Consider the following 72089-nt stretch of genomic DNA (forward strand, 5'->3'; position numbering starts at 1 on the left):
GCAACTACTAGGGTAGATTGTGACAGACTTTGTTATGTGGGGAAACAACTCTCTGGAATTTTAATACTGATTTGGCAGCAAGGGTGTTTGTGGACCACACCACCTCTGACATCTGCAATTGTTTTAAGGGTCAGGGTAGCAAAGAGAAATTTTGAAAGGTATTTTATTACATGGAGGTTCTATACTTGTACAATATGTAGGTGATTTGTTACTTGCCAGTAAGACATATGGAGATATCTTGAAATTTACTATTTGTCTATGTATTGCTTTAGTGGAAAAAGGTCACCATGCATCTCTTTCTGAGCTTCAGCTGTGTCAGCAGGAAGTAAAATATTTAGGATTCATATTAAAAGATCAGTAGAGTCAGAACAGGTTCAGGCTATTGTAGAAATACCTTGACCAGCAATGAAGTAAACAATTGTGAGGATTTTTAGGTGCATTAGGATACTGCAGACCCTGGATACCAGGACTATGGTAGTTAAGTAAGTTGTTAACAGAAGCTACTGGGGCAGAAGAAGGGGAATCTATACTTTGGGGTCCAGAGAAAGAAACGTCTTTCCAAGCTATAAATGGAGCTTTAGCTTCTGTTCTGTCATTAGGATTGTTGAATTACTGTAAAGTCTTTGAATTATTTGTGCATGAGAACAAAGGAGTAGCCAGTGGAGTTCCCACTCAAAAGCTAGGTCCACACTGCCACCCTGTAACTAGGTACTCAGCTCAACTAGATTCTGTAGCAGCAGGGAATACTTCCTGTATTAAAGCAATAGCAGCAGCAGTGACTATCATAAAAAGAAGCAGACCATTAGTCCCGGGTCAACCTACAACCATGTGCATCCTGCACATGGTAGATCTGATTTATTGTAAGGGCTATGGAGCACTGGACAGGCTGCCCAGAGGGGCTGTGGAGTGTCCTTCTCTGGAGACTTTCAAGACCCCTCTGGATGTATTTCTGTGTGACCTGCAATGGAAAGAACAAGGATTCAGGGCTGAAGTTGAGCCTAGAAAGAAGAGAGGGTGGGGGGAAGTTGTTTTTAGATTCCTTCTTATTTCTCATTTTGCTACTTTGTTTGATTGGTGATAAATTAAATTATATACTCCAAATCGAGTCTGATTTGTCCACCATGTTAATTGCTGAATAAATGCCCTGTCCTTATCTCAACCCATGAATTTTTCACCTTTTGTTTTTTCCCCTCCCTTTGTCCTGTTGTGGAGGTGGAGGGATAGAGAAGCTTTGGTGGGCACCTGGCATCCAGCCAGGATCAACCCACCTCACTGACAAATTCATAGAACCATAGAGTCATAGAATGGTTTGAGTTGGAAGAGACCCTAAAGATCCAATCCCCCTGCCTGGTCAGGGACACCTCCCACTAGATCAGGTTGCTCAGAGCCCCATCCAACCTGCCCTTGAACACTTCCAGGGATGGAGCTTCCACAGCTTCTCTGAGCAGCCTGTTCTAGTGTGTCACTACCCTCACAGGAAAGAATTTCCTCCTGATCTCTAACCTAAATCTCTCTTATTTCAGTTTAAAAACATTACCCCTTGTCCTCTCACTACAGGCCCTTGTAACAAGCCCCTCCCCAGCTTTCCTGCAGGCCCCCTTCAGGTACTGGAAAGCCACTATGAGGTCCCCCAGGAGCCTTCTCTTCTTCAGGCTGAACAACCCCCAAATCCCTCAGCCTGCCCTCATAAGAGAGGTGTTCCAGCTCTTGGACCATTTTCATGGCTCTTCTCTGAATATGTTCCAACAGGTCCACATCGTTCTTGTGCTGGGGGCACTAGAGCTGGATGCAGTATTCCAGGTGAGGTCTCACCAGGGCAGACTAGAGGGACAGAATCACCTCTCTTGATCTTCTGGCCACACTGGTTTAACTTGTGAGACTGATGTGATGGTTTTTGGTTGTGTGATGTCTTAGCTAGTGATATTTTCAATTAGTATCTGTTTTCAAAGAGGTAAGGCAGTTTTGCCCTACAAAAGTAAGTCTGTGTTGATAGATGATAGTGGAATTCTGAAAAAAAAAAAAAAAAAACCACAACAAAACAAACTAAAACAACTTGCATAAAACGTAATAAATGTGAAGAACTTTTCTTATTGTGATGAAGTCCTGACTCTTTGAGGATAAGTACAAAATGAGAATACAAATCAGAGTGCCACCTGACTGCAGCGTGGTCTTCTGGGAGATCACAGGTTATCTTTACATGCTGCTTCTTCATCAATAACAGATGAGCTACTGTTTCTTCTTGCATGTCATTGCCTTTTCCTCAGAAATGAAAGGATGAAGGGGAGCACTGGGGGGATAAAAAGGTGAGGGAGAGATCCACGAGTAGGAATAATTTGAACTACACTTACTTATATAAACAAGGTTGGTAAATCACCTAAGCCTAATATTCCCTCATGAGTAAGAAGTATAAACTCATCGGCTAGAAGATCCATTGGCTAATTTCATTGGCTAGAAAATTTTAAATTCAAAAGACATAATTAATAGAATCATTACATATAAGGAAATCCTGCTAATATTTATGGGTTAAGATTATTTTGTGCAACTATCTGAGGAATAAATTATGTTCTCTTTCCACAATGTATTACCATTAAATAAGATGTTCTCTGCTCATAAAGATATAACTGTATCTAATCGATTATAACTGAACTTTGAGTGTACCAAGAAATGCAATGCCATATTTTTTGTACCTACGACCCATGTAACATCTATGAGGACAGAAAAAGGAATTCCTAGTCAGGTGTTTGGATGAATCACTTTTCACTGCTGATTGCTCTGTCAGTTCCCAAGATGTGTTTTCTACAGAAACAGTGCACTTCTGATGGGACAGTAGGTTGAATATTCATAAGGTGCTTGACTTGATGACTTAAGAAAATGGAATTATATGAAGACTGGTATTTTTGATAGCCAAGTCCATAGCTTTCTTATGTACACAGGGGTCTAAATAACTAAAATGTCTGAAAAGCAATTATGACATTCAAAACACAGAAAGACTTATATTTAGAAGGTGATGGCCTATTGAATTAAGCATCAAAATAGTCACTGTCCCCTAAATTATGTACATGTGTGGAAAAGGAAGAAGATCTTGCACTGCTTTCTGTGGACTGTGCCCATAGCTACAGAGTCTGCTGTGTAATAAAAAGGCCACTGTGAGGCCCACGTAATTTCACGTGTTAGCTAAAATGTGAATTACTATAATGAGTGTCACTGTACACAAGACTCATCAAATTTTTTCAGCACAGACTTCCTACTGAACCATGAAGGAAATCAGATTAAGTGAATGCCTTGTAATCCATATGGTTTTTATACCCAAATCTCTCCAGGGATCTTGGTTCTTGTACCATGTTTTACATGAAAACTAAGAATAATACAGTGATTTTATATTTTATGCTTATTCTTTATTTTCTGCTACTTTTATCTTGATTTGATAGAAGTTGGAGGGACTAAAACCGTAGACTACATTTTCTTCCAAAAGGTAATTTGGGTGTACACACAATTATGATCATCTTCCCAAAGTGATGTGGCTTCTTTGCCTTCCAGAATATCTGTGTAGGTCTATCAAAACTGAGCAGATTCTTGAAAAAGATCAGTAGTGACTCAAAATGAGCCCCTTGTTTTTTTCAGGTTCCTCTTCTCCCCAAGACGATTCTGGGGTTTGAGTATTCTTCAAGTAAATATATTAATCTGAACAAATAAAGCACAAATACATAATAATAGGTAAAGATCTTCTGGAGTAACTCAGATTAAAAATTATATGATACTTTTGTCACAGAAGATTTTCTTTGGTATTTTAATAGCTGTTCTGCCTTGGGAAGTTTCTCATGTCTTAGTGATTAATAAAGTCAAGGCCTTAGTGCCATTTCTATGAATTAATTGTCAAATCACTCCAGCTTTGACTTCACAGGTCTTTTAGTTCAGAGGGAACCTGAGCCAGAGCACAGATAAACATCACAAGCATTTTGGGTAGGAGTCCTCTCATTTAACACTGAAGATGTTTATATTTGAGATACCCAGCCTGTACTGTCTTTGTAATCGACAGAGAGAAGCAGATCTCTTAGGGATTGTTAGAAATGGTTTATTTTAGCCATGAGATTAAAACCATACTGTCCACCCAAATGCTTCTGTCTTTCTCTTGCCCATAGGAGAGCTCTGGGTGTCCAGATCAGATGTAGAAATTAAGGTTTAAATTACCTACACATGTGTCTCTCAGGCTATTTGAGATGTTCTAGGGGAGATGTATGGGGTTTAATGATATGATATAGGACACATGGGAGACCTATGTCCTTCTGGAACAGCAGGTGAACGCTAACTAAGATGTCTAAAGTGTTGTGATAAAATGGTGTCTGAAGTGACATTAGATGCTTATGCATTATCTGAATTCTGCCCCTACTGCTTCTTCTCAGCATTACACTTTATGCAGTTGTCTATGTGTAGTCCAAGAGTTTCAGGAGGGCCTGGAAGACCTGATCCATGGTAAGAAACACATGTCCTCTGGAGTTGCAGACTTAGTTCTCAAAAGATAATGTCAAGCACCTGACATATATTTCAGATCTTTATTGATTATGTGGAAGCCTCAACAGCTGGCTCATATCTTGACACAATCGTAGATAACTAATTTTAGATGTGTAGCATCTATAACTGGAAGAAACCCCAGATTTGTATAGCTCTGTAGCTTTTTTCAGTAGGCCCATCTACGGATCCCAAGTCTTGGAAACTTTAGGGTGTTTGGAATGCAGTAGCATGTCTATGCTTATGCAACTGAGCCTTGAGCTCAGATTTGATCCTAAGGCTAGTAGTGGAGATTAAATGTATAACCCTGCTGCCTGGACTTGCACCTGAAGGACAGGCACATACTGAACTAGCCCTCTCCAAGTCCATTAGTATCAGTAGGAAGAAGATGATGCCTTTGAAAAAATATCAAATATTACTTGCACCCGTGTTTTCCAGATTAAAAAGTGCCATTTTCACCCATGTTGAAACATTTTCTATGGTATATCAGTGGATAGAATATATCATACTATTTAGATTCATCCTGTGTGGGAGATAAGACCATATGGAGAAGAGCTAAAGCACATTTTAAAAGCCAAGGAAAGGGAATTATAAATCTTGAGGTATGCTGTGCTGGATATTACATCAAATAGTTAGACAATTTTTTTTTTTTTTTTTTTTTAGCATCTGCAGAGAAGTATAGGAACAGTTTAAGCTACTTTACAGTGCTTTAATGTAAGAAAAAATTTGGTGCTTATACTTTCTTAAAGGTCTCCATATCACCACAGTGTAGAGGAAAAAATATTTGGAACAGAATTACACATCTGTTTGTGTGATCTATAAGAATCACTGTATCAGCAGAAATACTGAAGCAGTAACCTTGGGTGATAGTTCTGTGGGTCGAAGTACTTGGCCTTCTGTTATCAAACTGATGCTCATGTTGTTATTGTCTCCAGGCTGTACCAGTTCAACTGGCAGGCTAACAAATAATCAAAATAAAGCATACTGTCCCCTATCAGTGATAGCTACAAACTTGAATTTGGTTTTGGATATCTAAATCTCTCTTTTAGTCATTTAAGTGATGATACAGTGTTATCACTGTCAGAGGAATTGCTGAAGCATGTCATGATTTGAAGTAGAGGAGACAAGAGAATGGCATCACAGGCCTTTGGATCAGGTATCAGACTGATAACCTGCTGATGTTTAGTGTGTTCTGCAGAATTAGGCCATTACTGTGGATTGTCAGTGGGTGGTCAGACAGGATACTCTTTTGCAGATGAGGAGAGTATGGTTTGGCATGTCTAGACACCGGGAAGGTGAATTGGTTTTGGATTATGTGAAATCCTTTGAAAACAGAAAATCTGACTATTAAATGCATTTATAAAAGTGATGTATGAGCAAACAAAAATGTTTTCATCTGGTATCTGATTTTAGGTAGTCAGGTTCTATCTTCTCCCAGCAAATTAAACAGCATCAAGGAGCACTCCTGGGCCTGAAAGTTGATCATCCAAACTTTTTGCCTCACTAGAGAGGTCTCAGAATAGCTTTCACATAGGCCAAGTAGCATTTCCCCCAGACAATTCCCACCTTGACAGTAAGTGTGGATCAGGGACCATTCCTTGCAGGGAAGTTGAGCACAACCACACTCGTGCATGGCAGAAGGGATTTATGAATATGTGTGAGGCAGCTCCATATCAGCTGGCCCAGCTGCAGGCACCTTCTATAGGACAGACATTGCCTCAGGTTACAAACTCACACCATCATCTTGTTTTGCTCTGTATATTCACCAAACATGTATCATTTGCCCATACGTGGCGAACTTAACATCTCCCCATCAAATGTCAGATATTTAACAAAGCAAAGTCTCCTGGCTTCTAGGAAAGACAATCTGAATTTGGTTTCCTCATTGGATGTTTTCAGTCTGGGATCATAGTCAGTCTTTCATGTTTAAGGTGCTGTGACACTGAAGCAAAAAGAGTGGCAGGAACTCTCATGCTTCCAGGCTGCATTCAGCAGCAATAGAAATACATTACTTCATGTCAGCCACGCAAACTGAATTGCTTAGCAGATGATAGGCTCAAATTGAAAAACATTGCTTAAGTGTGTGCCTGTTTTGTGCACCTTCTTGGGTGCCTTAAATAATGATCTCTGGTTTTTCTGAAGGGGGATGGGGCAGGCTGACCAACATTCCTGAACATGAGATACCTCAGGTTAGGAGAAGAATGAGGCAAGTAAAATTGCCTTATAGGGAGAGGTGGAAAAGCTTAGGCTTCTTCATCTAATGAAATCTATGAAAATAAGATGTTAATTTAAAAAAAAGCCATGAAAACCTATTAGGTGATTAGAAAGAATCAATATGTAGATGTAACAGGGCCTTCATAATAATTGGTGTTTCTGGTTCCTTGTGATTACAAGGATTAAAAAAATCTGTGTGTTCTGAGGACAATACAGAAAAAAAGTATGCAACAAAACCCACAGAACAGCATGAAATTAGGATATAAAAGTAGTGTCAATATAATAGACTTCTGTCTTAAAACATTCTTTAATACAGTTTCTATCTAGAAGAAGTTTCAAAGACTTTTTCTTTATTAACAGCATTTCCAAATTTCTTTCTAAATCATCCCACTGCATTTTTGGATGCTGTTCAGAGGTAGGAGCAAGTAGAGCTCACATCAGCTTTTTCTTAATCCTTAACCTTACACATGACAGTGAAGAGCAAACCTCTCTGATGTTCTGCATCATATATTTAATTTCTAAGAACTTTAAATCTCCTGGAAATGACAAAAGTAACCGACACATCTATAAAACAGGACATCAATCAGATTCTCCCAGCTTTTGAATCACAGTAATAAAAGGAATATTTTCAAATAGGGAACTGTCTCTTTTATTTATAGATATTCAGCTGGAAAGAAGGGAATGGTAAAATGCTTCCTCCATATCTTTTTCACTGTATGAAAACAGGGTTACAGATCAATTGATTTACCATCACAATCGATTAGGTGACTCTCCTGCTATCTCTATTGTGACAGTAGACAGGCGCTTATATAGATCTTTCATTAGAGGAGTCACTGAAAAGCAAAGGTTCATTGCATGCCTAAGTGGTTTGTAGCTGAATCATTAGGCCATTAACCAACCATTAATATTGTTTAACCTCAAACCTTACAGACAAAATAAATTATAGTCACGTTATCTAAACAAAAGAGCCTTAACCTCCTTAACAAGTATATAATTATGTGAATTTACTACCATCTGATCCCATTGAACTGCGGGGTTCATTTTCGGAGCTATGAAGGGGGACATGAGAATGTATCACCTTCAAGAGAAATGTTACTGGGGGGCAGGTGCCTCAGTCACTGATACGCTCTGTAAAGCATGAACCCACAGGATCTGGACTTGTCTGGTTAATGCCCAAAGAAAATTATCTTACACACTAAATGCTTCCCACTTACACAGTACCAAGTCTCTTCTTACTTGTTTTTAAATGTTTCTGCATTTCAGAAATTAAATGCATGTAAAAAATAGCCTTCTCTGTCACACTATGGTACCAAGGCTTCACGTAGACAAATAGAATATAATAACAATAAACAGTAATTGAATGAGAAAGCATTGGAAATTTTCTCTTATCATAATCTTTTCAATCTTGCAAATTCTGTATGTGTGACGCAATGATCTCCTGAAATTGTATTGAAGAAAAAGCATGAAAAAAACCATAGCATATGTTCTGAGGAATAAAATAAACTTATGTCAGTGTGCTTCCCTTGGAATCATGCCAGGTGGATCCTGGTTATTATCAATAATATAAACAAAATATGTTGCAAGCTTTATGCAGAGCCTAAAATAAGCAAAAAAACTGCATTACCACATTGCTGATATCCCAGCAGGTCAGCCATAATGAATGCACCAGTTCTCACACATAATTTTTTATAAGATAACTTGCCTGAAAGTGAAGCAGTCAATAGACTCATTTGCAGGCACATTTCTCTCCAGGAAAAACAACCATAATACAATATCAGTTGTTTCTTTTGAGTGAACAAAAAAGTGGATGCTGAGAGAGAAAAAAGACAATAAGAGCACATAAATTAAGTGACAGATGTGGAAGAAGGAATGAGAATGGAGTAGTACTGGTAATTAGAGATGAAAATAAAGTCTACTGTTCTTGCGGAAAAGCAAGCAGAAAATTGCAGACTGTAATTCAGCAAATATTTTAGTGAATGAAAATTATTGTTACTGATCAAAATGGCAAATTAAAAAAAACCCACTTACTGTGTATGTTTACAGGACCAAAGTATTGCCATAGAATCTCCCCCCAGACACTCCAAATATAAGCACAATGTTGTATTTGTGTATAAATAAGGTTTTATCATTTCATGGACTACACTAGTTCAGTTCAAGGGTGAAATTTTTGTCTCAAACATAGATTAAGGAATGATTATGATTGAATATTTATCATGGAAGTAATCAATTTGGAAAAAAAAATATGGTAGCTTATTTTAAAAAATCTAGTTACAGCATCCCAAAAAATCCAGTTAATAGCATTACTTGGTGGAGGTTTGAAACACTTCTGCTTGCTATCCTTCCAATAGGTTGGTCTGGGAAACCAGAGATTTTGCATTTTGCAGCAAGATGCAGGTTATAAAAAGGGAGCTAATGCCCAGGGCCAGACCTTTCAAATGCATTTTAATTATTTTCAGTGCACTGTCAGAACTTTGATACACGCTTGTGGAATCATGCAAATACCTCTTTGTAGAATATATGTCCTATACCCTAAGGCACTGAGGGGATTGAAATACACTTTGGTGAAGTTAGGTGTCATAATACAGTGAGGTAATAAGAACATGCCACCATATTACACAATTAGAAATCTATTACTAAATCTGCTGGTTTGCATGGTTGTGTTTTATATTTATGAAGGAGAAAATGCTCTGATTTTTCACAAACAGTGTTACTTGCAGGACAGTGAAAAATATGATGCACCTTAGAATTGCTAAACCAAATTAATTTAGTTTCATATTTACTCATTGACCTCTAGAGCATTTCCATCTGGTGTTATAGGATGTCTGCAAAAGATTTATTCAGTTCCATGACCATATATTGAGGTGAGAACACATTAATCCAGTGAACTAGATATAGAAAGAAATATTAATTACTTGGACTCAATCTATGAGTTCTGCTTCTAAAGCCAGTAGTTTCTTAGTTGTGTTGCTCTGACAGAACCAAAGCAGAAAAAAATATATAAGGTTGTGCATAAATTTATTAAAGTGAATTGGTCCAGTTGACACAGCAATGGCAGATTTAGTTGACTACTTGGCATGTATAGGATCTGGTAATAAGAGACTATCTGGAAGGATTTGAATGGAGTTTACCTGAACTTCTATAGGTAGATACAAAGTGGAGTGTTAGATGCAACCTTTGCAGTTGAAGACAGTGTCTACGTATCTATGCTGAGCTATTGCAGTTGATGTGCATAAACATAGGCACCTAGTGCCAGCTGAAACATTATAGGATGTGGGAGAAAGTCACACAGGCTGTCTGATGTTATACAGGTACTACAGGAGGCTTGTACTAGTAACAGCTTGAGGCCAGGTGAATGCTCCATAGAACTGAAAGCGATGGCACTAAAATTCTGCCCTAGTACTCAAATACCACCAGGCATAAGGCCTTGGAAGGATTGTGACTGATTTAAAGTTAGGTAATTTTTTAGAGCCTGGTTTTATCTTCTGGTTAAGCATCGATCCCACCACAACACTCCACTGACTATCATGGGGACTTACACACTGAACTCATACATAAGTGAGGAGACAAAGACATTTAAATGTGGGTGTCTGAATCTGGAGATGAATCCTCCCCTGGCTGGCTTAAAATGAGAAGCCTGATACAAATATTTAGGTGAGTTAAAGGGCCCTTGTCAGGTACCTGCCTCTGTACAGGCAGGGTGATGACCCTAGTTACCCAACATACACTGGACTCCAAACTATTAAGTACCTGACGTGAGGCCAGGTGAATGCAGTTTGAAAAATTTACATCTGAAGAAAATACTCTTTAGAGTAATGTATGTTCTTATAATAGTGTTTAAGATATTACTTGAAATCAATTGCATACAGTAAGATGGAATCTTAAGTTGGTTAGCAATTTATTTCCCTTTCATTCCTTGCTCTGTCTGGAAAACGGCAGTGATTGATATGCTTGAGGTGCATGTGAGATCTCCTGCTGTCTGCCATCTTACTGAACAGAGGATGGGAATGGCCTCCCTCCTTCTAAAAGTGTCTCTTGCACCTCTTCACACATCATTGCTAAGTCATCCCCAAACCAGATGTGTTTTATTGCTACATTATTTCTGTTTAGCAAATATTTCATTTTTTGAGCTTTTCCCAAACAATATCTTGAAACTTTTTCCTCTCTTCCATCACTTTTCCAAAGCATTCCAGATGAATGCAGTGCTGTACCACAAAGGATCTCTGTGCACACAGCATCACCAATGGAGGTCCTTCCCCATTCCCTATTGACATTTCTTCCTAGCTGTTTGTACCTTTTTCCTCTTTTGAAAACATGGCAAAGTACATGTAACTACACACAGATAAAATGCTAGCTCACTGCTTCATTCTGTGTGCAAACAAGAGCACCCCCATAGTATAAAAGAATGGTGGGGATGATGGCACCACTTCAAAACTTTGAATAAATGTATGTATATAAGAAACTGTAGAAATGCATATAAGAAAGCTCATATGACTAGTTAGATTGCCTTTAAGTTGAGATTGCCCTTAAATTTCCCTTAGAATATGAAAATGTACTAGCATTTTTTTGAAAAACATATTTTCACATTTTTCAAGTCTAATTTTTGCAGGATTCTTTTCCTTTTCCAAACAGCAATGCCTTCGAGCACTTTATCTTACCCCTGGCTGTGTATTTAATATGTCAAATAAGTCAAAGATTAGTCCAGAGACATTCAGCTAATGGATCTGCAAATCAAATACATATGCCAAAAAAAGAATCCAAAGGAAACTAGAAATTAATATCCACTTCATCTGATCTCTCATGAAAGGTGATATGGTCTGAGAAATTATAATTAAATAAGACTCATCTTGACTTTGACACACAACTTTTTGAATTTTAAAATAAATCCTTGAAGTAAACCATTGATAGGTTTGCCCAACTGGTAATAGTTTTCAAAGAGACAGTCACACAAGACTTTCATTTTATGTAATCAATTCCAAGTAGTTTTGACTCAAAGTTATTTAGACCATTTAAATACAGAACGTTTACCAACATGTGCACATCCATGATCTCCTCTGACTCCAGATCTCACAATATTATTTGAAAAACTTCTTCTGACTCTTTTTCTTTGAGGGAAAAATGTAATGCTAGTATTTAGATGCCAGATTTTGTACCTAGTTTCTGGCTTAAATAGCTTTGTGGAATTGAACTGGCAGCCAAATATTTAAAGATTAGTACAATGTCATTTTCATCTTTTGTTTTCATGAACAAGGTGACTGTAGTTGGAAATAAAATAGCTTGACTGGTTTCCAAATCCACTTCTAAAACTATGCTTTGGCTGAAGGCTTAGCATAGATGGAAACTTAAAATACGTGAGAATCTGCTTAGCCTCAAAGATCAATAATGGCTACATATCTGTGGAGGTTCAGGAAAACAATTTATGTGTTCTAACATTTTGTGTTTTGAAAATAAACATCCAAACCAGAAGTGGGTTATCTGTCACAATTCGCATTGAAGTGTTTGTTTGTATGTTGTTACTTGTTCTACTGTGCTCTCAAGAAATGCCTCTGCTTGTACTGCAGGCTATCAAAAGTGTTAATGGTTTTGATTAGGAGGCAGGACTGTAGCAATGCTGGTTTTATATGTAAGAGGAGTGGAAATTATAAAACTGGAAAAGGAAAGGCAAAGACACAGAAGTTTTTGCTGCTTCAAAAATTTAATAATGTGTGGTAGTTCAATTGAACTATAAATCATATCATAAAACAGAAAGTTGTATGTAAAATACAGCCTACATATATTAATCTCTTCACAGAATGGGAGAAAGTATTTTTCAGAGAATTCTTCCTCAGCTCCAACAGAAGAATAAAATGTTTATTACATTGATTTCACACTGTCTCTTCATGTTTTCAATATGTTGCAAAATCTACTTCTCTGTTAGCTTCCCCCGTCACATTACTTCATCCTACTTGCTTTAGTAATCCATACACACTAATCTGAAGGTATATAATAATTCCCTTCATTCACCTCAACATCCCTCCTTCCTATGCACTGAAATATGCCACCAGGTCAAGTGTCTGCCTGAATCTCTTGTTCTTCTCTCAAGGCAGTGAGTAACAAAGTATGTCCTGTATATTATGAAGCAACGTAAGATGCAATGTGAGTAGAAGAGTTTTCTGATGTAGGTCTTTCTACAAAAATTGTCTACAAAGACATTTACTCTATTATCAATGAAAATTAAATAATACTTAGTGGTGATATCTACCGAGTTGTGATTACTGAGCTATTGTGTTTCCTGCAGTGCGTTATCCTAAACTCACTCCAGATTTCATTGAGTTGATTCCCTAAACAGGTTATTTTGTGATACAAATTGTCACATTGAGATATTTATACCTTCTTAAAATGTACTTGCAGTGTCTGTGTCATCATACTTTTTATGTTGGCATTCAGACATTTCAAAAATTACACTGAAAAGTTCATTTATATATATATATTTAATTATTAAAGAGATGGAATACAATACTACAACAAAGTTTGTTTCAAAATGTAGGAAGGTGTTGTAGTGCCTTAAACACTGGAGACTTTCTTCCACTTGCCACAAGTCAATTACCTTCTTGATGTAATAATATCTGAGAGGCAAAGACAGTAAGTAAAAGCAGAGATCCTTCTGAAGGCCCAGGAATTTGGGATATACAGAAGAAAGTGCATTTAGACATGTACATATAAGAAATCACTACATTAGGCATCTATCTGAGCAGGCTTTAGTGAGTACTTAACTTTCTGGGCAAAACTCTAGCCAAAAAAAGGGAATTCCTCCCATTTCTGTGCTGAGGAAAGGGCTTCCCAGGGCCAGACAAAGGCAGCCTGGGAAAATGGGCACACATGCTCAGTGATGAAGGTTGTTACACAACCTCTGGCAAGAGTTTAGCAACAGATGGACTTTTCTGAATAGAATTAGAGTCCTTTTAATTAATATCTTCAATACAGCCCAGGTGGAAAGCCTGACACAATCTATTAGGTAAGTTTGAAATTAATAATGTACAATATAGGTTAAAAAAGAACATTGGCGAGTGATAATGCTGTCCTTTGCAGCTAAAACACAAACATTTATTTATTGGCAATGCATGAAACCTGTGTCAAATGGGATGTTTCCATTCTCCTCCCTCCCACACTCTCTTTTTGGCTATTTATTCCACATTTGGTAGCTCAAGCATGACACCGTTGTCCCTGTGCCACTCAACTCATGAAGGGTGACAGCACAGCCCATGCTAGTTATGGGGTTCTTCAGTTTGTCTCTTCTGCTTTCATCACCACTTTGTTCAAGAACTTTCCTTCCAGACACACCATTTCAATTTCAGCTACCCAGGTGTCTCGTTGCCTTGTCAGAAACACCTTGAAATTTTGGACATCTTCTAGGTAGTCCTGTCTTTTTTACTTAAATGATACAAAACACATAAAAGAAAGTAAACATTTCATGTGTCTGTGTAGGAGAGTTTTGTAAACATACACCTGACTGTTTTTAAAAAAAGAATAAATACCTTCTCAAAGCCAAAACCAAACCCCCCTGAAAAAGATTCACTTATATTTGGGCATTTTTAATGAATATCTAAATGTTCCAGTTATTTTGCTGTAAAAATAAATCAGCTAACACTATATTTAATCAATCAAAATTATGAGCTTCTAAACAAATGGTTCCCAAATTAAGAGATATGGATTAAATGAGTATATAAGCCTCTTGACTGATGTTATTCTAATAATTGAGACACAATCACTGAGTTACATAGACATGAATCTTTACTGTTATTTTTTTAATTCTTTAATAATGACTAACAATTTGTGCTCATGAACTTCATTAACTATTTCAAAAAGGAAATTATAACTATTCTGGGTTTTCAGCTCTGTAATTTATGATTTGTGAGTTATGAACCAAAATTTCCCTCCGTGCATTATTACCAAATATTGTGCAATATATTGTAAAATTTTAATGTATGCTGACTTTTCCTTTTTTCATTATGTGTGGACAATGTTTACAGAGGATTTCAGTCAGTTTACAGGAAGACAGCTGGTTAGATGTACCTCTTTCCAGTTCCTGAGACCTGATACAGAGATTATAGGTGAGGACAGTTTAGGTAATTGAATACAATTTCAATAGCAAGTAAAAAGTCTGTTTATATTTTCTTATGGTTAAAATTCAGACCCCTAGGACTGGGTTCAGTTGCACACACTATGCAAATAGATGCCTACTGACAGTTCATATATTGTAGGATACACTATCAAGTATGAAGGTAAAAGAATAAAATAAAAAGGCTCAAATCTTTAGCACTGCATGGATTAATTTAATCTCAGAGGCCAATGCCTTTAAGTCTCCAGTCTGGTTGGTAAACTACATGGTCCCACTAATTAAGGAAAAAGTATAGTATACAAACATTTCTTAGACACTGAATATGTAAAAAATAATCTGTTCATATGAATCAAAACAGTGAAGTTAGGTAGCACACTGTCCTTGCAAAAATACAAAATCAGGGACTTAATTCAGCTGCCTAACTGTGCACACAGTGCAATTTCTTTTCCTTTCTCTGTTTCACTCTGTTAGAATTTTGTTTAGGCTGTTCAGGGAAGAGAAGATCCATAAAGCAGATTCTCCTCATTTTGTTCTAGGGTGGCTGTGACTCATGGTCATTCTGAACTGTACACAGAAGCATGCAACAAATTGATTTTTCTGTTTCTGAGGAAACTCTGTGTCCTACTGCTGCTTGTTAATTTTTCCTGTTTAAAAAGTTGTGCTTTATATGAACATTTCAGTATTTTTTATTGTAAATCCTGAAATCATGGAAGAAGAAATGTCTTCTTTCTAGTACTACAAAATGAACTTGACCTCTGCTATCACAATACTTCTTTATACATGCAGCTTTATTCATCACTGCAAATATATGCTCAATATATATATGAGAAAGCACAAGACCAAAGAGTTTCATGTTTTCAGTACTCATAGTGGATGTCGGAGCAAGACAATACTTTAAACAGGTCTTCTCAGTTGTACAAAGGGCAAAATTGATTTGAAACAAATCTTCCATGTAATTTCTCATTGTGCAGTTTGGAAGACTCCCTTGATGGAAGCAGTGTTAAACCTAGCACACTGAAATTTTGATTTAAAAAAACTAGTAAGTTTTGACAGGAAAAAAAATAGTTTAACAATTACCTGTGGAAAGGTTTCATTGTCTTTCCTCCACAGTGCATATAGGGATAAGCTGCTCACACATCTTTTAAGCTTACTTGAAACAATACACTTCTAATCAGAAAGGCTAAAGGTTCATAAAGAGAAGAAAGATGTTTTATTAGTATGTAAGATCCTCCTAGGCCAGTCCACATTTTATTTGTATTCATTCCCTGTTTTAAATAAAAAAATATAAATCCAAACCTTTTGAATTTAATTTGTTGTGCTCATACTCAGTAACTTTTTCATCCTTACTAAGCACTGCTTGGTGTCATAACAGTCATTACCATGTATTGACATGATACATCTTGTCAAAGATCCACTTATGAACTCCACATTATGCACTGACATTATACATTTGAATAACTACAAAAGAAGGTTTGATATGATGTAGCACTTCAAACGAAAGGCTTGGTATTATGCTTTGACATAGTACATGGTAGCAGCTGTGAAGGAAGGAAGCCATTAAGATGGATCATGTCAACGTGTAGCATGGAGCCATTAACACTAAGATTTCTGACATGATCTATCTTAATAGCTCAATATCTACATGGAAATAATACTTTTTATCATGTTAGAGATCCATACGTTAACAGCTCAAGAACCTCTACTGCAATGCATGCTGTATTGCTTTGAATTTGTAAAGAAGAGTGCATTGCACACATGTGAACTCCTTCTGCTTTGCCTTGTCAAGAAACAAGGACAGGGACCTTGCACTCCTCCCTGCTGCATTTTCCTTCTTCCCAAAAATCACGTACTCCTTCCTGAGGGAGGGATCTGGGCAGAGCGCTTCAAGAGTAATTCACTCTCTCAAGAAGAATTGTAATTAGAGCTCCCACAATAGTTAAGCAGCTGGTGTTCTCTGACTGCTGCTTCGTCAACTGTTCGTAATTGCTTCATTGTTCCCTTGTGTTCCCTTCCAGCTGATGACTTCTTCCACCTGTTGTCTCTCATTTTACACTTCGAATGTGAGTAAAAGAACTCACAAGTTATATTTATATAAGGCATTCTGTGATACCTCACAGGCAAACTCCCTTTACAAATGATGATGATAATAATAATATTGCAAGATGAGACTTGTTGAAATATACTGTTTTATTTCAGGTGGCTTGCTATAAGAGGCAGCTGAACTCATGTTGCAGCTCAAATGCAAATAAGAAGCTTGAAGAAAACCCCCTCTGCTCTTGGCTATGAATCTGGGAGACAATCATGAAGTGGGAGGCAACATTAAAGCTTTGGCTGAAAGAGATTTAGGGTGGCAAGCAGTGAAACAGTCCATGCTTGATTCCTTCTGTACTTTGCAAATCAGGACTTTTTATATGCTTAGAGATATATATTGAAGTAAGCTGTTTCCATTATCAGTTTATCTTCGCTTTGGGAATAAGGAAATCATACTGAATTTTGGTTGGTCAAAAGGGGAACAACACAAAAGATGGTCTTCAAAATAAAATGTGCAGATATTATGCCCATACATCCACATGTGCTAGCTCTGTAAAAGGTGTTGTAAATAGCTGATCTCAAAGTGCCCGAACATGAGCTAAAATTGACATTTTTAAGATCAACAGAAATAATAAAAGTTTATCCATTTTTGTAACAATAAAGAAAAAATCGTTGCTTAGTCCATTATGAAGCAATGCTATAAAATTAAACAAAATAGAAGCTTTTTAAAAAATGCTTTGTCTCTTTTTTCCACTAGTAAATGTTTGGTAGATGCAGTCTAATAACTCAGCTATGGAATTCAACACAATGCTTTGGAAAAGATTTTTGCAGATTTTCAAACTATTTTTAGTAGAATTCTGCTAAATTTAATCTCATTCATGGTAATTATTGCCGAACCTGTCTCTAAAAAATGGTGCTTAATTTTTTTTTTCTAATTAATATTTAAAATGCTGATAAAAGAGACCATCTATACAGTAAGATTAATGTTATTACTTAAAAAAAAAAAAAAGCAAAGCAATAGAACCTGAAAATAAGGCCTCCACAATTTCCTCCTTGTGCCTAGAAATTACAGTAGCATATTACTGCAGAGACCCAACAGTTCCAAGTAGGGGTGCATATTAGTAGGAGCTGCTACTAATGTTCAAAAGCCATTTTAAAAATACCTTGAAAAAAATATTTAAAAGTATCAGGTGCTCCTTTCATGGTCTATGACAATCAACACATACCTAAAATCAGAATAGCTGAGAGTTCAATATCTAATTATTACATATCAATAACTGAAATGAATTTCACCTGTAATGTTTTGTTGCCTCAAAGGAAGTAGAGTGATGAAACAAACTGCTCAGATGTGTTTTCCAGTGTCGTCATCAGTTCCTAAATAGCCATCAGTGATCTATGAGCTCAGGATGGAACCGATTAGCACCTTTGATGATGCAAAACTGATTTTAATTTAATAGCAGAACCATTTTGTTTGAGTTAATTTCCTAATATACTTGTCAATCAGAAAGTGTCATTGAAATCAGCCAGTTTCAGAAGAAATATCTCAAGGTTTTCTGTTGGACTTGTTCATTGTCCTATACCTAATAGGCTAGCCTGATGTTGTATGTCAGTGGCCAAAAGGTTTGCTTAAAATATGGAAACATCTGCCCTAGAAAAGACAAAATTAAGTTTTGATACTATTTCTATACCTTTTCTGTAATTCTAACAACTCCAATGCTGGCTGCTTTGCAGAGAGCATCCTTCTCAACCAGTTTTCCCCTAGAACACTCTGAAAGTCTGTTTTTCATTTCATGAGAAGAGAAAACAAATGGTGAAGTCTGTTTTTCATTTCATGAGAAGAGAAAACAAATGGTGATGAACAGGCTACTGACCCCATTTTCTGTTCATCTGCAGGGCTGTCCATAAAGGAATTTGAGAATTAACATAGTGGTTTTCATTAGGTAAAACTCTTAATTATCCTTTCTAAGCTCAAGATATGCTTTCCCACCTGTGGGGAAAAAAAAACACCTTACTGAAAAAGATGTTTCTTTGGCTTGATGTTAATAAAGTCTTTGTAGCTTTTCTTCTGTTTAACTTGCAGGAGTCAATAGAACGCCATGTGTTAAAAGATCATGCTGGGGTTTCCATAGTCTGGGGCAGGCACGTCTTTATCTAAGTCACACTTAGTTTGATCATTTTAACTGCAGGAGCTGTGTGCCAAAGGGTAGATTTCAGCTGCATTCCACTGCTACCTTGTTGTGTTTGAACTTTATGAGGTACTTTATTGGTGAATAAACAGGAGTATTTAAAACTCAGGCAATACGTTATTTGGCACCTACTAAGGTGTTAAATTCTTATTTTTAAAAAAACCCAACAAAACAAACACAACACAGATAAGCGTTTATGACTACCTCAGCAAAGGAAATCAGACTGATTGCACTGTGTCTATACAGGAATACTTCTGAATACCTTATAAATATAGAATCATAGAATGGTTTGGGTTGGAAAGGACTTTAAAGATAATCTGATTCCACCCCAATCCATCTAACCTGCCCTTGAACACTTCCAGGGATGGGGCTTCCACAGCTTCCCTGGGTAACCTGTTCCAGTGTCTCACTACCCTCACACTGAAGAATTTCCTCCTAATGTCTAACCTAAATGTCCTTTCTTCCAGTTTTAAACCATTACCTCTTGTCCTCTTGCTACATGCCCTTTTACAAAGTCCCTCCCCAGCTTTCTTGTAGGCCCAGAATTCATGCCAGAAGTCTCCCAGTTTCTGGGTCAAACCCCAGGCACCTGGTAGCCTTTTCCTGCACTTTCAATCCCATGGCCAGAAAAGCCAGTAGATCTATAGATAGGGACCAGAGTGTCTTCAACCTATGTCCTTAGGGAGTGGTGATACAAAAACTTAGGTCACTTAGGACGTAGTACCAGGGTAGGTCCGATGAGCAAATCCAAGGGCATTCCTGAGAGTTCACGAATCCTCCTTGTTACCTTCCCCCCTTTAGGCCTATCTGAAAGCCGCATCTTCTTGAAAGGAGATTGTCCCTCAGCAGAAGAGATGCAAATTAACTCATGTCATTTGGCCTTGGCATATAGCTACACATTCCTTTTCCTTAACATCGTGTATATAGCTAAAGATTTTTGACAGTAGAACCTAAACTGTTGGATTTTTTTCTTCTGTAATTCCCTCACTGTTTTTCACTGCAGTAACATTTTTCAGTGATTTTGTTTTATTTTGTGCAAATGTGCCACAAAATTTTGTTTTCCAGGAGGAAAAAATAGCACCAAGCATACAGCTTTCCTCATCTGCCCAAATCTAAGTCCACATGTGCATTTTTAGGTTTGTATGATTGCTCAGCTAGTACATTGTGGCTATAGAACTTCAACATTAATTGTTCAAACCACAGAGACGCAAGTAAATAGTTGAGCTTCTGAAATGGGTCACAATAACAAAATACTGACTTCTCATTCACAGGACAATGTGTATCAATTCCATGTGTGGTGGCTAGAAGAAAAACTTTGAAAAAAAAGAGGTTGAAACTGAAAATTCTGATTTATGAGCCAATAAAGACTTGCAGAAATATCTTCCAAGGAATAGCTGTCAGAAGCCAGTGCCTTACATAAATGTTAACTCAGGGAGTTCAGTGGAGTTACTGTGTTCACAGTGAAATAAAAATAACCAAATTCATTGTGCAGTAACAAAAAGATTGGATTGTCTCTCCATCCGTGTTTCAATTAATTCCTTCCTTGTTCATGTTGCCTTGCAGGCACTGGTCATGATGAGGCCAGAACCCTGGAAGAAATAGAAAGGTCAGAATGTTCAGAACTTTGTTTTGTTTTGTTTTGTGGTTGTTTGGGTTTTTTTAATTAAAAAAAATTCATATTCAATTTGAGAGAGTTTTACAGTTCTTGGAGGTAGTGAGTATTGGCAGATTCTTAGAGGTTCATTTGGGTCAATGAGTGTTGGAGGCTGATGAAAATTTGAGCATGGAATTGTTAAACCAAGAACTAAAGAACATGCTATTTGTGGCAGTTTGAAATAGTAAGATGTCATTTTTCAAAACCTGTAGCTAAAAGACATCTGCTCTTTCCTTGTATAGCTCTTTGCTCAGTCTGGTAAGTCGAAAACAACTTTTTTATAGCCAAAGCTATCACTGCACAGGCAGACAATGGTGCATCTTTGTCCCTTAATGGTATGAGGAGGTATTTTGGCCACTAACACATAGGATCTCCGGGAAAAATCACACCTCCTGAATAGTGTAAGATTAGTGAGGAGCTGGAGTTGCCATCTGCAGATTAGGTCAGACTTTGGATGAGAACTGCCATTTGGAGGTGTCTGTCCCTGGTGGCTGTCAAGTAACCTGGACTGATAAAATCCAGTGTGTCTCTAAGCTCATTTGAAGAAATGTGTGCCCATGGGTCCATCTTGGCACCTAACATCAGAGCACAGACTGACTGTGAGGCACAGAACATGGCTTCTCCCTGAAATAAATGAGGCTTCAAAGTCAAGGCTGGGCAAAGAGCTCTGCATAGTGGGAAGGTGGTTGAGCTGCCCTCTGCCATAGCGAAGGGAACAGAAGGGAGACAAGAAGTAAAAGGGATCTGCATTCCCTCCTAGGACTGCAGTAAAAAGGCATGTACTTTTGATTAGAGCTATGAAGAGACGTAAAATGATCACAGTATGACTTCTTCACAAGAGCTGCGTGAACTATTCCCAGAAAATAATCTATTTGATGAGTTAAATTCCGTTTAATAATCAATGATCCCACACATGGAGCTTGGTTGCTATTTGATGTTTGACTACACAAATATATTTCATCATATGAATTGGACAAATAATCCTGTTTTAACTGTGCTTGTAACTCATCTCTATTTGCTTTTTGTGGTGTGTATTTTGAGCATCAAATTTTCATGGTATTGTTTTTACTTTTTTATAAGATGCCAAAAACTTTTTTTCAGGAGGTGAAAGAGAATTGCTGATAGTCTGGTGAGTGCTTCCAATAAAGCCCTCATGTGAACATGTTCACAAGAGAACTTCATTTGTCTTTCACTTTCTTTCAACTTCTTGGGAAAGCACAATGTTGCTTACATTTTCTCATCACAGGGAACACAAAAAGCTGTGAACATCATCAGAGAATATTTGTAGGTTTAATCTATTTTGGGTTTTTTTCTCACATTTGTCTGGGTTGTCTTCATGCTATCATGCAGTGTTTTCATTCTGATGCTCTCTTGTCTTATTTATAGTATTTCCTCCTAACATAGAATCCTGCTTCATCTACTGTGACTGATGCCAAAATTTTGCACTAAGTTATTCTATACTCTCTGCAAACTATTTTGCTTAGTCTTGAAATGAAAATGTTACATCTGTAAGAAAAGCTCCCTCATGTGCTCCCAGGTTCATCTAAGTACAATAATTCTATACAAAATCACTTATATTTGGTTTTACAGCTTTTTTCATACATAAAGATAGAAGAATTATTGCTCTTCTTAGTAGCAGTTTCTTTCTGAGCTCTGAATCTTTCATTGTCTTAATTAATAGCCTTGAAATACACTCCACTGCGGCACAACAGCCAGTCAGCATGCATATTTTACATTTGTATATCCAAGGCATGAACCTTCTGTTTTCTTTTAAAGAGCACTGTTATTTGAGCCAAGGTGAGTCACCAGCTTTTATCTGCATCTCTTGACTGCTGCTTAAGAGGATTAGTGGCACTGGCTAGCTCTGTGAGGACAGCTAAAAGTAGCAGGATCAATTGCAACTCATAGCCAGAAATCAATGAAATGTGTCTCAGTAAATCTGACTGATCCACAGGTCACCACCGAGTGCATTATCCTGGCCTTTCCCTGTTACAAGATTAGACCCAGAAATAATCATAAGTGGGAATCTTTCTGCTCTCTGCTCCTTACACTCCTGTTGCCATTGTGTGGTAAAGAAACTTCAGCACAGCAAGAGAAATAGCACCATGCAAAGAAATGAGGCTTTAACCTTTAAGTCCTCTGCTGAAGGAGGAAGACAATATATAATTTTAGCCCTGTCTGCAAAGAAGAGGTCAAACAAAACTGGCAAATTTAGAGGTGGTTTCAACTTAACTAGAATCAGAAAAACGTATGTAGGGTAGACAAATCTCTGGATAATGGAAATCTGTAAAATCTTCACTAAATTTAGCACAGTTACTTCAAGTCACTGCTGCTTGGGATCTCCCCATAATGTTGCTGAGAGGCTGTTGGTGGGAGCTCATGTACCCTATGAGACTTTTGCTTTGTTATCAAGAACCATAGGCCCTGAATACCCTTCAGAAAGCAAAGTGGAGGAAGGAAATTATCCTAATTGGTCTAATCTGGTTGTGGAGTCTCCTTCACTGGAGACATTCAAAACCCACCTGGATGCGTTCCTATGTGATGTACTCTAGGTGACCCTGCTCTGGCAGGGGGGGTTGGACTAGCTGATCTTTCGAGGTCCCTTCCAACCCCTAGGATTCTATGATTCTATGATTCTATGATAATCCGCTATGTAATTTTTACAGCAGGGCTACATGCGGTAAAACACTCACCTGAATTGGAGGTGGTGCAGAGCAAAGCTCATGTCTGCTGTGCAATGCAGGGTCACTTTCTGCAAGAAGACAGTGCCCCCAGTGAGAGGTGCACCTCCTGTAAGTCCTGATTTTACACACTGAGAAGGTCCAAGCAGCTGCTTTACTCTGGCCATATAATGGTGCAGCTGCAGCAACACTGCCCAAGCAAGTGAGTGGGCTGGCAAGTCATGCACAAACATGCAGTGGGCAAAGGTGAAGAAAACCCAGGAAGAAGGTAAAAAGGAAATACTGGGTGGTAAAATGGTGTGGGATATCACCTTGATGAAAGTTGTGCTGGAAGGCATGCAGAATTACTGGGCCGTGCAGTTAGTGTCAAACAACAACAAGGGTTTGTGAGGGCCTAGTTCAAAACTCTCAGACCTCTATGCTCTTTCAGTAAGAAGAGCTAACTCTGCAGAATAGCTCAAACCTTCCTAAAGGGAAAAAGGTAACTTTTTTTTTTTTAGGATTGAGCATCCACAAACATCACTGTAATCAAAGACAGCAGACAAGGTAATGGGAATGTAGCTGTGTTGCACACTGTTCTGCTTAGTAATTTAATATATATACACAGGACTGTGTTCACAAGAGGTCTCTGTTCACAAGTAAGGGTAAAGAATAACTTTTTTTCCTTGGCATTTGTTAAAGCTCCCCTTCTCCACTATCGCCAACACTGTTTAACAAATACATTAATGAATGTAAATTACTCCTGGAATTACATATTCTTTACTTAAAAAATATGCTGAAATATTTCATTATCTGATATACATAGATCCATAAAAGTAGCTATGAGCTTTGGAATGAGAGAACAATGTGGAGTTTATTAAATGCAGAAATACAACAACATTACATTTATGTACCACGTATTCCTTTCAATGGTTAAGGATTAGCACACACATTGTAATAAGAAGCTCTCAATATGGAATCAGAGACTGCCAGCATGGGTGCAATAAACTTTTCAGAATGGTTCATAAGATTATACTAATTAGGCATAATCTAATTTGAACAATTTTTATCTTCTCAAAAAGTAATATGATGTCACTCTATGGGAAGAGTCACTACCCAGGCTCCAGGGATATACTAAAAAAACCACACACGTTATCTGTAATATTTAAAATTATGGTTGATCCACAAGACAGTCTTAGATCTACCCTTCTCCTCTCTAAAGATCCACCATATAGACTGTTAAGCCCCCGTAATTATCTCCCCTACTTGTGACAAGCATGGGCTAATCAGTCTCTGAGGGAGTTTTCCTGCAGATCATTGAGAAGCTTGTGTATGCTTCACATTGCTTATCAAGCTATTTTGTACGCAGTATCACACAAGAGCTGACGAAAGTTCATTATCCTCATCTGGACTAGAATAACTCCAAATTAAGGAAAAAGATAAAAGCTTTTTGTTTTTGTTTTTGTTTTTTTTTTTTTCCCCTTTCCTTTTTAATATTTTTTTTATTAATAAGGAAACAAAAAAAACATATCTAGCTTACATTGCAACAAAGCAGACCTCAGCTAAGAAAAAAAGCAAGCTAGGTTCTAGCTGACTTTAATCCCATATTAAAAGATTAGAAAAAACATCTGAAGAAATCAGAGATAGTCTAATTGAGGTTCTCGCCTTTAATCCTGTGAGTAGACTCCCCCTTGGATACCAAGATCTGTCAGTGCAGAGTCTTGGGAATTCTCTAAGGAAAAATAAACCTCGAGAAATGGACATACAACATGTTCTCTCACGTTTAAAAAGAGAAAGAAAGAAAAGAAAGAAAAGAAAGAGAAAGAAAGAAAGAAAGAAAGAAAGAAAGAAAGAAAGAAAGAAAGAAAGAAAGAAAGAAAGAAAGAAAGAAAGAAAGAAAGAAAGAAAGAAAGAAAGAAAGAAAGAAAGAAAGAAAGAAAGAAAGAAAGAAAGAAAGAAAGAAAAGAGAAAGAAAAAAGGAAATCTTAGAGATGGCAATATCAAAACATTCTTTCCTAAGAAAGAGAAAAAAATGAGATACAATAGAAAATGAAAACAAAGAAGAAGATTAGAAAAAACAGTAATTTTGGAAATTCTTTGATAACACCTAGAAATGTGACCTGAAAGCAAATCATCTGGCTTGGTTCTGCTTTCCTCATTCAGATCAAAATACCATTTGTATGACCATCTTTGCCTTTCTGCTGGTTATTGCATCCAGCTACCTGCAAAGTAAATGTATAAAAAAAGAATATTGGAATGAGTCATTTGGAATTATATTTAAAATAAACTATAGAATAACCATTGTACAGAGGAAAACCCAACAGCAGTTATATATTTTTCATTTATATTTGTCTGAAAACTAAGGACAAAAAAAAGTATAAAAAGAGTGATTAATGCAAATTCACTGTAACTCAAAGCCCAATTTTCTCATATCAAAAAGTAGTAAACAAAGAGACATTTCATATTGGTGAAAAAAACCCCTCCAACAATAGAATTAAGCTGGGATTCTGTTAGTCACTAAAGCAAAACCAGTTTGAAAGTGAGTGACTAATATTACTATCTATCAATTTGATTGTAAAGATGCTACTTACAGAGTAAGTTAGAATTCATACGCTTGTGCATTATGCTCCTGTTTAACCCTCAGTTGTTTTAAATGCTATTCTCCCTTGTAATTTTTTTTCCATATTTGATGAGCCATTTCCCTAGCATCAGGGTTAAACACATTTTTCTAATGGCTATTACATAGTGGACACATGGAGAGGTATTTTGTTGATAAATAGTATTTTAATATTTTAGTAAAGAGGAAATTAAGAAATTCTTTGTAACAGGTCAGATTTAATGACAGTGTGTTAACCTGAGCAAAGCTGAAAGAGTGAGATTTTAAGATTATGCTTTCAGGCTGTACTTTTACATAAAAGCAAAGAGAAGAGGAGTAAAACATGAAAAAAACCCCACAACCAACAACCTCATCGGAAGGTATTTCAGTATGAAAAATCAAGGTAACTTGGCAAGCAGATGCAATAAACATAAAAGAGGTTCAGAACTGTTATTTTTATTGCCTGGGAAATTACTGTGATTCATATTTCTAAATTATGTAAAGATATATAGATAATGGAAATATGAACTGTATAAATATAAATATGTTTGTCTTCCATTTGACATATTCTGTATTAATATAAAGCAGGGTTAAATCACTGTGTGTTCAGAAAGTTTTCTTTTATTTCCCCTATAAATAAATTCAAGACATGAGAATGTCATTCTGAAAATTTTAATACACAATTTAATATTTTATTAACAATGTTTAAGAAAAAGATTCATATGTTTCAGTAATCTTGTTATAAGGCACTAGAAAATGTGGTAGGAATCACTGCAAGGCAGCAAGCTCCTAGGGCTTGGCATAAAGACTATGAAAAAATTAAAACATTCTAATGCTCTTACTATTTCAAAACTAGTGACAAGATGGTGGGGGGGAGGGGGAAGGGGGGGAACCCTCTAAAAGTGCCTGATCCAACATGGCTGGCATTGGCAGACTTTGCTTTTTTAAAGGAGAGCTTTGTCTGTGTGAGATGTGTAAGAAGTGACTTTGCAGAGTAAGAGAACAACAGAGCCCAAATCCCAGGTCTCTGAGAACCTCGTGGATAGGCTGAGGACCTTAAATTATCATTGAATTAAACAAGAATGGAAGGTACTGAACATGCATTGAATTCAACAATAGTTGAGTTTCTTAGCACTTTGACAGATCAAGACCCCAATCTTTGTCTTCCATAACAAACAAAGCACCAAAGCTAATACATATAGTAAGAATTTTGCATAAAGTTAATTGTTCATGATACATAAAAATGACTCTTTAGTTTTAATAAGGCTCAGATGCATACTGGCCTAGGCATGTTATTTTGAGGTGGGGACTTCTTGGTAGTTATCAACAGTACAAGCTGATTTGGAGTAAGGGTTTTTTTCATCTCAAAGTAGTGATAAGTTTGAAGGGAACTAAGCCCACGCGGGGCTGCATTAATTCTTCAAGGGGAGTGGAAGGGAACATTGTTCCTCGATGACTGATGTAGATAATATGCATTTTGCTGTAACTTCTTGCAACTTGTGTAAGAGGCAGCCAGGCCTTCCCTGTTTTCTTGCACAAATCACATAAAGAATAAACACAGTGCAGATTTTATTTGAAGTAGTGAGGGATTTCGTTTGTTAGCATTTGATCAAAGAGTTGTGTAATAGTTTTGCATGATATACAGTGCTAAAGTAATAGGCATATTTAATCTTATTACAGCATACATATTCAGAAATATTCTTGCATCAGCATTAGTAAATTTTTGGAGAAGTTTTTTACAGTTACGTAGAGAAAGCCAACACATTAATAATGAAACCATGTTTCCCTTGGAAAATCTGGTAGCCTATCAGGACTGCTTGCTTCAATATAGCCTATTATCTGAAATCATCCCTGCAATGATACTTCAGACCAGTGACTTCAAATTAATATATGGTAGTTGGGATGAATACCCTCTGTGCACAGTATAATTCTAGTAAATGGCAAAATAATTAAATAACACATGCAACAGACTCCAAAGGCAGATGTTTATGGTAATGTAAGACATGATAATATTAGATATTATGTGAAGAGGAGAAAAGAGCAGCTTCTGCTCTTAAGATGTCTGCACTTATGGCTTCTATTGAAATGTCATTTATTAAGGCACATAATTTAATCTATATGTGGTAGACCCATGACTCCTAGAAAAGTGGCTAGCACTGTGACAATTCATTTCTGATGTCAGGGAAACAAAGATCTTCCATTCTTTTATAGTGACTACTCCAGTTTAGCCTTTGCTAGGCACTGGTCCATTGATCAGGAGGCATTATAGTTTTTAACTGAAGAACCACTATTTCAGGGTTGCCTTTGGCCTTTCAAATAATGAAAATGCTTGTTTAATTAGAGTTCAGCTTTTGATAGTGGGACATGCTAGTTTTAAGTACCACATCAGTGACATATCAAGTCAAAAGATTTAAAAAACTTAGCTGTTTCATGTGGAATTTTGCCTGACAACCTTTAAGGCTAATGCAGGTAAAAAGTAAAGATATGAAGACCTGAATGCATATCTAAGCTACAATTTTTGCAGGATTTTTGGCATAGATTGTACTTTGTTATATGACTCTGAATCACAAACATTTAATGTCAGTAGTAAGAATTGATGAAAAAAATGGATAGCTGATCTTCCATCAAAGTAGACGTGCATTAATAAGATTTGTATTTGCACATACTTCTATACGCACAGGTATGTGTACTTGTAAATATATGTTTTATATATATTTTAAAAATGTTGACTTGGTGCATCAGGGTAGTTCTTGAATATAGTAAATTCTCTGACATGAAAATTCTTATAAGTTCAAATTACCGAAGCCTAAAGCTTTTATCTTGAAATTACGTGTTCTTTCCTTTCAAATGAATGTTACTAGAGAAGATTAATTGATTAACCTGATCCACCCTATTTGTAATCTTCATTTGCCCCATAGTTGTTCAAACTCTCTGGCCTTTACTCGTTCTAGTTACGTGTCTAGCCATTTTTTAAAACATTCATGCATGTTCAAAGAGGAAATTCAACTCAGCCGACTCAACTGTTCTCTACCAAGACGACCTAAAATTATCCCAACTTGTTCTAGATTGTTTTCTGTGAGTGGCACCTAACCCATTCTTAAAATTAATGAATTTTCAGCTGAGCTCAGTTTGATTTCACAGCTAAGGTTTAAAGCTAGTGGAATAAAAAGGACACCAGAATGCTTAAAATCTGTCCTGTTTATTTGCTGAGAAGTTAACATTTCCCATTTCTTATCTCACTGATCTGAAAGTCAGAAAACTATTTTACTCTCTAGTGATGTGATGTCTGGAGATCCAATATGCCTTTTCCATTTGGCTAAGATCCTGCTTTTCTATGTCAAATGGTAGATGGTGTGAAAATAAAAATAAAGAAAACCTCGACAGATACCTTTGTTAAATATTTTATAAAGATGTCAGTGTTATGCATCTCCCTGTTTTCTTTCGTCTCCAAATTAATAAAATTAAGTGTAGATCTCTTAAAGAGATATGTTCAGATAGAGGGAAAAAATTAAATGTGGCCTTTGGGTCCTATGGGTTTGATGATCAGGCAGTGAGGTGGATCAAGAACTGGTTGAAAGGAAGAAGTCAGAGAGTTGTAGTCAATGGGGCAGAATCTAGTTGGAGGCCTGTGACTAGTGGAGTCCCTCAGGGGTCGGTACTGGGACCGGTGTTGTTCAACATCTTCATCAACGACCTGGATGAGGGCACAGAATGTACCCTCAGCAAGTTTGCTGATGACACCAAGCTGGGAGGAGTGGCTGACACACCAGAAGGCTGTGCTGCCATTCAGAGAGACTTAGACAGGCTGGAGACTTGGGCGGGGAAAAACCTGATGAAGTTTAACAAGAGCAAGTGTAGAGTTTTGCATTTGGGGAAGAAAAACGCCATGCACCAGTACAGGTTGGGGGCTGACCTGCTGGAGAGCAGTGTAGGTGAAAGGGACCTGGGGGTCATGGTAGACAGGAGGATGACCATGAGTCAGCAGTGTGCCCTTGTGGCTAAGAAGGCCAATGGCATCCTGGGGTGTATTAGAAAGGGTGTGGTTAGTAGGTCAAGAGAGGTTCTCCTCCCCCTCTATTCTGCATTGGTGAGGCCACATCTGGAATATTGTGTCCAGTTCTGGGCCCCTCAGTTCAGGAAGGACAGGGAACTGCTTGAAAGAGTCCAGCGCAGAACCACAAAGATGATTAAGGGAGTGGAACATCTCCCTTATGAGGAAAGGCTGAGGGAGCTGGGTCTCTTTAGTTTGGAGAAAAGGAGACTGAGGGGGGACCTCATCAATGTTTACAAATATGTAAAGGGTGAGTGTCAAGACGATGGAGTTAAGCTTTTTTCAGTGAAGACCAGTGATAGGACAAGGGGTAATGGATACAAGTTGGAGCATAGGAGGTTTAAGATGAATATCAGGAAAAATTTTTTTACTGTAAGAGTGACAGAGCACTGGAACAGGCTGCCCAGAGAGGTTGTGGAGTCTCCTTCGCTGGAGACATTCAAAACCCGCCTGGATGCCTTCCTGTGTGATGTACTCTAGGTGACCCTGCTCTGGCAGGGGGGTTGGACTAGATGATCTTTCGAGGTCCCTTCCAACCCCTAGGATTCTATGATTCTTTATTTGAATTATTTTCACATACTTAAGAGACTTTTTGTGATGCTATTTCTGATGCTGTTAGCATTCAGGACAAGGGTACTTCCTTTTGAACAATTTAGGCGTTCTTCTGTGGTCATGAAGTGAATCCTTTATCTTGAATTGAGGTTATCAAAACATTCCTATAGTGATCAATATCACAAATACGTTATGGCTCACTGTCTGTTTGTTTTTAATTGATAGGGAACAGATACATTAAACTTAGATTTAATACTTATAAACGCTACAATTTTTTTCAATTTCTGCTCCAGGAGGAGGTCCCTCCTCCAGGCTATGGCATTCTACTGAAGCCACACATCTGATCTTACTCCTCGCACTGTAGCTACCACCAATTCATAAGGAGAGCCTGAATAATCAGCTTATGCTCCTAAGAGTGCTGTCCAGTGAAATTACTCCATTGAAACTGCAGCTAATTCTCAAGGGACTGATAGATTACAGCAAAGTACTGGTGTGAGGGGACTAAGTCAAGTCACAAAGGCAGGACACTCATATCAGTGCAACCCCGTAGCCGGACGTCCTTTCTCAATGAGTCTGCAATGTGCTAAGGAAGTTTTCCTGTGTTTAGCTCTGGTGTCACCTCACTTGCAGCTGGGTAGGAATCTTTTTATTGCAGTTCATAACCACAGCTAAACAAAAACTAATGTGTATGGGCTGAGACCCAGATCATCTTCACCGAGATGTTTTTGCAAGGCTAGTTCCTGAGATTAATTAATAGCAAGGAAAGTCCTCTATGAGAGGATGGACTGTGAGCAAGGATATACAAAATAGGTCCCTGAACATAGGGCGATCTAACTGTTCTTAATAGGTTGACCTGATGTAGCTGATAGTCTAGATTTTGCAGGCACAAGCGTAGCCCCAGAAAGGGAGAGCTCAACAGATAGGGATCAGTACAAACGCAGCTGCTCTTTTTTCCTCTGAAGAAAAAAAAAAATCAATATTTTTTTTTCCTTTTTCTTTGACTTTAGCACCTTGGTTCAGAGATAGGAGCACTAATTCACACACTTCAAAATGTTCTGAAGTTTTCTTCACATACTTCCCCAAAGATGAACTTCTACCTAGTGCTGTGTGAAATCATTCCGTATTCCACTGAAATGTAAAAGTGCACTGAGAAAAGGTTTAGAGAAAAAGGAAGCGAAAAAGTAAGGCTTGTTTAAAGAGAAGGAGCAGCTTGAGTTTTGTCAACACTTTACTTTTTTACAACTAATGTAGCCTTCTTATATTTGTATGACATTGCAACATGAAAACTGTAATACATGCCTGTGCATTGTCCCAAACTATGTGTGTCCAGCGCATTATTCTGTACATTGTCCAAGAGATGTCTTTGCTGCAGCTTACAATTTTGGTATTACTTCTATGGAAAGAAAAATTAATCAAATAAATATTTGTATTTTTAATGTTAGTTCTGTTGCTGGAGTAGCTTTCTGGCCTTAAAGAACATGATTTCCCTGAATGATTATTACTTACTTACCCAAACAAAACAACCTTGCCATCCTGGCCAGACTGCCGACTTTGAATTTTATGTAATTGCAAGCAGTCATATTCATTCCATATTACCATTTTGTCCATTAGATATTTACTGAAAGGTTTTATGTTTTTGCCATCCCAGTTCTTAATAGTTTAAGTTTTATTGCTCTCATTTGAACAGAATTTTGTTCTGTCAGAATAAGACAAATATGCACTTTCACAAGTTTATCAATTTAATTGTTTAGATGATAGGTGTTTTTCTTAGGAAATTATAAACATTTATAAAATTTTATTAAATATAACATGCCATGAAGCTAACAAGTTTGTTTCTTTTCATTCTTTATACTACCAGTAGTTAGCTTCATATGAATATTTTTTTTGCTTGTATGTTTATAAATGACTTTTCATGTGTGTAAATGACTTGTTAATGATAAATATATAGCTTGCAAAATATTCTGTGACCTGAATACTAATACGATTAAAAGAAAAATGGCATTCCTTGCAAAATTACACACCTACTGAGTTTGGGTTCTACTGGCTATAAGCAGATGTCCTCAAAGATGCAACAGAAGTGTTGAATTTAAAATGGTTCAGTTTGCAATGTTGAAGCAGTGTTACCCCAACAGGTTTAGGAAGCCACACCAGAATTTGTAAAGCTGGAGCTTATGCTCATTATTCATGCACATTGGACAGCATGAGAAGTAAATGGATGAGTAAAAGACCCACAGAAATATGGTGATGGCCTGGGCAATTGTCAGCACTCATAAGTCTTTTTGCAAGGGTTTAGTGATTTATGTGCTAAGTACTCTAAAAATTATGCAACTGTTTTCAGAAAATCTGGGAAGCAAGAAAAGTGTATAACAAGTTACTTCTTTTAAAGTATGTCTCACATTTCTCAGCCCTCTTTACACACAAGGAGTTTGTTGTTTTGTGTCAGCCAAGGGTTATACTTCCCTGTATTGTTCTAAATTTCTTTTCATTAGTCCTTTTCCCAGTTTTCATCCTGAAAGAAGAAGTTACTGCCACAAAGCCTAGTTTATTTATTCAGAATCCCCACTGTGCTTGCTTAGACAAGTATATTTCAATGATCAGCAGTTTGGTTAAGCTGTTCATTTACTTAGAAGTAGGAGACTACCATGCATGCCAAATGGCCTGCAAATTTTTAAAGAAAAAAGGGAACAGTGAGGTCAAAAAAAAGAAAGGCAGCAAAAATTATTTTAAGATCTCTCCTTTTCATCTCCTAAAGCTGATTGTAGTTAAGGGAAGATTTACTCAAGCCAGAATACCTGCTGAAGGGATGCACACATATGATATACCAAAAGACTCCCTGGTTTGCACTGCTTCCTCCTACTCTTTCAAGTTCCTGCACCACAGAGTTTCTACATTTGTGACATTCAAATACAGCAATCTATTATCCTTGTTTGTCTGTGCTCTAGTGAGCTTTTGCTCTTCTAGCTCTCTCACTAAATAATCTTTAGCTTTCCCATCAAATTGAAGCTTTTTGGATTCTTCTACATGGCTCTGAACTCTGCAGATCTGATTGCTTAGCTTATGTCACTTCTTAATATGGTTCCTACTCCTCACTTTGATAGAATAACTTTCCAACTTTCCTCCAACTTCCTGTGTTTAGAATCCTTTTCTTTTGTATGCATTTTCTTTCCTACTGGCTTCTTTTACTTGTAACCCTTCCTGTCTTTCTTTGCACCTCTCTTCTTTTAGAGACGTTCTCAAAACATTTTACATCTCAGTATTACAACTGAAAATTTATGTACAATATCCAGCAGAGGGCAACAATGATGACTGGGGGATTGGAGCATCTCCCTTATGAGGAAAGGCTGAGAGAGCTGGGACTCTAGCCTGGAGAAGAGAAGGCTGAGGGGAGAGCTTATTAATGTCTGCAAGTATCTAGAGTGTGGGTGCAAGGAGGATGGAGCCAGACTCTTTTCAGTAGTTCCCAAGGACAGGACAAGGGGCAATGGGCACAAGCTGGAACATAGGAAGTTCCATTTAAATATGAGAAAAAAACTTTCTGGTGAGGGTGACAGGGCACTGGAACAGGCTGCCCTGGAGGTTGTGGGGAGTTGGACTAGATGATCTCTAGAGGTCCCTTCCCAATGTGACAATTCCATGATGACAGATTTGGAACTCTACAGAGGTGTCGTACTTGAGCTAAATCATAAGCTTCCTGACATTGTGACTTCAGATAGGAACATCTTGCCAGAAGAAGACATCTAAGGTATTTCAGATGAAATTTTCAGATATTTCAGATATTTCACTAGCAATGCACATTTCTTTGCAATGGTATTAAGAGGGAGCCTAGAGTCACTAGCTCACTACAGCTGTCACTACTGTAGACAGTAAATTCTCAGAAGAATCTCAGCATGCATATTAACATTTTAAATAAGTACTGCACTGCTTATTTAAATAACTATGAATATACACTTAATGATACTTGCTAAGTTTCAGATCTTGGACATAAGGGAATATTGTCACTTTTTTTGTTAAAAACTGAAATGTAGACCAATAAAAATTAAAATACAAAAAGGCCAAAAGTTTATATTCGGCTTTGCTCTCTCATCTGTCTATGCTCTGTTAGAAGGACCTGATATTTCTTTTACTCTCTCAGTAGAAAGTCAGCGGTGAAGAAACCTAGATCTGAGGAATTCTGATTTAAATTAGAGGTGGATTATATTTGATCCTGAAACTAATTTTCTGAGTGGTATAATCTGACAAATAATGGAATATTTTCAATAATCATTATTATCTTCTGTTTTACTCTTCTACTATTTGTGCTGTTTTAATATCTAATGACATATGATAAACCAGCATTCTTTTGTATATTCTATATCTTACTGAAGAACCAAGAAAAAAAGTTGCACGCTATAAAAAAATATTACAGTTTAATATAAGGAAAAAAAACAATGGTAAAGGACATCCAGCTAGTCACAAAGTACAACAAAAATATAGCTTTGTTTAGGCATAGATTTACATTTCAGTAAAGCTGGTTTCTTCTCATTCAAAATTCTAGTGTGTATTAACTTCTGAAATGTTTGATTAATGAAGTAATTATATTGCTCAGAAAACAGTTTAATTATGATTTTAAGTAAAATCTTTTCTGAGGTGTATATTAAACTGATCAGTAAAGCTATATCTAATTCAGTTCTTCAAGCTTCAGGTTCAGCAGTTTGTGCCATTAAAGTGACAGAACCAGCATAAAGTAAAATTATAGAATAAAATTCATTACTAATTTAGGACCTAGAGATGATAGAAAACTAAATTGAAGATATTATTAAAATTAATATTTAGCTAACTAGATACACTGACATTAACTGTGTATTAAATTGAAAAACTTAGAAACAGTTTTTACAACAAAATGCTTAACTAATGAGTTGCAATTTACATTAGAATGTCTATTTCAGTGGCTAACATTTGATCAATCTTAATGTGTTTACATCTCAGCTCAGTCTTAATCCCTAGCTACTGCTTGGATGTCAGTCTTGCTGTGTTCATCAGAAATACAAGCCTTTAAGTCTATAAATTATATAAAAAAATGGGAAGTGACACTTCAAGAGCTGAGTGCTATGTTTCCTAGTCTTCAGTTATCTGGCTCTTAGATACAATTCAAATACCCAAATTAAGCACAATTTCTCTAAACAATGCATAGGTACCATATTTTACAATGGGCTTTAAGACCATTAGCAGACTGTGAGAACATGTCTTTAATCTAACTCTGTATGTGTATAACAGAAGAGCCATGTTTTGAACATGAAAGTGACTTTTATATAACAATGTTGGGATTGAAAAATGGATCAAATCACAAGCTCTTCCTGACAACCCTTAATATAAAGAAGTTTGAAGAGTATTTTTCCATCTATATTATGGGACTAGAGTGCCATAATCACCAACTAAAGATTAACCCAGCAGAGGCCAGAAATCTGTCTTTCTGTGTTGGATCATATGCATTGTTCAGTCAGGAAGGCATCCACTGGGAGTAAACAGAAAGCAAAAAGCAAAAACATATCTCCCAGCGCTTGGAACATCCAGGCAGTGAATCTTAGATGCTTACACTACATTTCTGCTGGCATTTTTAACTTTGGATATAAACAGCCTATTACATGTATAATCTTTCCTTTTATATCTGTGTGCGTATGTTTATAAGGCCCTGCTGAACTATAGTCTGCCTTGACTATTTCTTGTTTTGGTTTAGAAAATTCCTCTGTTTAGTAACTGCTCTTTAGCCACTCTTACCATTTTACTCATTGTTGTTAAAACTCCACAGGATCAGTATAGAAAATTTATCCCTCAGGTGTGATTCTCAACTCAGTTCAATTGTTTTTGAATAGGTGAACTTAACAAACTAGTTGGAGCTACTTACGTGTGAGCAAGGAACATGTGGACAAAATTACTGAAAAAAACTCATCGTCCTGCAGAATTTGTGAATTATCTGGCCTGTGTGTGGAATACACACACCCCATAATTAAAAGCCTGACTTCTCTGTATTGCAGATAAGAAGAGTTAAGCATCTCGTAAAAGTATTGCTGAAGTCCCACATGTTGAATCAGAGGCCATTAACCAATAAAATGCTAAGGAATAGGGTCTCTCTGGCAGCCTGCCCATTTCCTGAGTTCATAAACTGTATCAGGACAGTAAAGCAAGTGCTTCTTGACTGTCTGCAAAATCTTCTCTCAGACGTGGCTCCTGCTCTTCTTGGTGATCATTAAGGAGATTCCCTCATTCCAAAGTACAGAGGTGGTGTGCTTCATTTCGGTGGCTAATTTTTTATGAGGTAAAAGGCACAAGTTAAGTTTGCTTTCCATCCATGTATTCTGTCTTTTAAAAGCTCTTACCTCCTATCAAAGCTGGACAGCAGTAAGAAAAGATACAAGTGTCACAAGGCCAGATGGATAACAAGCAAGGAGCCAGTCTCTGTAACCTAGTGAGATTGGTTCTCATGGGGAAGATCGTGTTTCCCTGAAACTTGCTGTCCCTGGGGAGCTAAAAATGGCTTATCTTCCTCATTCTCCTATATTTTAGGAGAAAAGTTACTGTGACTACCTTTTCTACAGGAAGACCAATCCTACCAATTTGTGTTGTGCATGGTGGATCCTGTTTTAAGTACCTCACTAAATCAGGTCTTAACTGTAGTAAAGTAGGTACTTTTCATATGAAGAGATGGCAAAGTGACTATACTGAATATGCAGAAAGTCCCAGTCCCCTTTTTGATATTACATCTTTGTACACGAGACTGGAAGTGTGGAAACTGGAAGTTTTTTTGGTATGTACAGCAGTATTGTCCTCTGATCTTATTGTAGGGATGTTTTATTAACATTGACATTTGTACAAATATATTAATAAAATGTTTCCACAGTGACAATCTAAGAATTCCAAGTAATCTCCCTTCTTAGCTGCACTCCTTATGGTTGCTATTTTTTTTTACATCAATGTATCTACAAGGTCAATTATTTATATACAGAGTAAGATGACATGCATGTCAGAAGTCTGACATTTGAGTAGATATAACCACTCAAAAGCTTGTGTGTGAAATAGTGGTGCTGTTTGATAATGTTCTCACTTAACTCCATGAGTTAGTTCCCTGAAAGTTAATGGGTTAGCCATTACCCATGAAAATATAATCTTGCCTTTGTCCAAAACAAAATTACTTAAGGCAAGTGACCAAATATGATAAAATACCAATATATATTATTTTAGAATATGAATAATACGTGCATTAAAAGCCTTAAAATACTGTCTTCTGAAGTCAAGAGATCACATTGCATCAGCAATAAGCATCACTTATGGAGGGTTTTTTTTGTAGATTTTTATTCACCTAATTAATTAATAATTATAGAACTTGAAAATCAGAGAAATGGATGAGGAGCTGTTGTATGTGACCTCTGAAGACAAGCACTTTGAGAACATGGAAAGTTACAATTGCAGTTATAAATACAGCTTATTTAATTCTCTGCTTTCTTAGTTCTTTATGTCATTCTCTAATGAGTGACTTTTAGTTGTACTAACTCTTCTGTATGCCAGTAATGAAGAGGACAATGAGAACCGACTTCTGCCTTTGCCATTTCCTGAATTTTACCTTTAAGTAGCAGGGCTTTCAACTTCTGATCTTGGAAGGGTCCAGGCAGTCTATGTGAATGGTGTGGAAAGGCTAGTAGAAGTTTGCAGTCTTGTGTTCCCATTAGCCCAGGTGTATACTGAAGACTTTGAAAGAAAGGAGAGAGTTTGCTATTTGAGACATTATTATCTTTTGTACTGGAAAACTTTCTGTGAGTGGGACTATCATACAATTGAAGGGACATCTTCCCTGTAAGATGTTTCCAAGAAACATGCTTCTGGGACTGGTGTCTTGCTCTGCTACCTGGAGGTTCTTTAGCAGGTATTAGTTGTAAACCAGTACTCCACAACTATTGTGTCCAGTTCTGGAGTCCCCAGCGTAAGAAGGACATGGAGATCCTGGAGCAAGTCCAGAGGAGGGCCACAAAGATGATCTGAGGGCTGGAGCACCTTTCCTATGACGACAGGCTGAGAGAGTTGGGGTTGTTCAGCCTGAAGAAGAGAAGGCTCCAGGAATACCTCATAGCAGCCTTCCAGTACCTGAAGGGGGCCTACAGGAAAGCTGGGGAGGGGCTTTGTACAAGGGCATGCTGTGACAGGACAAGGGGTAATGGCTGTAACATAGGAGAGGATAGATTTAGCGTACATATTAGGAAGAAAATATTTAGTGTGAGGGTGGTGAGACAGTGGAAAAGGTTGCCCAGGGAGTTTGTGGTAGCCCCATCCCTGGAAGTTTTCAACAGCAGGTTGGATGGGGCTTTGAGCAACTTGGTCTATGGGAGGTGTCCCTCCCCGTGGCAGGGGGATTGGATCTAAATGATCTTTAAGGTCCCTTCCAACCCAAACCATTCTATAATTCTAGGATTCTATGAAATATCAACTGCTGTGACATTTGGTTGCTACAGCATTGAATTGGAGTCAATAGTCTTTCATCAAACAGAAAAGTGAAGCATAGAGTGTGAAACCTGAAATAAAACTGGCTTCCAAACTGGCCTGTGTGATGATAGTACATTTCCAGTACATTTCCAGTGTAGTGGAAATAGAAGTGGATTAAAAAAATATTCATAGTTCAACCGTTGTAAGATAATGATAATCTGATATTCCTTAATTTCCTTCTAATCCTTTCATCGCTGGCTTTACGCTCTAACTTCTTTATTTGGACGGATGTTAATTAATATGGCCTCCTAGATAATCAGACTATCTTTGTTAAAATAAGAAGGTTGTGCACAAAAAGAGATGTTGTGTACAGGTGAGGACTAAGCAGAAAATGTTGTAGCAATTTGCTGAACACGGAGGCTTATTGAGGATGCAGTCCTGAATAATACACACCAGCTTTGCTCTTCCCCCTTTAGTGTGTGTAGAGAAGCCATGAATCATTCATGGTCTCCCAGCTGAGCAGGGCTTCAAAGGGGCTGGTTGTGATTGGGTGTCCTGGGTGAATTGCTGCGCTGCAGAAACGCCTGCACCCCCAGCACTGGAGGGGTGAGGAAGCACTTTCATCTGGGCCTCCAAAGTGTTTCGGGTCACAGTTCACCAGGAGATAACGATGTAGATGTACATTCAGAATTAGCTGCAGAGATACCTGTGTAGTGCGGTGTGGAAAAGTGAGCCAGTTAGATCCCTAGTGAATGCTGTGAATCAATTACTGTATTCTGAATACAAGGTTGGCTGCAGGGGATAAACAGATGTCAGAGAATTTTTCCCTAATAAGACCATAGTAATAGAAGAGCACTGTCAGCTTCATTTTACATTAAAAATCTCATTTCCTCTTTATATGACCAATTTTATTAGGCTTCTAAACAAAGATATTTTATGTAACTGAGAGCTGTATACTGAGAACAATATAATGAAATTTCTTTCTCTCTCCTTTTTTTTTTTCTTTTTTTTTAACAAAGACTGAAAGAGGAAGCAGAAATTAATCTCACTGAAGTTACAAAGAAGGTGTGCAATTTAGAAGGCTGGATGATCATTTCTTTTTCCTTTCCAATGAAGGAGACTATTGAATGTCTTATAGCGGGCTGCCTTTTACGCTAAATCACAATCACCTACATTCCAGAGCAAAACATTCTTAGAACCAAAGTTGGGGATTAGCTTGCCATGTTCTCTGTACTTTATGCATATTTTATCAGTGTCTGGTATACAAAGCTGTGGTCAGAAGCAAGAAATATCCCTGCTTTTAGTTAATAAAGCTTACAAGAGACCACACACTTGCAGTTAGTACCACACACTTGGTATTTTTCATTACCTTACAAAAATCAAAATATCCAGATGTAGCAACATACTGTGAATTTTGAGAGTAAAAGCAATGAACCATTAGAGATATCTATTATCTTACTCTTTCAAATAGAATAAAAATACAATATTTATTGCAAACCATTTGAAAGTACAGAAACACTAGACTAAGGGAATACCTTTGGATACACTGCACTTATAAGTTGTTCACATGCGGTTTATGCTAAGTGATTTTCTTTTTTGAAGGTAAAAAAGAGCAGACGTTGAGATTTTTTTAAATCACACTACTGCCATGAAGACAGTGTAGCTTCAGATGGCAGGAATTAGAGCAAAATTTGGCTTCAAATATTTGTTTACAATAAATGCTTTTCAGTATAAGGCTTAAACTCACAATGTATCTCAAACAAGGTCTTAATTCTGAGCAGTTTCAAAGAAGAAAAGTGAGAACTGCAGAAGTTCAGAACATTTTTGAAAAATACACCAACATTCTGAGAACCTCTATGAAGTTATATTCATAAACTCACCAAATTAAATTCAGCAGTGTTTGTGTAAATAAGGTGTAAGTAAAGCCTATGGTTTTGTTCACTGAAATTAGTTTCACAACACAGGCAAAGACATGACCTAAAACCCTATTGCTGAGTTACCTAAACCTGGCTTTTGCTCTCTTCCCAACTCTGACATGTACACAGCAACTAAAATTCAGAAGTGGGTCTCTTGAGACAACCATATATTGATAATATGTTCCTGTGCAGATGGTAACACAATGCTTGAGTCCATAACCTCTCCACATCAAGACTTGAGCAGTTCTCTAATTTCTCCTTTCCCGAGATTTGTCTTCATGAGAAACTTGGAAACAACAGCAGCAATAATAGTACTAAAACTTCTGCTCAAAACTTGGCTGTCCCTAGGGTTTACATCCAGGACCAGCTCTGCTCTAAACACTAATCATTGTACTAGCTTTCCCCAAGCCACTGTCAGCTACATTCACCATTGTTCCTCTGACAAACACCACCTTCCCCACAGTACAGCAGTCACAGGAAGCAGAGGGAGGGCATGAAGCAGAAACTTCTTTCAGAATTGTATCCCTTCCCTCTCTAATTCCTTTAAAATCAGGATACTCAATGTTAGTAACCTTAATGCATCCTCTATAATGATGCATTGTCTAGCATTGCTCTTACTCTGTTAGTTACTATCTGTGTGTTGCAGCTTGGTGCTGAGAAGGAAGCTAAGCCCTGGCTTACCTTCTGAAACTCTTCTATTAATGCGTCTTTAAAAGAAAGCTCTGTTGTTTCTGTCCAACTGGAACAAAAAGGGGAGTTCTACGTTCACATTCATGTTTTGCCCTCAAGATGAGCCATGGTGTTTTTTGCTGGGGTGACATAAGTTTGAGCATCCGTGAAGATGATCATAAAATAACGTGGAATTGTAATGGCTGAGATATTTTCAAAAGATTTATTTAAAACAGGCACTTCAAAACTGTGGGCAAGGAACTATACCAAGTAGCTGTGTAAGTTTTCTAGATGAAAATTATAATGGCTGTTTAGTCTCCAGTCACCACTGAATTTTCACCCCTGACTTTTTATGCATTACAACCTCTGAAAGATTTGCAGGGATTTTATTGTCAGAGTTCCACTACAGGTATAGAAATCCAAACTGAATACATGAGGAAGGGACTGTAGAATTTGCTGCCCTGAGAGGGATTTAAAATCAGTAAGGCCTTAGTTGTTTGGGTTTAGCTATGTTTTAAGCTTATGCAATTACTGTCCTTTTGCATTTAACATAAAGAGAGTCTGTATGTTTTCCACTTTGGTGAAAATCAGTGTAACCTTTTTTATTCCAGCGGTGTTGTGCTGAATTACAGTATCTGTGGACTGAATACAAAGAACATCCAGACTTTCTGGCATTCAGCACTAGGGCCATGACTCTGTGGGAGCGTTGTCTCTCGCTAGTGACAACTTGGCTGATAATATCATCAGCCCAGGGGTGTCCAGTGTACAATAGTTCTGAACAGTTAACTGAAAAAGAATCACAAAAGGAAGAAACTAATGGCAATAATGTGGTAACTTCAGGGGCACTCATATTCATGGGAGATTACTAGGGAAAAAAGGTCTACCTGTTTCTGAATAGTGCTTTCTGCAGTATTGAGCTCACTTGCCTTTAGTTCTTCAAATACTGATTTGTACCAAGGAGGTACTGGTTATTTTGGGATATTTTGGGACCTGCGCTGTAAGAAAGGCATGGATATTCAGAGCTGGTTAACTGGTTTAATAAAAATAGCAGAAAAGGTAATAGCAACCTTACAGCCACTCCGATGCTGGGAACACTGGGTGCTGCAGAATCAGATGAGTCCCTTCACATTGATCAAGGAACACTGTGCAAATCACCACTCTGGTGATGTTCAACAGCTTCTCTATTCTTCTCATTTCTATAGTATTCTTTTGAGCAAGCAAAGTTATCAATGTGATACGTGCATGGTACTGAACTATCTAGGTGGTGCACCAAGGTTTACAAGCAGTTCATACAGGTTACATTGTCAAACACTATATATGAATGCCATAGTATATGCTCAAGCTGTATAGCAGTCACTCATGTTAAAACATACATGCGTATGATAAACTCCGGTGAGCTTCTTCTTGAAGTCACTGTCCCATCATTACAGTGTCTTCTACAGTGGCCCATTACAAACACTTTTCTCAGAGTTTCTCATGGATTTTTTTTTTTCAGATTCTATTGAATAAGGAGATGAAGGAAAAGAAGAAAGAGGGCAACCTAAAGGATCTGTCAGATCCTTTTTACAGGATTAAATGGAGGCAAGGTAAGGGCTTAGACTCAATAGGTGTGATACACATTTGCGTAGTGCATCAAAAAAGCAGACCCATATGACACAGCATAGGGAAAGAAGAATGAATGAATAAAAAATATTTCCTTTTAGTGATGAGACTGAGTGAAGCTGTTGAACTTTCTGTACTATAAACCTAGAATATTGTCCACTGACCTGTGTGCTTTCATGCACACTACCTTTGTAGTTTAGCTGTAAAGATCTAATGAAACAAGCGAATGAAGGTAGATAGAAGGAGGTTTTATCTTTCATTTAATACAATTGCTGAAATCAGAAAAATATATCTGTTTCTGGGTACATATGTATTTTCTGAAGTCTCTGCCAAGTTCTTTAGTTCAGTGGTGTTCTTCCTTCATACAAATTTTATATTTATCCAGAAAGATCCTTCCCTGGGCACTCATATGTCATGTAGAAATACACTCAGTTTGAAAGACTGTGGTGTAAACAGAAAGTCTTTTCTTTTGTGATGCATGAACATGGCATTACCTGAAGAAGACTGAAATGATAATTGGTTTTAAACATAAAAACACAATGCCATCAATTCCTAGGTGTTTTCATTTGAATGCACCAATTTAAATGAGTAAATGAGTTTTATAATCTATGTATATATTGTCATCAAGAAGACTTCTGAGTCCAGAATTTGAAAAGGTAAGGACAGTGTATGAAATCATGAAGGTGGTGAAAAATTTTCTCTGGAGTTGTGTGTTTGACTAGACACTTAAATTTGCTGGTCACTTCCTGCCTTCTGTCCCATCCTTTTTTCCAAAAAACTTAAACCTCAGGTTGCTCCAGGTAGGTGACTAGGAAGTTTGGCACTAAAAAAATAAAAATAATAATATAAAAAATGCAGCTCCAGACACAACTGGCCTTTGATTGCTGTTTCCATCTTGGCTGACAGGTTTGGAATATAGATCAGACAATCACTTGACATCAGTCAGAAATACTGTTTTAAAGACTAGAATGTTTATTTATCCCAGCTGAAAAATCTAAAACTATGCCCAATACAAAATTAATCAGAAGGGAAACCAAACTATAATTTTACTGAGATCAAGGGGAAGCTTCAGACTAATTTTTAAAGACAGAGTTTGCAATGTATGCTGTAGGGAATAAAATACGTGGGTTTAATTATCAACAACAGGCCTAAGGACACAATCAGATTAAATTTAAACATGTGTGTTAGAAACAAAATAAATATAGATATAAGGAGACAGGAACAGATACAAATCAATCTCAAGGGAGGTGAGAAGGAAAGGAATTAATAATTAAAATGTATATACTCTTTGTTTATTGTTAGAGTTGTACCTGTGAGCCTGACAAGTATGAATGCCTTTGACTTTACAGTGCTGGGTCAGAGTTTCATAAGAATTGAATAAGAATTTAATAACTGGGTAGATCAGCATCAGAAGTAGTAGCCTATCAACTATTTGTGTTTATCATGAAACCTAAATACATGCAGCTCTACAATATTCATCTTATATTTTCTGAATAAATGTGAATTATGTGAATTTTTTTCTTTGATTTGTAGATACATTTGGCTTTTTTTTGTTTGTTTTAAACTGTATTTAAGTCTGCCGTGATTTGAGATTTTTGTGGGTCTCAAATTGCACCAAGGTGATTTTAGTGTGTGGCACAACCCTGCATTTTGTTTTTCTTTAGCCTCTTCTCCTTTTGGATGCTGTGGATTTCTCTTCTCATCCCTCCAGTCTTTCTTATTAACTTGATTTTACTGCTTGCCTCAGCTATTGCTCTCCTGTTAACATAATATTGCTCTGTCTCAATGAGAAGTGCAACTGCTCTAACAAACCCTGAATGCCTGATTTTGTTTCAATTTCCTACCCCCATTAGTATTATTTTCCTCTGAATGTTTTCCATCATAACATTGACTGCTCCCTGCATGGCCTGTCTTACACTGCTGGTCTGTCATTAAATAGAATATCAGATTTAGGGTGTCCAATGACTCTGATGATTCTAATCAAGAGCTGCCAGCTCTTTCAATATCTCCTTTTCCTACATATTATGAAGTTGTCAGCGGCAAGGATGAAGCTTTCCCACAAGTGCAACAGAAGAAGAGGATGCACACTCAGTAGAACTTGCTAAAGGAAAACAAAGAATAAAAAACATGACCTTAGGGAGTGTCCTCTGGGAAGGAGAGAGAAACACAGCTTATAGATGGGACTTCTTGTGTTGATTTGAGAGGTTCTGAGTCATTGTGCTTGTAAGTTCAATATAAAATTTTAAATATGATGGATTAACTGTAATTAACCACATTGAAATATGGTTAGGACACATAATATATCTTCTGCAAAAAGATACTGACGAATCTTCATTTTGTAAGGCTTTGATTTTATACAATGTGTAAGGGAGAGCACCTATGCAGATTAGGCACCCGTGGATAGGATGTAAAATCTTATGTCAGCAAAAGCCAAATCAGTCTCAGAGAGCCTCTGCGAATACATTTGTGATTTCTTACTGGCTTAGAGAATCCAAAAGAACAGACTACTTAATCACCTAAAGAGAAAATGGCAGTACAAGATGACAACAGGACCTTTCCATTTTTATCTTGGCAAATCCTTATTAGATAAAAATCTCTGATTTAGTTACCTTTCAACTTTAAATATGTGAATTGCTCCATCGATTCAGAGCACGCCCTTCTGCTGCTTTTATTTATATACACTCTTGATTGCTTTAGTGGAACATGGCAAAAATCTCCACAAAGTTGTACTAAAGCTGTTGGTGGTGATTTCTTTTTACTTGACAATTCAAATTCTGGCCTCAGATGCATAAATCAGTGCTTAGTTACTTTCAGTTTTACTAGGCATATACATATAAGACTGGCTTTTGGTTTGTATAATTTCAAGATTATGTAAAGCTAAGATATACATGTATGTATGATAGTTGGTAAATCAGTACGTCTGAACAATACAAATTGCTCACAGAACTGGAAAATTATATTTTGGGAACTATAAAGTTGCAATAAAATAATTTATTTTATTTTTACAAATCCTAACACTTGAGATATCTCCCTGGAGGTTTTAGTTTAGTTTTGTTTTGTTTTTTCTGCTTCCCTTCGAATATATACATTTTTATATTTGTTTGGTTTCTAAGACTGAGGCTTCAGACCAAGGAATTGGAAGTTGCAGCCTTTCAACAGCCATTGCTTTATTCTTCTACCATAAAAAGGATCCTAAGTAAAGAACACCAGCAGTGACTTGCATCGCTCCTGGGCATTTTTTTGTTCTTGTGATCTAGAAGTCCACTTACTGTGTTTTCTGTTATTTGGAGGTCACCAGACTCTGATCACTAGGGGGTACTGTGGGGCTTTTCCTTGATCTATGGTAACACACTCTTCAGCCTGATGTTTTTCGAATGTTTATGAGTAAAGCTCGTACTAAATGTCCTATATCTATGCATACATCCATGCATAACATTTAGAAATTTCTGAATTCTAAAACCATATCACGCTACCCATGCAGATTAAATGTGTGGTTATTCTGTTCACTTATCACAAACTTCGCTGTATTCCCCAGCAGGAGCCAGATATTGCAAACGTCTCCTAGTTCCCTTCATTTGTCCCTTCCCCCACAACACAGAAGTATACACGTGCGCACACACACACACAAAAACGTTTGTGCCTATACTTGCAGTTTGAACCCACTGACAATACACTAACAGATTTAGAATATTGCAAAAAGTGTGACCCTGTACCCTGTATTAATATTTAATCAAGCGTTCACCATCCACTGCAAGTTAGTCTGAGAAAATTAATTAGCCCAAAAGATGCTTGTCCTTTAAAGGCACTGTAATCCCTTTTGAAAATGTAAATGAGATAATCCTTTGCTGAGTGCAGGCAACTGTTCTTTTCATTCAAAGTGTGAGATTTTCAGGATGTTGGTAGAAACCTGTCCTACACAATTTGAGTTTATTGGTTATACATTCACCATCTAAAGGATTCAGTGAAGAAGAAGAAAAAAAAAAGTGAGAGAATTTGCTCCTCCTTCTTTCAGATCACTTTTCCTTTGCATAAATCTGAGTGTGACCTAATCATACAATCACAGAATGGATTGGGTTGGAAGGGACCTTAAAGATCCCTGAGAAAGGAATGGAAAAATACTTTGGGGACACTTCCATTCTTCCTAATTAATTCCCTTATCAGAATACTTAAAGGCATTCTTGAGATCAGGAAAGGTCTAACACTATTACTGTGAAGAAAATTAATGCAAAAATGGTTTTCAAAATTATAATTAACCACAATTTTTACCCCTCCAACCTATTGCTCCCTTTTGAGATTGCCTCAATTTCAGATTGTTACAGATTAAATGTCCCTGTTTGTCTCTGACAGAAATTACTTGGTTGCTGTGAGGGCTTTTTTGAACATTACTTTAAATACTTGCTTAGAAATTGCCTTACTCCTGGTTTCAAAATTTTGAGATTTTTTTTAGCTAATCTAGCCTCTTCTACCTAACAAATCTCTTCAAACTTAAGTGTCAACTGTATCGTTTTGTGTCTGAGCAAGTACAGAATAGATTGTCTGGGCTTTTTTTGTTGTGTTTTTGTTTTCAACTTCTGACAGCTATTTTATATCTTAATAAACAGCATATCCTCTTCCCACAAATCTTTCTTCTCTTGTTTCCTACTGCACTCTTTATGAAGGATATAGACTACAACTAGTCCTGTGCTTAACTAGTCTCCCAATGGAGGACTCAAGTAATTCTTCCTGAGGCTTGTCCTTTTTTTTAGATAAATGGACAGATTCAAGGTCTAAAACACTCTAAGGACTCATTTCCACAAAGCTCTTTGAAGACTGACTATTCTTATTCACACAAGTAGCCCCATCAAAGTAAGGGATGATAATAAGATTATAGACCTAAGTGTAGGAAGTCTCATCTGAAAAGCCGCTACACGAACATGCAGAAAAAAAGCATTTGTTTTAAGCTGTACTGGAAACCTACTTCATTACATTTTAAATCCTGAGCTCGCACTGCACTTATATTTGTTCTGCTTGTTAACATGTACAGATGATTGGCAATAGCTCAAGGTTTACACGTCAGAGCTAAGTCTGGGAGCACAGATTCTTTATTCTGTGGTGTTGGGGGTGTTTCTTCAATATTTGAGTGTGTTCTGTTTTTCAGAAGCAAAATTATACCATGTTTAGGTGACTCCATGTCTGTAAAAGAATGTCTGTATAACAGTCTTACCTCTGATTCTGTGTATTTTGATTTTATAAGGAGGAATAAATGTGGCTATGCTTTGGTTTTAATAGCAAAGGATTGCTCTGTGCTTCTCTCTTTTACTTCACTGTGTAAATGAAAAAATGCATGAGTTCCTGTAACAAAAGTCTCTTTCTAATTTAACAAATGCATGGAGAATTTCTTATTTATGATCCTATTGCATTGTCTAAACACAGTTCCCTTTTTTTAGTCCAAGATCCCTTTTTTTAGTCCAAGATCTTATAAATCTTAAAATCCTTAAAAACTGTGAAACAGTAACTGTCTCTTAACTGCCTTCTAGTTGGAAAGTGTGATTTAAGAAGCTTGAAAAAGAAAGTTTATTTAGGGCAAAAGTAATAGCTGACAACCAAATAAGAATTTTCAACTTTCAGTCCCTCTTTCTCCTGTGATCCGTCATATTCTTGGACCCTCCTCTACCCTTCTGGGTAATTTATTCTGTGTCAGCATGAGTTTTAGGCTCTGCTAATTCACTGACTGCCAAGCTTACAAGATTACGTACAGTGGTTTTGTGTGGTGGACATCTGTCCACCAGGGACTCAATGAACTGAAAATGTCAACTTGGACTTAAAGCAATGGCCTAAAGCTACAAGGTAACTGCAATTCCATCTGAGCCACAAAGTGCTTACAAGTGTTGTCTTAATTAAATGGAACAGTATTTTCAAAAGACAGGAATATTAGCTGCCTTTTACTGCATTCAGCTGCACGTTTGGCAACAGGGAGCCCCCTACCCGCCGTACATGGGGGGAAGCACAGTGAGAAATTCAGGTTGTGCTACTTTTAGTGGTTTATCTTGCCTACACTCCTCCACCCACTTTCTGAAATTGGAGAGGATCTCAATAAAAGGCAGCAAAATCTGACACTGTTGTATCAGTGTTCTCCCCAAGGAGTTCACACATTGATATAAAACCACTGAAAAGTAATCACCAAGCAGCCAGGTTACAGCTTCGGACAATCAGTGTCTAAATCCATAGAGCAACGTGAGTTACTTACAGCCTTTTCCCCACACCTCTTTGACCTCCCACCCCTTGTGCTGTGAACAGAAGTGCATTTTTTGCTATAAGACTTTTGTGAAGTGCACTGCACGGGGAGTGATGTGAGGTCACAGGATGAGAGGTTCACCTCCAAATAGCTCCATGCAATCTGATGTGACATATACATTTAAAAATCACTCCCATGGATTTTTTCAGCAAAAAGGAATACCCTCTGAGTAGCATGAACCCCAGCCAGTTGTGTCAGATATCTAAATCATCTAAATATCAGAATTTATTTATTACTGATACAGAATACAATAATTTTTTTTTTTCTTTTTTCTTTTCAACTTCCCTGGTGTCTGCTGGAAGTACAACACAGCAGAGAGGGAACAGTCCCAGAGGTTCCTGGAATGTGTCAGAGATATCTTCCTGACACAGCTGGTGAGTGAGACAATCAGGCAAGGTGCCCTGCTAGATCTCCTTTTTGTGAAAAGCAAACTTTAACTGGTTCAGTAGCCTAAATGCCTTGAGAATCTGTTCTGAAAGGGTACAGGAATCCAGAAAGGCTGGACACTCTTCAAGGAGGAAGTCTTGAAGGCGCAGGAACAGGCCATCCCCATGTGCTGTAAATGTGAACTGGTGGCATAGAAGGCCAGGCTGGCTGAACAGGGAGGTATGGCTGGTGCTCAGGGAGAAAAGGAGAATCTGTGGCCTTTGGAGGAAGGGGCAGGCTACTCATGAGGACTGCAAACATGCTGTGAAGCTATGCAGGGAGGGATTTTATGAATCTATGATAATATTACTTGGATTGCTCATTAGCTCCATAACACATCAGTGTATCTGAAAATAATTAAAAAAAAATAAAAATAGAAGACAAAACAGTGAAGCAAGAGAGCTGTAGTCATTATGAATCCTTGGGACAAGTTTTCAGGCAAGTTATCACAGTCTTAATTACTTCAGTGGACACCTTTCTCAGAGCTCTGTCAGGAACAGGCCTGCCGTATAACTTTTGTCATGCACAGGGTGACTCTCCACTTAATTTCAGAGCTGAAGTTCTAATTTGGCCCACAGCTTCACAATACTATGCAATGAAGGAAGTGACCCTGCCTGTGATCCTGGCAGCACTTTCCAGATTCCATGCCAGCATGTGTCAGCTCATTCCTCTTGTGCCAACACAAATGGCCTTAAGGCTGCTGCCCTAGAAACCATGTTAGTAAATAATCCAGGTTAATTTAGCCTTCTAGGAACGTGCTGAAAGTAATGGGCCTTATGCAGCACTCTGTGTCATCAATGCTTTCCAAGCTTTCGATCTTGTAGCTCCATATTGGTATTTCTTTGTTATTCACTATGTTTCATGCTTCAAGATCTCATAAGCCTTACATTATGCAACATGCCATGCAAAAAAAACAATGCTATGTAACCTGGTTATTTTGATTCCAAATTCCCTAGCTTTCAAGAAAATAGCTTCTAGCAAATCAACTCCTCTCAGAATCTGAAGATTTTTAACAATGGATGTCTTCCAGCTGTTGTTTCTGTCATAGAAGAGTGGGTATTTTTTTCTAAGTTACACAAGCAAATGTTACCCGCTCTCAACTGAGATATCAGTTATAGTTCAGATATTGAAACTAGTAGCTGCAGAGTGAACAAATATAGTTTATGCATGTTAACAGGTACTTTATGTTCCACAGCCTTACAGTATGTTCCTTTGAAAATTATCTTCCCATGGGCCACATAACCTCCATTCTTTTCAAGCCATTTTGCAGTTATACTCTCTAACTCCATTTTCAAGTGCCAGAACTCAGGTCCTGTAAAACTTTAAGTACTTCTGAGAAACATCTGGTCATTTTCATGCGTGTCAAAGCAATATTATCTGTTAAAAGCTCATCACTCTGTTACTATTACTGCAATAGCAAGGGATTGTGTTTGTGGTACGTGCCTAGATTGTAATGATGGTCTGAATATGCTCATTAGCTCTTGAACAACAATTATGGAGGACAGAGGGAGATATTACTCTTGTTCACTTCAGTTTGTATGGGGAAAAGCAGTAATTTGAATAGGATAAAATACCAGCCAGCAAACGGTTGGAGTTTGCTTGCAGTGTCTAGTGACCATCTGTGCAGCTGGCTGGGTACCTGCGGTGAGGAGTGAGCATTTGCACAGTATCAGTGGCTACCACAAACACTGTCTTATGGGACAAGGTCTTTCTAAGCCTGATTCTGCCTTGCCAGCTTTGCAAGGACTCAGCTGGAGGGGGTGTGTGTTTGTGTGCTAGCCTGCCCTGTCAGATCACACACAAGCATGAGCCTATTCAGAGTGTATTTTACAATTTTTCATATGTGTTTGAGACCTGTTATTTTATACTGCATGACAATACATGAAGAAGTCTGTGTAATTTATGCCTTCTCTGTTTATGCACTTTCTGCTGTACATAACATACAACATGATACAAGAAAACAAGACCACTCTCTTAGGTACATACTCCCTAAAAGTCATAGAATCATGTAATAGTTTGGGTTGGAAGGGACCTGAAAGATCATCTAGTTCAAATCCTCCTACATGTGCAGGGACACCTCCCACTAGACCAGGTTGCTCAAAGCCCCATCCAACCTGGCCTTGAAGACTTCCAGGGAGGGAGCATCCATAGCATCTCTGGGAAGTCCCTGACCCTGTCTTGAGAAATCTTCATTTCAAAATGAATACTCAGTGTCAGAAAGATCATGACTTCACTGATAGCACAGATAAAACTCAGCTTAGAATACAAACTCTTTAATTGTCAAAGTAATTTACAATAGGGTTATTGTGACTGCATGTGGTGCAGGTGCCCTGGTGCTGGCAGGGGGCTGCAGGGTCACCTCTGTGAGGAGAGGCCAGAGTTGCCCCAAGCCAGACACAGTTCCAGACAGCTCCACTGACCCGCCCTCAGGGCATGGCTGAGCCCCTCAGACAAGATGGTGACACCTGTGGGGAAACAGGTTTAATGGCAAAAAAAACCTGGCTAAGAGAGGACTGAGGAAAAAAAAAAAATAGAAAGTAAGAATAAGCCCTATTGGCACCAAGGTGAGAGCAGCAGGAGGGTAGGAGGTGCTCCAGGCCTTGAGGAGTTGACAATGGAGCCACTGTCAACACTGCAGCACATTGAGTGCCCCACAATGGAGCAGGTGGAGCAGGAAGGAAGCTGCAGTTGTGGAGAGGCCATGCAGGAGCAGGGGAAAAGTGTGAGGAGGAAAGAGCAGCAGGAAAGACTGACCAGAGTCCCTATTCCACCAAGCCCCCTTAAACCACTGAGGATGGGCAGAAAGAATTTTAGTTTTTTGTCTGTTCCTCACCATCCAACTCTATTTTTAATTGGCAATAAAAGAAATTATGTTTATCCCCATCTGTTTTGCCTGTGATTGCAGTTAGTAAATTATGTCCTTGTCTTTATCACAGCCCATGAGTTTTTCCATATTTTCTCCCCTTGTCTTGTTGAGGAGGGGAAGCTTGAGGGTGGATGAGTGTGCATCTGGAAGCCAAGACCAGCCCACCAATCACTTCCAGGGGTCACAACCTAACAGCGTCCATAGAATATCACAATAGAATCTGACTTGGAACCCCTAGCACTGCAATCCAGATTGATGTATCAATGCTGTGCGATTGGTGCATCAATGTATGCTTGAAAGCTGATCAAGAATGCAGGGAAGCTCCATGGCTCATCCACCCAAAGAGGATTGGGATCACGTTCTGGATAATTAAAAAAATCCAGTATCGTATATCTTTTAAAGAGAGTGAACAAGATCTGGTACCAAAAAGCAAGTGCTTGGTTAAATAATTAGGGTTTAATAAGAATAAACAGAAAATAAATGACCTTGGTGTTTATGCTAAAGTTCTCTCTTCTACTGTTCTTCAAATATCTCCAAGTTTCATATGGAATGACATGAGCCTTGCTATTGAGTTTATGTCATATTCTTTGGACAAGTGTCCAACTGATATTTTGAGCTTGGATTTTTCTTCTTGTTCATAAGTTGCTTGGTACCATATATCAGTGACATAAATTTTTTCTCACAGAGGATGTCTATAGTTAGAAACTTACTGTATACAGTGAAACCTATCATAAGAAGCCACTCAGAAGACCAAGAAAAAATGGATTGCTTAAGGGAAACAGGTAATTAGTAACACTAGAGAATGGCTGTGCTGTCAATGTATTTTCAAATAGTTTAGGACAATTGTAAAGATCAGATTATGCTTAAAAATGGGTCTAGTTTTATGGAGTCTCTATATACATTTTAATACCTTCCTTGGGGTCTTGCTGCAATCTGGTATGTTTTAGTAGTAGTGGAGATGGCTCTGGAATGACTTACACTTCCAGTTCTCATACACATATAAATATCTGACAAGAACATCAGGACCAAATAGAAGATACCTGCAGTAACAATGGAAGAACCCAAGAAAACCTATCTGACAAAAAAGTATTGATCAGGCACTAGTGCAAACCTTAGTGAAATTATTTTGCTTGTTGGAATCTGAATCCAAATCTCATTTTCTGCCTTCTCACACTTAGGGTCCTTCACATCGTGGGCTAAAACAACAGGCATATATTGGCAACGTAAACCAGTGTAAAATCCCTGAATCATATTAAATGTTATATATTTGATATTTATTTTATTACCTCAGTTATCTAAACTAATTTGAAAGCACATTCTCTTTCTACATAGGCCTTGTGCTCTGGATCAAGAGGTTGCTTTTGAAATTGATTTCCAGGTCAGCTCAGCTTACCATGGTCTCCTTTTCATGACCTAATGGTCTCATTGCTGAAACTGGATTCAGCTTTGATGAGACTAAACTAGCAGATATGGTTTGATCAATGCAGAGCAATCACTGCTGCACAATCATTGCTGAGATGTGGCTCCCTGGGGCTGGGAGCTGCAGGACCTCCCCAGGGAGGTGTCACAGCAGAGCTTCACAGCCCGATCCCATCCCACCACCCCCAACCATGGAGAAGGGCATGCCAGGCAGCAGGCCCTTAGACAGTGTGGGAAGTTGAACTGCAACTAATATGGTGAAAAATGCACAAAACTTGTGTCATGAAACAAGAGTTTCACTCTACAGATCTTCATAGATTGCACCATGCTACCTGCTTGTGTGTGATTCCACCTCACTTATTGTGTTAGAGTTTATCCTTTCTTTGCAGAAAAAACGTAGATTAAGTGTCTATAAACGCTACATCTAAACTTGTCACCGTGCTTGCACTGCAGGCAATGAAGAAAAAGAAGCCCTCCTTGATATAGTGTAGGTTAATCTCCTGAAATTGCTGTAAAAAATACTTCTTCTCTGATTGAATGTGCAAAGTAGGATAATTAGGTCAGCTGTAGACACATACATCTAAAGTTAGGCAAGATAGGTCTCATACAGGGTGAAAAACTAGGCACAATTTAACCATATATAGAAGATACACAGTATGAAAGAGAAAAGGGACTCTTTGCAGATTACCAGGGATGTGAATGCCCTAAACTAGCCTCAAGGTGGCTTCAACCATTTATCGCCTCAAAGAAAACAACTGACTTGATGACCGAGAAGGCTGGTTTCAAATGCTGTTGGCATAAAAAACATGTAGTCCTGTAACTCCTAAAGATTTATTGCAAGCAAGTAGAGCCAACTCTAGCATTCTAAGATCATTAGCTATCCTTAGGGGAATCATAAAGCTCACTACTTTTATACTTATAGCTGAGAAGTGAAATAGAAGATGAAGTACATGTACAGCTGAGCCCACTTAACGCCTCTTTCACACTCCTTTCTTCAGTACTCATGGCCAGGTATTTTCCCTAGTGTTAATTCTGAGATTTTATTGGACCCCATGTTAAACTGATCAATTTCTTTAAGTCAGAAGTCCTTTTGCCTAGTCTTCTCTGCCTCCATGAAATCAATGAGCGCTGGAGCTGGCATAAGCCTGAGGGTCAGACTTCCCAACTGGAAGCAAGGGAGGAAAGAAGAGCTAGCTACTAAACAGGGGCACAAGGTTACCTGTTCAGTGGACTCAATTATACTGTTGACCTGCTCCCCAGGATGACAACAACATTTGCTGGGTTTGGCAATCTCCTAAGTCAGCAATGCCACCAGCGAAACATCCTGTGGAACTACCTTATTAGAATTTTCAACTATATGGACTGTTTGTGATGGTTTTCCACAGGCTGCTTCTTTCAGATAACGACTCAGGTAGGCTCTTAATCACTTTCTGAGAACTGATACTTAGCAAAGAGGTGTGACTTCATCTTAAATCATTAAAACACAAAACTTTTCTCAGTGTGTTGCCCTTTACTACAAAAGTGCTTCCTTGTTGATAGGTGTCCACACTGCCTTGAGCAGCATTTCTCTTGCTCCTTGTGGACTTACAAATAAATTAGCAGGTGTTTCAAGTGAAGGATGAGCTGTGCTGAACACATAATCTCGTTTGCCACTTGGCTGCACAGAGAGTTATGAAAGTGAAGTGTGGGAAAGAACTGACTCCAGGAGTAACATTCTTTCAAATCTACCTATAGTTGTGGGTGTCTTCTGAATTCAAAGCAAAAGCTACTTGCCCAGGTTCTCTATACAACACCGGGAAGTCAGTGAAACACAGAAAGCAGTAAAATGAGTAAGGATGTGTCTCACATCAGGCCTAAGGGCAGAATGCTGCACCCATTTACTATCCACAGTTAAGGTCCCTTCTAGATCTGGAGATTTAAAGCAGGTCAGTTTTTTAAAGTGAAAACCTGAGATAAGTGGAGAGAAAGAAAAAGACTACACAACAGGATAACGACCTCAATGCCACAAAGCTGGGATATAGAACACTACACTTAATGAGTTTTTTATCAGGTCCTTCCTACATCAATCTACTAGTTGCACTCAGGGAGGGTGTGTGGCCAGGTTCTACAGGCAGGATAGACAGGACAGTTCAACGTACAGACCGCAGTAAATCTCCACACAGCTCAGTTCCCTCAAGACTTAGGGATGCCATGCATATGCTGCTGAATGTTCCTTCAATGCTCACATGGTAAAGAAGCAACAAATCTGAGGGCCACAATGGCACCTGAAGTGTCAGTGAGACACTAGATATGGGTTTCTTCGTAATGAACATGTATATTTACATTCAAAGTAGTAGGTTCCTAAAATTTCTCATTTCTCTTCACTTACCATGCAGCCTACACTGTCAGAGGTAAATATCTACATTGACATAGACATCTCTATTGAGGGAGAAGGAGTTATCTTTCTAAATTTCTGTGACTAATTTTAATAGAAAACCTCATTTTAATATAAAAACATGCATCATATTTATATTTACTTCCTTGTTGCTTAAATTCCTCATTCCCCTTCTTTGCTGGGAAGTAGTTACTTACAGGTTCTGGCCTGCATAATCAACAGAGCAGGATCAGAAATATCAGATACTGGAGCCATATGAAAGAGCAAATGATAATGGTGTTCTTAGAAGTCGTGTGTTTATCTGTTTCATGCTTTTCCATTGGACTCTAGTGTCCTAAACCAGGAATAATTTCCTTAGGGTTCTTGTAGTGGCTTGACCTTAGTTGGCTGCCAGTCCCCCAACCAGGCACTCTTTTTCTCCTGGTCCTGAACAAGATTAAAAAGGTCGTAAGTCAAGACAGAAAAATAATGTACCAGTTACCATCATGGGCACAGCAGACTTGACTTGGTGAAAACAATTTCAATTTATTGCAAATTAAAATAGATCTGGATAGTGACAAACCACAACAAATTAAAACAAGATCTCCCCCAGCTCAACTTCACTCTTTCATTCTTAACTCCTCTACCCACTTCCCCACCCACAAGCATTGCAGAGAGATGGGGAATAGGGGTTTTGGTTCATCTATAACAGTTTCTTTCTGCTGCTCCTTCCTGCTCATACTTTTCTCCTTCTACAGTGTTGATGCTTCACACAGCCTCCTGTCCTTCAAGAACTACTCCAGCTTGGGCTCATCACTATGTGCCACAGATCCTTCAGGACCTGCTCTGGTGTAGGGTCCTCCATGGGCTGCAGAGGGACAACCTGTTTCTCCTTAGTCTTCCACACAGGCTGCAGGGGAATCTTTGCTCTGGCTCTTGGAACACTTTTTCCTGCTCCTCCTTCTCTGACCTTGATCTTTACACAGTTAATTCTCACACCTTTTTTTCTTCACTCCCGCCTCTTACAACTCCTGTACAGCATTTTGCCCTTTCTTAGATATGTTTTCCCAGAGGCACGACCAGCTTGGCTGCCAGACTCAGCTGTGTCATGTGGTGGATCTGTTTTGCAGCTGGATGGAAGGGAGTGAGCTATCCCAGGACCATGCCTGAGCATTCTTCAGAAGACACAAATTAGAACATACCCAAAACAGAGCAGAAAATCAGCTTAACAGGTAAGCAACAGAGAGAATCAGATATGAACTACACACATTCATGTGTCCAGAATTTTTTATTATGCTTCCATGGATATTACTTTTTCTTGTGTGCATCCCATTTTATTGGAAGGATTTTAGCACGTTTCATGCCTGACTGATAAATTAAGTCTTCTCCTCTCTTGTTAATGCTGTAAAAAGTGATAACATGACTGGAACAGATTTACTTTTTCAGTTCTGATGCAGTTCTAACAGTTAAGAAAACTATATATTTTGCCAGGTGATACTTATAACTCTCTTGCTTGGCTTTGACTGCTTTCAATTCCACTGTCAAACCTAGACAATCTATGGCAAGTCCACCTATCAATAATTTGTCTAGTTACTCAGTAAACTTTCTTTGGTTATTACTGGTATTTTTACTATACTCCAATGTTGACTTTCAGCTTGTAACAAATGTACTCCTTTGTTGAATCTTTCATCTGTTAGTTTCCATATAGTGTTTTATATGCAAATAGTCTTGCTGTGAGGGCAGTGACTACTATCAACCTTACATAACCAAAGATGGAATAGATTCTTCTTCAGAATATTCAGAATTTCAATAATGTCATTTTCTGACACTTGTTTATTTGTATCCTCCTGGTGACAACTTGGTGATGATAATGAGCCTTCCAGCTCTAGCAGTGAGGATGCTGCCATCCAACTTCTTTGTTGTGGCCTTTACACTTCTGAATTTGCATATTACATAGTAGAAATAGACAGAACTTTTTAGTTCAGGTCAATTAATAGGAATGCTCACATTTTGCAGGAGAGCTGCATTTCATGCTCATATAAGACAATAGTGGAACCATTCGGAACCAGTTATCTCCTTTGTAGAAAACAAGTTTGCAGCTTATACAGTTACCTGGCTGTAAAGAACTTAATATTTTTATGAAAGGTCATGACTCAGTATTGTATCCAGATAAAATTTGTACTATTCAATGACTAGATATATTTTAAATATTAAACAATAAACACTAGAAAATAATAGATTCATGAAGAACTATTATTTTGGAATTATGCTTTGAAATACATTTTTTAAAATAAAATGCACTGAATACTTTCATGTACAGTCAGTAGACTTTGAGATTGAAAATATTCTTTGTAAAATATAGCCGTTTAAAAATTAGATACAGAGTCATAATATCACAGAATGGTTTGGATAGTTGAAGAAAACAGTTGATATAAAGAAAAGCATTTAGTGGATGTCTTGCTTTCTGGAGTTACCTGCTTTCGGTGACTGTAGAGAAAACTAGGTACTTGATGTTTAGATGGCTAAAGTGAAGAGAGATGAATCATCTCCTTTGTGCCAAGACTGGGATATAATAACAATTTTCAGGTATTGTGACATGTCCCAGTGTAGCTGCAGCTGGCAAACAGTCCTGAAAACTGAGATTACTCAAGTGCATAGCTCAGAAGTGATAAAATAAGTTACTGTAATATCATTACAGAATAGAATGAAATAGAATGGAGAAGTTTCTCTTGGGATTTCTTTTGTTTATTTGCTTTTCTATACCTGTTATCTTACAGTAATCTGGCTACAACAGTCAATATCCCGCACTCATTGGGATAGTATCAAAGATCTGATAAGACACTAAAACACTATTAGATTATTTATTCAAAACTGAGTTTCTCTATTACTGAATCCTAAATTCTAATATATTGTTGGGTTTTTTTCTAACATTAAAACATCGGACCTTATTCTCAATGGCTTTGGCAAGGAGAACAGTGTTGTATAGTTTCAGACAGAAAATATAGCAATTATAGCAAGGTGCAGTCCTTTGAGATAAGCATTTGTATCTGGTAGATTACCATGAAAGTAAGGGTATTTCAGCAAAGCCCCTTCCCCTCCACACTCCGTCACTTTCCATTACTGACAATCCATTGGCGTGGCATGTGTGGACAAAATTCCCTGCACACTGAGAGCTTGGGGATCTCGTATCTGTTTGTTAAAGTAACAGTAGCATTTAATCAAAAGAAAAATCCATCCTCCATTAATAAATAATGTATACATCTAACATTATAGTCAAGCAAGAAAATACAAACAGTTCCAGTAATTTGAGTGTGATGTTTGCCTGTTGTAAAAGTTTAGAAATACTGCTGACTTATGAGGACATCACGTTCATGATGTTACATTTAGGGCTGTACGGAGTCTAGGGCTTCCATTGTGGATCCATATACAATTCAGAGATAAAAAAATGTCTCTGGAGTTTTAACTTGGCATACAGGGCTTCAGACAGGCAGGGGTGTGTTTAACAATTGCACAACATTAAGCACTAAACACAGTTTCATAACAGTGAATGGGTAGGTGGAAAGTAGGGGAAGGTTTTTCTGAAGTGTGCCTTTTTCTTAGGGATTTAGATGATCTATAAATCAATCTAATCTATTCTGGTAATTTTTTCCCTGTATCCTGTATCAAAAAAACAAAGAAAGCTGCAACATTTACAATATTTTGAATCAGGTTCTCTCCTAAGCTATGGACATTTTATAACACATTAGATTTACTTTGTGGTTCAACTGAGAAGGAATTTGAGTTATTGACTTTTTTCTACATCTTGGCTTTTTGCAATAGATTTTGTGAATTTTTATAGATTGCTAAAGATACAGATAAGGACTACTGAATTTTTCAAAATCAGTAGTAACTTCCACTGATGTTAGTGGAAATTCGTTATTCAGCTGAAATTCTTTCTACATTTTTTGGCACTAATACACCTTTAAAAGCCCTTCTTTCATTAAATTTATTTGAAGTATCTTTAGGCACCTTTGAAATTAATGAAACAGGTACAAGTGATGTAAGTGGAGCCAGACTTTTTTGTCTCTGAGAGGAAAAAGAAATGTCAGTTTCTTCACTTGCTTACCCAAAGGCAACTACTGTTATATGAGATTCCCAGGTCTACCTAAAGGCTGACAACCATGACAATGGGAACTCACTGATACCTTGGAGTTTATATTAGGTTGTCCTAGTGCATCTCAAACAATACATGCGGGCAATGAAATGAACCTCTCAGCGTGGAATTGCTTAATCTTAGAAGTTACCTACATTTAGGTGACTCCAGTGTAGGTTCTGATACATGATACAGGTGTCTAAGCTTCCTTGTAGTCAGAGGAGATGCACACAGGTTTCAAATTTATCAACATAGGTATGTTGTGCTATTATATGTCCTGTAGAATACTGCATCTAGACACCAGCTGCTGCTCCAGAATTCTGAGTGTTTCATACATCCTTTTTTAAATCTCATGAATGCCAGCTCCATGTAAAGATGTCTTGCTCTTGCTGTGCCCTGAACACGACCATTTCCTTTGCTCATGCTGATGCTGGAAACCAGAGTTGCTGAGGCTGAAGTTACAGAATTCTTTTTTTTATTTTTATTTTTTATTTTGTCTCTGGCAATAGTCAAAAGGTTACTTCAATCCACTCTATGACATAATTGGATGAATGGGCCCAGAGAGGGATGGTGAATGTAGCTGCATCCAGCTGGTTTTTGGTGACCAGTGGTGTCCCCCATGGATCAGCACTGGGCCCAGTCCTATTCTACGTCTTTGTTGATGACCTGGATGTGGGGATTGAGTCCACCCTCAGTAAGTCTGCAGATGACACCAAGCTGGGGGGGAGTGTCGATCTGCGGAAGGGTAGGAAGAGGCTGCAGAGGGACCTGGACAGGCTGGGCCAATGGGCCGAGGCCAGTGCCATGAAATTCAACAAGACCAAGTGCAGGGTCCTGTGCTTTGGCCTCAATAACCCCCCACTGGGGGAAGAGTGGCTGGAGAGCAGCCCGGCAGAGAGGGACCTGGGAGTACTGGTTGACAGCTGGTTGAACATGAGCCAGCTGTGTGCTCAGGTGGCCTGGAAGGCCAATGGCCTCTTGGCTTGTATCAGGAATAGTGTGGCCAGCAGGAGTAGGGATGTAATTCTCCCCCTCTACACAGCACTGGTGAGGCCTCACCTAGAGTACCGTGTCCAGTTCTGGGACTTCAAGAAGGATACTGAGGTGCTGGAGCAGGTCCAGAGGAGAGCAACAAGGCTGGTGAAGGGACTAGAGGGAAAGTCTTATAGGGATAGGCTGAGGGAGCTGGGGTTGTTTAGCCTGGAGAAGAGGAGACTCAGGGGGGACCTTACTCTCTTCAACTACCTGAAGGGAGGTTGTAGTCAGGTGGGGACTGGGCTGTTCTCCCAGGCAACTAGGAACAACACAAGAGGGCATGGCCTGAAGCTGCTGCAGGGGAGGTTTAGTTGGGTATCAGGAAGTACTTCCTCATGGAGAGGGTGATTAGACACCTGAATGGACTTCCCAGAGAAATGGTGGAGGCACCGTCCATGGAGGTGTTCAAGGAAAGGTTGAATGTGGCACTTAGTGCCATGGTCTAGCTGATGTGGTGGTGTTAGGTCATAGGCTGGACTTGATGATCTTAAAGGTCTTTTCCAGCCTTGGTGATTCTATGATTCTGTGATAGTGATGATAGCGTTAACATTAAGAGAGTGGTGAATACCATTTAATTAAATCTGTGATCTGATTGAATTATCTGTGACTGAACACATTACTAACCTGCTCCAATATTCTTGAAACATGTTTGACGTTCAAAGTAAAAGTGTGGTCCCAGTAGAAATACTGGTAGTAATAAAATCTAAATTGGTCAAAATCTAGCTTCAGGTAAATCACTTAAACTTCATACATGAGCAACAGTCAAAGGCATTTTGAAATTAATATATATAAGCTCACCTCCCAAATATTTCAATCACTTTTATAATCCTTAATAAGAGGATTTCAAATCTTCTGTAAATCTAAATATTTTCTCCAGGTGAAAACAAATTGTTGAAAATGCATACTGTTTCTGGGTTCTACATTTCAAACATTAAATAGTGATACCAGAAAGAAAGTCCTTTTCATTCACAGCACATTCACCCCAACTAGTGACTGAGCAGAATTAAAAAAATATCTGATAGATGAATTTGAATATTTCCCCATTTACATTCACCAAGAATACTGTGACATTTGAAGACCATTAATTCTGCAAATGTTATACTTATCTGGACTGTATTTCACAGAGTTTTTCTTGCCTGTTTGCTCTGTCTGTGTATTGTTTTATAATATATACATGCTCATCTTCATCAGCCTATACACTGCCACCATTGCAAGGATGAAAACAATGGTATTACTGATTAGACATTTTAATGCAATATGCAAAGAATAACTCATTGTATATCTTGAAAAAAATTGTTCCTTAGGCATTATTATTATTACTATTTTATTGCTATTGCTATGTCTCTCACAGTACTTTCCAGCAATAAAACTAAAAACTTCTGGGGTGAATGTAAAACTTGTGATTTTTCACTTCAGTGCATTTTAATTTTTACAAGAGTAAAAATATTAATAAAGTTACAGTACAGGTGGTGAAATATTCTTCTTTTTCACCAGCAGGGAATCAGATAACACTTAGAAATACTCTGCTAACAATGCAACTCTAAATGGAGTTTACCTCTGTATATAAATCTCCATGTCTTTTGATACACAAGTGTATTTATAATACTTTTCTGCTTTTATTGTAATTTACAAACTTTTTTACGAGTAGAAAAGTAGATATGGAATCACAGATTCTTGTGTTTAGTCTTATTAATTAAGTTACTCTGTTATGTCTTACAAAAAGCAAACCAATTCTGAGCATATAAAATGCAAAATTCTCTCCTTGTCCCCTTCAGAATTATAATAATATTTGGAACAATGTTGATATACGTATATATTTCATTATGAGAAGAGCAAAGTTCTATGTATAACTCTTCTGCCTTCATTTTGGCAGAATTATGCATCTGCTAATGTACTAGATCTTTTGTCTTTTGTGGCCCTGATAATTAAATGAGCAGTCTTCTTGTTGAATTGTCACCCAAAGTGTTGTTTCTGAAGACAGGGATCTATATATTCTGCTTAATACACAGAGTATCCATAATGACTTCAGTAACAAAAGATGAGATCAAACCTATCTGCTCTAAGCATCTAAATTTTAAACACCAAATACTTAGTCTTTCTCTGCTTTCTAGATAGAAGCTTCTGAAGCCTCCAGCTGAAGCTGTCCAACAAAGATGAGGTAAATAAATCAGGCAAATGTCAAGTAAATGTGAGGGTGAATATGATGCTGAATGCATTTCATCCGGTATTTACAAAATTAGAAATGTAGGCTCTTGTATTTCCTTACTGACCTGTGTTTCTTACAAAAATCTCTGTGAATATTGCTTCCACAGAAGTGGTTTAACTTGCTGTCACCAGAAAGGGGACTGCTTCTAGGGAGAAAGAAACAGTGAGATACACATCTTTCATATCTAAGGTCTATAGGTTCATAATCAGAAGTCTTAGAAATTGCTTTGAAAATTGTGATGTGAGGATGTAATTGGCCCTATATGGGACCACAGCTACGCATCTATTACATTGACTGAAATCTCTGCTTCCCTCGGCGTTTTTGAACATCTCCATGATCATTCATTATGTGCAAAATTATTTCAATACTTTCCCCATAGTACCAGTAAGTGACAGCACTCTGTGTACTTCAGTATTGCAGCACTTTCATGCTTTTCAGTTCTAAGAAATGTAAGCAGCCTTTATGTACATAAAAACATTTTCAATTAAGCATTGTGTCCCATTTTTCAGCACAAGTATTACCTTCCAGCGATACGGAATAAATCGCTTTATAGCTTGGAAAATACCCAAGGTAATTCAAGTCATTCATACTGTTGTGATCCTTGTCCCTGTGATACAAAATATACTGGCTCTGCAGTTATTCTATAGTGCTGGTAAGAATTTCCCTTTAAAATATTTCTAATATTTATGAAGATACATCTTGGGTTTATTCAAACCTTTTTTTCTAATCTAACAAAGAGTCCATTGTGAATTTGGATGAGAGAGGTGTCAATTTAATAAATACAAATGAATATATGGGTCATCCTACAGAGAGTCAGAAAAATGTCTTGTTTCCTGCATATCTAGGGAGCAATAAGCCAGTTGCAAATGAATTTGATCTAAGTATATTTTGATAGAACGTAATACATACATAAATCCCAGTACTGCACTAGGAGGGTAAAAATCAATGTGATCAGCCCCAAAGATTTTAAGAAGAGCTGAAAAAATCCTGTAGTAACAACTGATATTTGAAGCATTTGAAACTTTTTTTTTTTAAATATTTTTTTTTAGCTTAACTACTAAAACAGAATTTTAAACCTTAATAATAAAACTATGTACATGATTCTCCAAATTTAACTTGACCACTAGGAAGCTTCATGTTTCCCTTTGAAGTTAATAATCCTCTTTTTTGTGTGTGTCAATCCAACCTCTATTTCCCTCTGAATTATCTTCCCAGGTCTCTGAATTCTTCCTTTGATGTTCTGAAGTTTTGATTGTGTCTGGAAGGTCTGCCATCTCCTGTGATGAGGAGTAACAGTAAAGTTGCACATCGTCACCAATTAAATATCCAACTCTGTCTCATAGTTTCTTACTGGATATAAAGTCAAACTACTCTTCAGAAAGAGGACAGTCCCTCAGTCACAGAAGACAAGTTAAGAAACAGGAGCATGTGAAAATTTCTTGATTGTAAAAGCTACATTGAGGGTTATTTGATTGAATGTAAAAAAAGAATACATGGGAAGGTATTACGTATGACATGTAAAAACCATAAAAAGCAATACCGGGGCTAGGATATATACAGAGATGTAGCAAGGAATTTAGGCATGTCAGGGGTGGAAAACCAAATAAGGAGAAACCTCCAAGGTAAAAGAAGTCAAAATATCGAGACAGAAAAAAGGCCAGACCTTCAAGAAAATCTAGATTTAGACAGTATTAGAAGAGATGTCTGATGATTCACCCAAGAAGTAAATGGAAATGTGTTTCACTTACTTCTGATGGAGAGAACTGGTCAACTAGTAGGGTGGTTGCACTGCACATGTAAATATAAATACATGTATATATACATGTAAATGTATATATATATATTTGATTACACTGTAGTTGAATCTATACATTTGAAGCTATCAAAAAATGAAAAGCTCTTAATTTTAAGAAGCTTGGAATCCACAATGCATAGCTTTGCAATGATGAGGGAAGATAAGGAAGTCAAAAAAATAAAGACCTGATTTTTTTTTTCTCATAATCATTTAATGTAAATGTCTTGACAGAGCAATAGTGTAAACATGAAGACCAGATGCTGAGTTGATGTGACATAGATCTAGAATTGCACAGCTGCATGACAACCTTTCACGATTTCAAGATTAGCTAACTGATTACTCCTGCATCTCTTTGTCTCAATCAGAAATCCAGTTTTGACAGAAAGCCTTTGGATGGAAAAGAACTGGAATTGTGGCACCATACGTTTGTTGGCCCATGAATTAGGTTTTGCCACGGTTAGTCTGTAAGCCTGATATGACTGCTGTTTATTACTGGGTGAAGATTACTTCTAATAGCTACACATTCAATCAATAAACCAAAACAGACCACAGGACCTCTGCCTAGTTCAGGTTGAAAGAAGCTTATGTTGACTTCAGTAGAATTTAGTCCATCTATTAAGTCCATTTTCTGCAGCAACATTAGGGCATAAAGCATAATATTATTCAAATATCCCATCATGACAAAAAATGTTACTGACCTAACAGATAAAGAAATATCCATTGTAGCTATATCTCACATAAGGACTACCCAAAATAAGACAAATGACATTTGATGGTTCCCATTAGTGCAAAAAGTAATAAGAGGATCCTCTCAATGATATGAAAAGACTTATGATTGAAATGGGGACATTTGAAGAAGAATTGTTATACACCCTAAAGAAATTTAAACAATTTTTGTAATGGTTATAGCACATCAGTGGTATTTTCCTGATTTGGAAAAATGATTGTAACTCACTGGAAAGGTTTATTATGGAGATGAATAATTTATACCTCACCATTATGTTTGATGGAAAGCAGAGTCAGAATATTGTTAACCATCTTGATGTAAGTCAGGCACTGATTTGATCCCAGTGACAGCATAGCATAGTTTGGTTTTATGTGGATGAGACAGAAAGAGTCACTGAAACAAGAATAGTAATTTTTTAAACAAAAGCCTTCAAAATAAGAGAAAAAATTCTGTAATAGTTACAAGAACACAAGGTTTGACTATACTCATCAAAGAAGAGGTTCTTGGTATGTAACAACCCTGTCAAATCACCTCTGCCCTAACATTAGAGTTGTGGTAGCACTCAAAGCATTAAAGAATGTGGTTCACACTCAAAGAGTTGTGGTTAATGGCTCGGTGTCTGAATGGAGACCAGTGACGAATGGCATTCCTCAAGGGTCAGTACTGGGACCAGTGTTGTTTGATATCCTTTTTGGATTCATGGACATTAGAATTGAGTGCACCCTCAGCAAGCTTGCTGACAAAATCAAGCCATCCAAAGGGACCTTGACAGGTTTGAGAGATGGGTCCATGTCAATCTCATGAAGTTCAATAAAGCTAAATGCAAGGTCCTGCACCTGGCTTGGGGAAATCCTAACACGATTGCAGGCAGGGCAGAGAATGGATTGAGAACAGCCCTGAGGAGAAGGACTTGGGGGTGTTGGTTGATGAGAAGCTCAACATGAGCTGGTAAGGGGTGCTTACAGCCCAGAAAGCCAACTGTGTACTGGGCTGCATCAAAAGAAGCATGACCAGCAGGTCAAGGGAGGGAAATCTCCCCCTCTGCTCCAGTCTTGTGGGACCCCACTTGCCCAGTTCTGGAGCCCCCAACACAAGAAGAACATGGAGCTCCTGGAGCAAGTCCAGAGGAGGGCCACAAAGGTGATCTGAGAGTTGGAGCACCTCTGATGTGGTTGTTAGAGTTGGGGTTGTTCAGGCTGGAGAAGGGAAAGGTCCAGGGACACCTCATAGCAGTCTTCCAGTACCTGAAAGGGGCCTTCAGAAAAGCTAAAGGAGGGACTTTGTATAAGGGCATGTAGTGATAGGACAAGTGGTAATGGCTGTAACCTAGGAGAGGATAGGTTTAGGTTAGATATTAGGAAGAAATTATTTAGTGTGAGGGTGGTGAGACAGTGGAAGAGGTTACCCAGGGAAGTTGTGGAAGTCCCATCCCTGGAAGTGTTCAAGGTCAGGCTGGATGAGGCTTTGAGCAACCTGATCTAGTGGGAGGTGTCCCTGCCCATGCAGGGGGGTTGGAACTAGATGATCTTTAAGGTCACTTCTTCCAAACCCAAACCATTCTATAATTCCAGGATTCTATGACTATGGCAATATAAATGTAAAATAATATGGCGAATAGAAGCAGACTTTTTGACACCACAGGGCTTTTGTAAACTAATTTCACAAAGTTTATAGCAGTTTTCAGGGAACAAAGACAGCTGAAAACTGAAGAGATAATTTGGAAACTGCCAGCCAGAAGGTCCACTGGCCCTGTGCTACCAGAGAAACCAGCGGAAACAAGTAATGAGTGGTGTCTCTCAAGTGTCCATCCTGGCACCAATGCTATTTAACATCTTCATTAGGGACATAGGTAGTGGGCTTCAGTGCACCCTCAGCAAATCTGCAGATGACACCAAGCTGAGTGGTGAAGTTGATACAGGAGAGGGAAGGGATGTCATCTGGAGGGACCTTTACAGGCTTGAAACCTGGTCCTATGTGAACCTCATGATGTTCATGATGTTCAACAAGGCCATGTGAGTTGGGATAGATGATCTTCAGAAATGTCTTCTAACCCCTCCCATTATGTGATCCTGTGAAGTGCAATGTCTGATACCGGGGTTGAGACAATCCCCAATATAAATACAGACTGAAGGATGAGTGGATTGGGAGCAGCCCTGCAGAGGACTTGGGAAAACTTGTGGATAAGAAGTTCAACATGAGCCAGCAGTGAACACTTGCAGCCCAGAAAGCCAGCCATGTCCTGGATTGCATCAAAAGAAGTGTGGCCAGTAGGTCAAGGGAGGTGATTCCTTCACTGTATTCTGCTCTCGTGAGATCCCACCTGTTGGAGCAGTCCAGAGAAGCATTAAAAAAATAATCAGAGGGCTGGAACGTTTCTGCTATGAAGAAAGGCTGAGAGAGTCATGGCTGCTCAGCCTGGAGAAGAGAAGGGTCCAGGTAGACTTTATTGTGGCCTTTCTATATTTAAAAAGGCTTACAAGAAAGATGGAAAGAAGCTTTTTACCAAGGCCTGTAGTGACAGGACAAAGGACAATGGCTTTAAACTGAAAGATGGTAGGTTTAGATTGGACATAAGGAAGACATTTTTTATTATGAGAATGGTGAGACGCTGGAACAGGTTGGCCAGGGAAGTCAGGGGTGCCCTCTCCCTGAAAGTGTTCAAAGTCAGGTTGGATGGGACTTGGTGGAAGATATACCTGCCCAAAGCAGGGGGAAGATCTTTGAAATTTTGCTCCAGCTTAAACCATTCTGTCATTGTATGACTCTATGATCCCTTTGGCTGGACTCTCTCTCTGGAGTCCTCAACAGAAAGCTTCTCTCTTTATATATCATTCCCAAGAAAGTAATTCTCAGAAAGTGGCCCTCACTGCTCACACTGGGAATACCAATTTGAATCTTCTTGGGCCATGGTGGGGTCAAATCTCTCACATTGTTCAAAGATCAATAGACAAGATCATCTAACTCAAAAAGAGATTTGCTGACAGAAGCCAGCTACTGGTTTGTTAGGCATTTTGACTTCTGTTACCATTTGTTAATAGGGCTAAGAATATATATTGGCATAATTCATGCCTAGATACTGAATCAAAAATATATTTGCTGAAAGGCCAGTAGTTGCTTTTAAAAGGAGTGAAAGATACTAAAGATCTCTTGATACATGATAATGATGCTAAATCTATCAATAAAAGTAATTTCCTAAGTAGTCCTGTGCTTAAGTGCTTTCTTCTCCAGACCACAAGCAGTTTCTAATAAGACATTTAGACAAAACTCAATTATCCACTCCCTGGTTGGAGTCTTCAAACAAAACAGAGATACCCCACCTTAGTGGGGGTTACATATTTATTGAAGTATCCCTGGGTTAGCATTTATGCTGTAGAAAAAGCCATGCCTGAAAAAATCTGAGTTTCTGGGTGTGAAAATTCACCTGGGAACAATGACACATCTCCAGCCAGAACAAAAGATTTGCCTGAAAGGTAAATCTGGCTTAGAATCTGATTTATCTTAGATAGGCACAAGGTGCTCACCACAGCCTTGTAGCAGGTTCATGGTTAACAGCTGCAGTGCTGCATAAAGAAGCCTCCAGAAAGGCCCTCAGGCTAAAAGTTCCCTCCCTTCCACATTCACATTCTGTAGAAGGATCTTCAGGATTGACTAGGAGCAAGGTGGCAGCTATTCACAGGAGGAAAACATGAGTAAATCCATTGTTTGGGATGTGGCACAGGGTGAATTTACTTGGGCAGAATTTGGACCTCTGTCAATCAATCCATTTGCTCTCAGAGATTATGAATCCCACACAGGTATTTGAGATTGCATGAGCTGCCTGAGTGCCAGCTAAAGATGCAAATGGCTTCAGGTGTCCTATACACCTATTTAGTGAATCTACACAGATATCTTGGGATACCTTAGGGTATCTGAAAAGCCACTAGATTTTTCTAGAAAAATCACCACAGAATCACAGAATCACGGAATATTAGGGGTTGGAAGGCCATGGTTCTGACACTCAACAGAAAGGATGCAAACATCTTTCCTACAAGGGACCTGATATCACCTGCCACAGGACCAGCTGGAATTTGTAGGCAGGCTGTTCCTCAGTTGATGTTTGAAGCTGATTCTCAGTATGATACAAGACTCAGAGTGCACTTGGGAGAGCTCTGTTACCTGCGGTGAAGGGTATGTTGTCCTCAGTTCGGTTTTGTTCCATTTCTGGGTGCCTTTTCCCCCTCCACTTCTCTCTCTCACTTTTTCAGACAGAGTGCTACTTTGCCTTTCTGCAAATGAAAACCTGGATGAGTAAACAAGGCAGATGTTGTTGCAGAAACAGCAGTATAAGCCACCAAAACCCTTTAATCTTAAGGGATGTGAGCAGTGGTGACGAATCTGCAGAGGCTGTTTGAGTACTTGGCAAAGGCCATCAGAATTTACTGGCACAATTATAAAAAATTCCTGTTTGGTGTGTTCCATCCTAACAGTTCTGTAGTTCATGTTTATATTTTTTATTGGAAATGATGTTTTCCTGTGATTTAATGAGAGGCTTCTGAAATTATTACCCATCTGTAACTCATTAAAAATGGCAGAAATTTGTTTCTTCCGCAGACATGTCCAATGGCCAGATTCTGCAATGAACTGTATGACCTGTGAAAGTTTATTGAGGTCTCTAGAGTTGTTCGGGCTGTAAATTACTGAGTCATGTGGCACAGAAACTGTATAAAGGAACAGAAAATAAGACATAGGTGGTTTCACATGTCTCTGGCAAACATAATGAAATCTCAAACTCATTCTCTATGTAATATTTGAGCATCCTGGGCACCTAATCACATTCAGGTTACTGTGGACCCAGGCCTAATACCAAGTGAGGCTTTTGGGTTGCAAATCCAAAGCAGGGACAGATGATTCCCAAATTCTCTAGACCCCAGAGATAGCTCTGTTTATAGTATTTCCCCATTTAGGTAACTTGGTGCCACTTCCTTCCAGCACAGCAACTTACACAGCATCAGTTCAGAGCAGCTGTAATTCTGAATCCTAACAGGAGAGGGTAAGATCCCATAGTATCCCTAATTGTCCTTGCGCCCTGCATAAGGCAACTGGGTACCTCACACAGTAATCAAGCCGCACTTTAAAGCCAGACTTTGAGAAATAATGTGTTGCAACATCTACCCTTGTGGTGCCTAGTGCTTAGCCCAAAAGCAACAGTAGATAATATCAGTTCAAGTGTGATCAGGTGACCCGTTAAGTTCCCTTCTTCTCTTGAAATGCATTTTTAATATAATGAGGCTTCTCATTCAGCAGGGTAAGTATGGAATGATCCAATATATAAATTCCTGGGAGACTGAAACTGCTGCTATTGACAAATATTGAAGGCCAATAGAAAATATCCTTGGGCATGTCTAATAAAGGAAGCCCTCTTTTGTATGTTGAGAGGATTCGGAGTTTATTTATGTGCTGACACCCTGAGTGGAAGAGGAGAGCATAGAACAAAGTGGACTTGACAGGGGCAGCTGGCTTGCGAAGAAAACATGACTGTTCCTTAAACAGACTGCACCTTATTAGCTATTTATTTTACTACAATGCCAGTGGAGCTGTTCTCCCCAACACAAATTTTTCATATCACCAATTTGGCATGTAATGTGCTGGCTAATAAGCAGTTGATTAATTAAGGAGTTGCCACTGAAAAGAGTCTTC

Source organism: Apus apus, chromosome 1, assembly GCF_020740795.1.
Source record: "Apus apus isolate bApuApu2 chromosome 1, bApuApu2.pri.cur, whole genome shotgun sequence".
NCBI classification, from domain to species: domain Eukaryota; kingdom Metazoa; phylum Chordata; class Aves; order Apodiformes; family Apodidae; genus Apus; species Apus apus.